The following is a 72,089-nucleotide window of genomic DNA, read 5'->3' as shown; positions in this document are numbered from 1 at the left end:
TGTCTATTTAAAAAAAATTTTTTAGTTGTATATGGACTCAATGCCTTTATTTATTTTTATGTGGTGGTACAATTGAACCCAGTGCCTCACACTTGTGAGGCAAGTACTCTACCACTGAGCTGCAACTCCAGCCCAATATTTGCCAATTTTATCAGGAAAGCAAAACCTTTTCTGGAAAACCTTTATGCAAATTCCTGTTTCTGTCTCATTGGCCAGCATTATGTTATGCCTACCACTGGTAGCTAGGGAGATTGGGAAAGCCAATGAGTAAAGTTTCTAGTGTCCAAGTTTGAAAATAACAAGGGATGAGGGAATTATTGCTGGGTCAGCTAATCAATGGTATTGGTTTCAGGTAGTATTTGTACTTTTTTTTTCTAATGGGCACTAACCACTGAGCAATATCCCCAGCCGTTTTTTATATTTTATTTTGAGACAAGGTCTTGCTGAGTTTCTTAGGGCCTCCTTAAGATACTGAGGCTGGCTTTGAACTCGTGATCCTCCTGCCTCAGCCTCTAGAGCCCCTGGATCACAGATGTTCACCACCATGCTTGGCTGGACTTTTTCTTAAAGTATTTGAGCTAGTAAATTGCAGGTTCTATTGTCATTCCTGAAAGTAATAGTCTAACTTTCTCATTTTAATATTAGGCAGTAAATATTTGTTGGCCAAAGAAACAAAAATAAAAACAAAAAACTTAAGAAATGGAAACAACGTGGCTATCTCTACCGAGTAAGAAGATAGATCACTAATAGCAGTAATGACGCCATAAGTTACCCCAAACTTAGTCTCTTAAAAGAATAAATTTTTATTATGTCAGAGTTTTTGTGGGTTAGGAATTTGAGATCTGCTTAGGTGGCGATTCTGGTACAGTGTCTTCACAATGTCAGTCTGACTGCAATCCCCAAAGGCTTGACTGAAGCTGTAAATTCTTTCAAGCTCACTGGCTACTCTTTCTCACCATGTGTACCTCTTCATATGGCTGCTTGACTTTCCACTTTCCTCACAGCATGACACCTGGCTCCCTTGGAAATGAATGAGCCAGGGGAGGGGTGGGGGAAGAGAGAGAGAGAGAGAGACCACAATGTCTTTTATGGTCTAGCTTCAGAAGTCATATAGCATCACATTTGCCATGTTTTATTGGTCACACAGACCTACCCTCATATACTGTGAGAGGGAACTCCGTAAGGGCATGAATACCAGAAGGAAGAGATCACTGGATGCCATCTTGGAGGTTGACTACCAATTCACAAGCACAGAACCAGATAGCAGTGAAATGAGAACTGAAAGTCCAGCTTTTTCTGATTGTCAACCTATGCCCCTTATCACTTTCTTATCTTAATTTTAATATTGTTTCTAAAGTTAGAAATGACAATCTATAGAGGGCATTTTTTTTTTTTTGGTTGAAAACAATTTAAATAATCCTAGAACTTCTCCTGTGTTTTGTACATGCACACACAGACACATTCATAGACATAAACACAGACGTTTTACTGTGACTCTATATCTGTCAGTCTACTTTAGAAAGGACAGAAACTACAGAACTCTTGCCTCATGTAGCTAAACCCCAGAACTGGAAAATTAACATAGCTATGCCATCAACAGGGTAGAGATCTAACAAGAATTATGCAGTTGGTTTCCTCTTCCATGAGTGGAATGGAAAACAACCAAGAAAGAAAAAAGAAACTATGTGTAAGATAGAAGGGAATGAAGCAAAAGGCAATTGAAGGATTTTTAAATGAAAAGAGCAGCTTTTATTTTTTTGTTGTGTAGCAAACTGCATCATTGAGCTATTCTTTCATGTGCCTTCATTTATACAGTAGCAGAGATTGGTAGAAAATTGCCTGCACTACTTGGGTCCTACAGGGAAAGGAGCACACATTGAATTTCAACTTAACACAGTTATATTATTTTCTAGCTATATTTTAAAGTGAGTGTAAATTTGTTTTCAGGATGACAAATCCTCAATAACCTGTAGAAGTAAGCACTTTTCAGTTTTATTCACTCTAGTTTTGAAACGAAATAATAGTGGACATTTGCTTTATTTCAGTAGTGTCTCTTTGTTCCCATTCCTCCAAAGTCCATCAGAATCACTTTCTGGGTGGACATCAATAACTTGACACCTCTTGGAATAATGAAAGGGGAACAAAGAAAGGGTTTTCAGTCTGGCTTTTCTTGTTTATGGAAATGTGTATTTTAATTATCTTCAGTTAAAATTGAAATGGATTCCTCTGTGGCCCATATATTTATATTTTAAAAACAACTCTGAATCTAATTGAATACAGCCACTCATTGATTTAATGTGAGTGTATGAAATGAACTACACTCCAGAGCCATTTTCTTTTTATTCATTGACAATACCAGGTTTTGAAAAAGGAAAAAAAAAGACTAATATTAATGGAGCAGCAGCTATTCAGTAAAAGACCATGCCAGGCAATGCTAATATGTCTTCAGTTTGAGCCATCTTCAAACTGAGCTAAGTATTGTCCTAATTATGGCGGAGAGAACTAAAGCTCAGAGAGGTTAACTTCCTCATTCATCCAATGACTATTCCCTGAATTCTTGCTCTAAGTGATACATACCATACTAGGTGGTGGAGGTGTAGTGGTAAACAGGACAAGACCATATAGCCAGTGAATGGAAAGCGTATGGGTAGGATCTAGATGGTTCTATTGTGCAACATCTCTTAATTTTACCTATGTGCACATATACACAAATAGCTATGACTTGAGGAAAAATTGTAGTCAGTCACTGAGAGGTGCATACTAACATTTATTGAGTGCCAACTATTTGCCAGGCATTGTGCAAGATGCTTCCTTGGTTTTAGTGCATATGATGCTTGAAAGTACTCTGAATTGAGTTAATATTCAATTAATTGATCACTGTCAATGAAACATTGAGGTACAGAAGAGTTCAGATAGTTGCTAATGGTTGCTCAGCTATTCAGGAGTGGAAAATTATTTGAGTCAAAGGGGGAAATTTTATTTTTAGTAGGCGTCGTCCAGTAAGTTGCCTTGTGTTTAAGTCAGCCGGGGTTGGTTTCTATTGCTTACAGCTAAAGAGTCCTAACTGATACATCATTTTGTCTGGTTTATTATATTTGCTGGTCCTGGGAACTCTGCTATTTCATCTGAAAGTCAAAAAGAAGCAGTAACAGCAACACTCTTCTCTTGAAGCAGCCTGTTTTACTCAAGTTCAATTCATACTGTCAATTTAAATTTTGTGCTGTTGAGATAATTTCATGGACAATCCAGGAATCTTGGTGCCTGAAATAAATACATGCCTATCTGGGTGCACTACTGTAGATGGGTTCCCAGAAAACAACTCTAATGGATACTCTGACTTCTCCAGGTCATCTGACTATGAACCAAAGCCTTTTAAAACACTTTTAAATTCTGATTTTTTTTTTTTAACTAAGAAAACGCACAGGGCTGGCTTTCAACCTTGAGACCTCAAGCCATTTTCAAAGCAACAGTATAGTTTAGTGGCAAGAAGCTGCACTGGCCTTGCTGGTGCTCAGAAGGGTCTAATGTTTGGTTTCCTGTCCTGCTGTCACTGTTTTATAATTCTTCATAGTTTTTCAAAAGAGTCCCACATTTTTATTTGCACCAGGACCTACAAAATATGTAGCTGGTCCTGGTGACAAACTCGCTCTAATAATGTTCCAATATATCTAGTGTATGGAGTTAGGAGGTAATTAATTTAGTAGCACAATTTGGGTTTCATACTATGCAGTTTCACATTACCCAAGTTATAGTTGAGTGGTATACTTTTTATCATTATTTTAGAGTGTACTTTTTGTACTTATAAGAATATGTTTAGTGTAAAACAGTATGCCACGTTACATAGGCAGTATCTCATTGTTCACAAAGTCCCTTGATTGCATCAAGAGGCCACAAGGAGCCATTGACCTAAATATCATCTAGGTTTGTGTCAGTACACTCTATGATGTTTGCACATTGATGAGGTCACGTAATGGTGCATTTCTCAGAACAGTGTCCCATTGTTCAGTGACAAATAACTGTATAAAACAACGAGGAACTCTCACTCCAAGTCCTTGAAGTTGTTATGATTATATGGTGCTGAAGAGTACTATGTAGCTGGCAAGAGTGTAGCACATTACCAGAAGTATCAACGTCATCACAACCAGAGAGTATCTTGACACCTACTGCCAGAATAACTGACCTAAAACACTATCTCTCTTATGTGATTCTTTTGCTCAAAACCCTATAAAAGCTTTGTATGGTTTTGAGGAATAAGTCAAATTCCAATTTTAAGGCAAGTGATCTCTGAAAGGGTAGATTTGATCCAAAGAGCAAGTTAAATCAAACAATCTCTCAAAGGACACCCTCAAATGGACTGGTATGTCTTTATTCAGTTTCCCTCAGAAAGCGACCCACTCAGGATCATTAAAGATGGTTTCATAAAAGAAGAGACATGGAAACTGGTTCTTTTTTTTCAGCTTATTTAATTTATTTTTAATTTTTTTATTGGTTCATAATAGTTATACATAACATTAGAATTTATTTTAACATAATTATGAATGCATAAAATATACTTACTCTTACACTTCTCCTCCACCCTTCCATTGGGGAACTGGTTCTTTTTTCTTATTTTGGTGCCAGGGGTTGAACCCAGGCACACTTCTATTTTATTTTGGGATAGATTCTTGCTAAACTGCTTAAGGCCTTGCTAAATTGCTGAGGCTGGCCTCAAACTTGTGATCTGCTGGGATTATAGGCATGTACCACAGCGCCAGGCTGGGAACTGGTTCTTAATGCTACCAGGATAAGATTTTGCTAGGCTGCTAGACAAGAGGTGAGGAAGATAGGGGGGGGGGGCAGGAAAAATGTTCTAGGTAGAAGGAATAGCATATGACAAAGAGAAATGGTGAGTAATGGCCTATTCTGGAAATAATGAATATTCTTATATAATCGAAGCTCAAAGAACAGGCAAGAACAGGGTGTGATGGCAATTAACGATGAAAGCTAATGTTGAAACCAGGTCATAAAAGCCTTTTTTGCTATAGACTTGGAATCACTTTTTCTTTCTTTTTTCTTTTGCAAACAAATTTCCAAGAAAAATTTTAATAGATTTCAATTCGAGTTGACAGGTAAGAGTGATTTCCTTTCATAAAAGAGAAATGACTAAACATTAAAGTTAACAATATTATGGGGCTTAGATTATATGATTAGGTTTATAAAGGAAAGTCTACGTGTTTTCCATAAAAGAATTGTATTGTTTATAACAGAATTTTATTTGATGGTTTGCCTTGCCTATGTGAATGGTATGAGTTCCTTTCTGTCTTAATTACCATAATAATTTGACACCATTGCCTTAAAAATAATATAACTCAAACTCTAGCCAGGATAATTGTCATGCATGGATATTAGTTTTGATTTTTAAATTATTTTATTTTATTTATTATATTACTGTGCCAAAGGTTATCAAATATCTTTCTGAGATCCAGGCAAATTGCCTTGGTGGCTTTGCCAGTGTTTATGATCCTTTTCTTACAATCTAAAAACAATCTGATATTTTTTGAAAAAAATATTTATCCCTTAGAAATATTTGTTGACGGCCACTTGATTCATTCCACTCTTCAACTTGCATTTATCTCGTTCTTTAGTAAAAGTGAATAGAGTGCTCTGAGGCTTTGTGAAAAGAACCACAAAGAGACCTCTTCATTCATGAAGTTTTACCCATTTTAAGGTGTTATTTGACAGATAATTAATTAGCAGTTCAGAGACTGAGCTACCTATTTTAGAGTTAATTCCAAGGCTGGACATGGTGGCATATACCTGTAATCCTAGTGGCTGGGGAGGCTGAGGCAGGAGGATCGATAGTTCAAGGCCAGCCTCAGCAACTTCTGTGAGAACCTAAGGAACTTAGTAAGACCCTATCTCAAAATAAAAATTAAAAAGGGATGGGGATGTGGCTCAGTGGTAAAACACCCTGGGTTCAATCCTGGATACCAAATAAATAAATAAATAAAGTTAATTGTAGGTTCTGTTTAGATCAGTTTTCACATGAAGTGCAGGTGTTTGGATTATTCTGATCTGTCTATAATAAGATTATAATCTTTTTTAGTCAAAAGGTTGTATTTTTGAACAATGTCTCATTTTCCTCTGTTGTAGCACATTTTAGTCATTTGTGCTTACTTAGAGGATATATTATGGTCTTGGGAAAGGACTGACACAGACTGAAGAGGGATATTGCACTTTTTGATTGTGTACTTAAGTAAACCTGCTACTTTTCCCAAAAGATGTCTTAGTCATAAATAAGGGTTATTCATTTTCAGTAAAAGAGGGACTGAAAAATGGCCTTAGGTTTAACGATGTCAAAGTATGTGATGAATGAAGAGCACAAAGCCAGAGAAAAATTCATTTAGGAGGACATTTTAGACCTGATTGATAAAATCTGACAAGTCCTTACTCTAGAGATTGGCTTTGAGACCTCTGTGCAGGAGGAGAAAGTTACTTAGCCAAACCTAGAAAGGACTTTGCTAAATTTGAAATGGTAAAATGGTATCAAGTGCTCTTGACAATTTCCAAAACATCTTTTTTTTTTTTGGGTCAGATACCCCAAAGGGGCTTATTTTTAATACTTGTTTATTAGGTAAGATCCTTTTACAAATGCCTGAGATCTTTTTAGGACATTCCACTTTATCTAGTCTAAGTCCCCACTTAGCAACTCTCTTGGGAAAACATGACATAAAGACAGATCAATACTTTTGGTGGGGAAACTGGTTTTAAAACGAAGGCATTGGTATTCATGTGAAGCAGAGCTCCAACCTGTGTGCTTGAATGGTTAGGCCTGTGCCCATTCACTCCTCTATTTCATGTAGAGATGAAGAAAGGGACTGCAAAAGGCAACTGCTTATTCCCGGAGTCCATTCTTTCCTTCCCAGGGCACTTAGAATTTCTATTTCCAGCTGTTCTTGGAATCAGGTACGTCTTACTGACCTAGTTCTCTTCAAGGCCATTTGATGATGTGCAGCTTCCAACTTTTTTGCTCAGTTCCCCTTCTTCCTATCCAGAACATCAGACTTGCCAGTATCCTTACTTTGATCATGGAGAGAATTATGCCCTTGGGGTCTTGTAGTCATAAATGGAGGGACCCAGGCCCTATGAATGACATCTTAAAGTGCCAAATATTCCCAGAACCAGGGCTTCCTTCCCAGCAGTGTGGACCATTGGAACACTGTGATAGTTTAAAAAAAAAAATAGGTCAAAGACCAATTAATGGGAAAGTCAGAAACTTGATTTAATCAGTAGACTGCAAGGGTTCCACATAATAATTTATTTATTTATTTATTTTTTTTTAAAGAGAGAGTGAGAGAGGGAGAGAGAGAAAGAGAGAGAGAGAGAAAGAGAGAGAGAGAATTTTTTTTTTTAATATTTATTTTTTAGATCTCGGCGGACACAACATCTTTGTTGGTATGTGGTGCTGAGGATCGAACCCGGGCCGCACGCATGCCAGGCGAGCGCGCTACCGCTCGAGCCACATCCCCAGCTCCCCACATAATAATTTAATCGAGTGTGAGTTCTTTATGGAGACTTACAGAGTGCCCAAGAATCTTCCAAACCATCCTAGCATTAGACAATGTCTTCACAGTGTGTCATAGTGAGGCTGGAGGAACACATAGGTGCTGGCTCGGATTCCCCCTGGCCCCCGGGGCTTGGGCCCAGCCCTGGTTTCTTGTGTGCACGCCAAAGAGGCCAGCTCCCAAGGCCTTGAAAGATTTGTGGTGTCTGTTTTCATATTCAGCCTATAACAGTCATGTGGGAACGTCCTGACCTGCTTGGGTCTGATAAGGTTCCTGGTTGAAGGCTTAGTATGAGTCGACAAGGACCACCTGCCCCCCTCCGTCCTTGCTTCCGCCTACCAGTAACTTTCCATTCTGTCTGAAAGAAATATATAAGTATGAGCTGAGATAATAAAGTCAGACTCTCCCTGGATGAAGGACCTTGGTGTCCTGTGAAATCTTTTAACCCCGACGTCTCCCGCCGGACTCGGTCCATTTCTGCCGGACGCGGCACATAGGGATATGTGATAATCAGACCAATGCAGCAAACGATGACTCTGTCATCTTCTCTTTGTATACTCTTGTCACCTTATGATCTTCAGCATATGAAGAATCTGGACTAGTATAGCTATACTGGCTAAATAGTATTACAATGCATGTATATACCACACTTTCTTTTCTTTTTAAACGTATTTTTTAGTTGTAGATGAACACAATACCTTTGTTTTATTTATTTATTTTTATGTGGTGCCAAGGATTGAACCCCTGTGCCTCAAATGTGCTAGGCAAGCCCTCTACCACTGAGCCACAAACCCAGCCCGCAACAACTGTTTTGATTACTGTCATTTTGTAATGTTTTGAAATTAGGAGGTATGAACTTAATTTGTTTTTCCTTCTCAAGATTGCTTTAGCTACTCAAGGCCCTTTGAGATTCTGTTTCAATTTCAACATTTTTTTCTATTTGCATAAAATTGTCATTGGGATTTTGCATTAAATCTGTAGGTCGCATTGGGTACTATGAACATTTAAACAAGATTAAGTGTTACAATCTATGAACATGGGATGTCTTTTCATTTATTTGTGTATCCTTTAATTTCTTTCCGCAATGTTTAATTTCCTTTTTGGAAATTAAAAATCAGCACAACTTATTTTTAAGTGTTGATTTTGTATCCTGCAATTCGAGCCTATGACTAAAGTGCTTGATTGGGAGACACATTGCCTCTGCTGGGGTGGGAAAGCCACCTCTGCTACGTGAGGAAGCCACAGGCTATACTGCTGGCATTGGAACTAGACTGCCTCAGCTATGATTTGCACCCACAAGATGGATTTCTAACCTCTCTTAATTTGGTTCCAAATTTAAGTATTAGGACCCATGTGAGATAGAATGTAGATCTCATCTACAATCCTAGCTGAAAGGGAACTTGGGGAAAAATAGTTTGTTGTTTTTAAGTCTCTGTAATCCAGGAAGGCACAGAAAGACACTGGAACATTATAACCATGTGCTAACAACAATATCAGAAAAACAAGAAAAAAAATGTTCTGCTTAGTCTCCCTTGGAATAGAAAACTGCATTAACTATAATAACTCATTCCAGGCAATTGAGATTAATACTATATAATTACTAGACTTCTTAATGTAGAAATATTAGTTCTCATTTGCTTATGCCAATGTTTTGGTAAGCTATTGTGAGCTCATTTTTAAAATAAGCTGACTCAGATCACACTGCCACTTCCTTCTAACCAGTGTTTTGGAACCCAGGGGTGTTGGATAATAGCTTTTGGCTGATAATATTGAACCTTCATTCCATAATCAGAGGGGAAAGTTTTTGAATTAATGGAGAAATGATTTTGTTGAATTAGATCCTGGGGCTAGGCATACGATCCTGAACAATGCTAAACTACAGTAATTTTTAGTTGAATGCTGTTGTGCTGCGAACATCCAGAATCCATGTGCAAGAGGAAGGAGAAGTCAAGGGGTATGTTGTGAAAAGACTTCTTGGTGAAGTCTTATTTTGTTTTAAGCAGAGGAGTTTTGATGAATGCAGTCAGTACTTTCCTTCTTTCTCATTTCATAGTGCTTCATTTGCTAAGAGTTCCAGTGGTCTTTGATGCTCTGTGAGAGATGGGCGAAAGCAGCAAGACTGCTGGCAGAATTGTTCTGTCTTCGCTCCCTGCGGAGACCTTTCAGAGACATCTGATAAATTAGCTTTGTGAAGGTGGAATGTTAAAGACAGGTGATTGTCGGCTTCTATTATTTAATCCCTGGGTTTTTATGTAGGGCACCTTCAAAAACTTTCGGGTTGCAATGAAAAAACCAAAACATGAATTTATGAAGATGGTTAACCCATCAAGTGGTTTTGAAAATACAAACTGTGAAACTGGGCTCTTTGAAATATCTCTAAAAGCAAGATGCTTTTCAGAGAGCATCATCAAAGTTTGTATATTGCAGTAATTTGAATAATGATAGAGGATTTTGGGAAACCAGTTGCAAAATATGAGAACATCTGGGAATGTTGGCAGGTGTGAGTTTTAAGGATACCTCGTGACTGGCAGGTGTGCAGGGTCAATGGTGGGGGGTGAGGTGGCATTAAGTGATAATAGTTCTCGTAGGTGGTAGGACTCAAGGTGGCAAGATGAGAAATTGAAGTTTTCTGAATTTGTTACCAAAATGGATGACCAGGACACTAGTCATTGTTTTGTGGTTTGTATTGCATGTTATGCTTTTCTTTCTAGAAATATATTGGATTTGTATTAAACAAATCCAATACTTGATATTTGTAATCTTGCATAAGATTCTTTCTTTCCCGTGGTACCTATTTGACCCCAAGTAAAGAACATTGTTATAAATCAATATTATTTTCACTTCTAAAATAATTATGTAAAAGGCCTCTACCATTGATTTAAAACTTGTTTTTTTTTCAGCTATAAATTGTACACATTAAAATCAGCCTTGATTTCAATTAAGCTTTTTCCTTCTTTCATTTCCCTTTAGATTAGTAATTCTTTTTTTCTTTTTCTTTCTTTTTTTGGTACCGCAGATTGAACCCAGTGGTGCTTAACTGCTGAGCCATATCCCCAACCCTTATAATTTTTTTTATTGTGAGACAGGGTCTCACTAAGTTGCTTAGGGCCTTGCTAAGTTACTGAGGCTGGCTTTGAACTTGTGATCCTCTTGCCTCAGTCTCCTGATTCTTAAAAAGAGAGATCCCAAGACCAGCAGCATCAGCATCAAATGAGAACTTAGAAATGCAGGTTCTTGGATCTAACTGCAGATCCACTGATCAGAACATTGGTGGTAAGACACAAATATTCATGTTCACCGAGGCCTATTGGTGACCTAGACGCATGCCCAAGTGTGACAACCACTGCTAGTCTAGGTTGGAAACATTAGAGGGAGTAGGATATGGTCATCTCAACTCAAACTTTTAAAAAAATGTGTTTCTTTCCATGTCATAGAATAATTTTTGTATTGTTAATTTAGATTAGAAAACAACGTTACTAGAAGAAAATGTTGCCAAAATAATCCTAAACAGAGCTGGGATGAACTTTATGTGACAAGGTAGGAAGAGGAAGAAATGGTCTCTAGCTCATTTATTCCCAGGTCTGTATTATTCAACAATAATCATCTCTTTTTTGTTTTTAATTTATATATTAATTTTTGAAAAAATAATTAAAATAAAAAATGAAGCTAGGCTCATGCCAGTAGTCCCAGCAGCGGCTCTGGAGGCTGAGGCAGGAGGATGGCAAGTTTAAGGTCAGCCTCAGCAATTTAGCAAGACCTTGTCTCAAAATAAAAAATGAAAAGTAAAAAGAGCTGGGGATGTAACTCAGTGGTAAAGTGACCCCTGGGTTTGATCCCCAGTACAAAAAAACCCCCACAAAACCCAAAAAGCAAACACACAAAAAACCCCAACTAACCAGCCAACCAAATAAACAAACAAAAAACCCAGAAATGGTTGCAGATTTTGTGACAAACATTACTTAGAATAAAGAAATATTAACATTTTGCACATTTTCCTTAATTTTTTAAAAAATGAAATTGAACCTCTCCCTTTCTCTCTCTTTCCCTTTCCCCTCTCTTCTTCCCGGAAGAATCTGCACTATGCAGAAAGCATGGAGCCATTTCCGGTGTCATCCCATTCTCTTGCCATAAACCACTGATTGTTAAATGAAAAATTATTTTTTATTCAGTCCATGGATGTATGGGTGTTTGTTGGGACTAAATTATGGTGCCTACCAATGGGAAGTGTTAAGGATTGAATTGTGTCCCCTAAAAGATATATTGATGTCCTAACTTCTAGTACCTTATTTGGAAATTGTGTCATTGTAGATATAATTAGTTGAGATGAGTTATAGTGGAGTGCGGTGCCCCTTAATTCAATTTGACTGATGTCCCTATAGGAAGAGGAGAAAACATAGATATGAGACACATAAGAGGAACCCCATGAGATGACAGAGGCAGAGATTGGAGTGAAGCAACTATAAACTAAGGAAGACTAAAGATTGCTGGTGACCTTCCCTAGAGCTCTCAGAGGGACCATTGTCTTGATCATACCTTGATTTCAGACTTCTAGACTCTGGCACTGTGAGACAATAAACTTCTGTTGTATTAAGCTACCCAGTTTCTGAACTAATACAGAAGGCAAATGAAGAGTCAATTTAGCTCAACTCAGCATGTTTAAGAGAGCACCCAGAGACCCATAACATGTAGCTAAAGGATGGGAAATTAGATAGGCTAGTTAACTGAATTTTCTGATTTGAGCATCAACCAGTTTGCTTCCTCAATACTTAATTGAAACCAGTAGTATTACATATTTTAAACTTCTGGGTTGTCAATTGTAATCACAGCATGGTAGCACACACCTGTAATCGCAGTGACTGGGGAGGCTGAGGCAGGAGGATTGCAAGTTTGAGACCAGCCTCAGCAACTTAGCGAGACCCTGAGCAACTTAGCACGACCCTGTCTCTAAATTAAAAAAAAAAAAAAAAAAAAACCTGAAAAGGGCTGGGAATATGGCTCAGTGGTTAAGTATCCCCAGGTTCAATCCCCAGTACCAATAAATAAATAAATAATCACTAAACCCAACTCTAGGTGACTCAATATATCATATTTTAGATTTCCTTGTAGAACACATACAAATAAAATACAAAATAGTTTAAAAAAAAAAGAAAAAAGAAAAAAAAGCAGGAAAGAAACCCCAAACCACTAGCTTTACTCTTTAGAATGCACAGGAGAGATGGTGTTCTCTCTTAGTTTGAGAATTCTTCCCCTCAAGGGAGAAAAGACAGAAGGCAAGGTTGTTTTATTATTAATTTATTTGGCAAGTATTCATTGGGTGTGTATTTGGAAAGGTGCTCCTGGGACTGTAGGAAGCAAAGATGAATCAACCATGATCCTTTCTGTTTTGGACTCACAGTCTAGCGAGGGAGTCAGACATGATAAATAATTACGATACAAAATGATGAATGCTGTAAGAAAGAGAAGAAAAAGTGCTGTGGGAGTAACAGCAGCAGCACCAAGTAGGTGAGTCTGCCCAAGGCCTTTTTAAAAATCAGGCACTATAACTGAGAGAAGATATTTATGGAAAGAAGTCATGTTGAAATAAAAATTGCCGATGAGCTGTATCACTCATTCTGGGCAAACGAGGAGGGTGAATGAACATCTGTCTAATTCAAAGCCCAAACAAAATATTTAGGCCCAAGAGTATTACTCTATCTTATCTTCTCTCGCCCCAGGGATCTAACTTGATGCAGCTACATTTGGTTTTTGAATTTTGAGCTATTCAGACTTTTCTAGTGGATCATTTGATGCTTCATGAAAATGAAATCTGCATCTTATTGTCATAGGCATGCTGTATAGAAGCAAGATTTAGTTTTCTCTTCTGATTTGCCATAGGTTTAGTGTCCTGCCGGACACATCAACGTGGGCAGCGAACCTAGATAGGGAGGAATGAAGGGACAAGAGACACAAAAGGTGACAGCAAGACAAAAGTTCTGATCAAGCTGCAAACTTTTATTGTTCACACAGGGGTATTTATATGCTGGGGATGGGGAAGCTCTCTAATCAGCAATTGCTGGATGTGGGTGGTAAAACTGCCAGCTGCAAGATGTCTGATGACCCTGATAACCGCAGGATGTTCCAGGGAGATAGGTAGCTGCAGGATGCCTCCCAGGTAGGATGTCTCCCAGGGGGCTGTCAGGCTAATCTTTGAAGGAGAATTTCCTTCTAGTACCCAACAGTTTAGTACATAATAGAAGCCTATCCATCTGTAAAATGTGTTGAAAAAGGAAGAGATTATTCATACATGTGAATGGAGGGAGATGAAAAACCACCCGATTTACTTCCAGCAAGCAGAGTTTTGATTTTCATCCCAGATCCATTCACGTTACCTGTTTTGGAGACTGCTCTGTGTCATTAGAATTGCTCAGATATGGAAGAGAATGTGAAGACAGGTGACATGACAGTCATCCATAAAATAGAAAATTCAGGTTCATATTAAATTTTCTTGATGGCTTCTGTTTGTTCTCAGAGATGACCCTTCTGCTCCTTCTGCTCTGTTTTATGAATGGAAATGCTGATCTGCATGCATACCATGAATGGGCTTCCTACCCTCTGGGTTTCTGACTGGGCTCTGCCAATGGGAAGGTGGGGCAGATTGCAGAAGAGAACTCAGTAAGGTTCAAAGAATTACTCTGCCAGCTTCTTCCGGTCAGGTCATCAGGTCATCCAAAGCTACATCCCTCAACAAGTAGCCAGTTTCACTCAAATGTCAACCTTTAGTGTCTAAAGATTCCAGTAACTGCCTTCCCCTTGGCCATTGGGGTCCCTGTTGTTACCAGCTTCAAGGTACTTTGCCACTCCTTGTGATTTCCCTATGGCCTTCCACACATTTTTCAATAGCTTCTTTTTTTTTTTCCACAACATTACAAAGCTCTTGACATATCATATTTCATACATTAGATTGAAGTGGGTTATGAACCCCCAATTTTACCCCAAATGCAGATTGCAGAATCACGTCGGTTACACATCCACAATTTTACATAATGCCCTATTAGTAATTGTTGTATTCTGCTACCTTTCCTATCCCCTACTATCCCCCCTCCCCTCCCCTCCCATCTTCTCTCTCTACCCCATCTACTGTAATTCATTTCTCTCCTTGTTTATTTTCCCATTCCCCTCACAACCTCTTATATGTAATTTTGTATAGCAATGAGGGTCTCCCTTCATTTCCATGCAATTTCCCTTTTCTCTCCCTTTCCCTCCCATCTCATGTCTCTGTTTAATGTTAATCTTTTCTTCCTGCTCTTCCTCCCTGCTCTGTTCATAGTTGCTCTCATTATATCAAAGAAGACATTTGGTATTTGTTTTTTAGGGATTGGCTAGCTTCACTAAGCATAATCTGCTCTAGTGCCATCCATTTCCCTGCAAATTCTATGATTTTGTCATTTTTTATTGCTACATAGTACTCCATTGTGTATAGATGCCACATTTTTTTTATCCATTCATCTATTGAAGGGCATCTGGGTTGGTTCCACAGTCTAGCTATTGTGAATTGTGCTGCTATGAACATCGATGTGGCAGTATCCCTGTAGCATGCTCTTTTAAGGTCTTCAGGGAATAGTCCGAGAAGGGCAATAGCAGGGTCAAATGGTGGTTCCATTCCCATCTTTCCCAGGAATCTCCAAACTGCTTTCCAAATTGGCCGCACCAATTTGCAGTCCCACCAGCAATGTACAAGAGTACCCTTTTCTCCACATCCTCGCCAGCACTTGTTGTTGTTTGACTTCATAGTGGCTGCCAATCTTACTGGAGTGAAATGGTATCTTAGGGTGGTTTTGATTTGCATTTCTCTGACTGCTAGAGATGGTGAGCATTTTTTCATGTACTTGTTGATTGATTGTATATCCTCCTCTGAGAAGTGTCTGTTCAGGTCCTTGGCCCATTTGTTGATTGGGTTATTTGTTATCTTATTGTCTAATTTTTTGAGTTCTTTGTATACTCTGGATATTAGGGCTCTATCTGAAGTGTGAGGAGTAAAAATTTGTTCCCAGGATGTAGGCTCCCTATTTACCTCTATTATTGTTTCTCTTGCTGAGAAAAAACTTTTTAGTTTAAGTAAGTCCCATTTGTTGATTCTTGTTATTAACTCTTGTGCTATGGGTGTCCTATTAAGGAATTTGGAGCCCGACCCCACAATATGTAGATCGAAGCCAACTTTTTCTTCTATCAGACGCACAGTCTCTGATTTGATATCAAGCTCCTTGATCCATTTTGAGTTAACTTTTGTGCATGGCGAGAGAAAGGGATTCAGTTTCATTTTGTTGCATATGGATTTCCAGTTTTCCCAACACCATTTGTTGAAGATGCTATCCTTCCTCCATTGCATGCTTTTAGCCCCTTTATCAAATATAAGATAGTTGTAACTTTGTGGATTAGTCTCTGTGTCCTCTATTCTATACCATTGGTCCACCCGCCTGTTTTGGTACCAGTACCATGCTGTTTTTGTCACTATTGCTCTGTAATATAGTTTGAAATCTGGTATCGCTATACCGCCTGATTCACACTTCCTGTTTAGAATTGCTTTTGCTATTCTGGGTCTTTTATTTTTCCATATGAATTTCATGATTGCTTTATCTATTTCTACAAGAAATGCCGTTGGGATTTTGATTGGCATTGCATTAAACCTATAGAGAACTTTTGGTAATATCGCCATTTTGATGATGTTAGTTCTGCCTATCCATGAACAGGGTACATTTTTCCATCTTCTAAGATCTTCTTCTACTTCTCTCTTTAGGGTTCTGTAGTTTTCATTGTATAAATCTTTCACCTCTTTTGTTAGGTTGATTCCCAAGTATTTTATTTTTTTGGAGGATATTGTGAATGGAGTGTTTTTCCTCATTTCAATTTCAGAAGTTTTGTCGCTGATATACAGAAATGCCTTTGATTTATGCGTGTTGATTTTATATCCTGCCACTTTGCTGAATTCATTTATTAGTTCTAGTAGTTTCTTTGTAGACCCTTTTGGGTCTTCTAGGTATAGAATCATGTCATCCGCAAATAGTGATAATTTAAGTTCTTCTTTTCCTATTTTTATGCCTTTAATTTCTTTCGTCTGTCTAATTGCTCTGGCCAGTGTTTCGAGAACTATATTGAATAGAAGTGGTGATAGAGGGCATCCCTGTCTTGTTCCAGATTTTAGAGGGAATGCCTTTAACTTTTGTCCATTCAGAATCATGCTAGCCTGAGGCTTAGCATAGATAGCTTTTACAATGTCAAGGTAAGTTCCTATTATCCCTAGTTTTTCTAATGTTTTGAACATAAAGGGATGCTGTACTTTGTCGAATGCTTTCTCTGCGTATATCGAGATGATCATATGGTTCTTATCTTTAAGTCTATTGATGTGCTGAATAATATTTATTGATTTCCGTATATTGAACCAGCCTTGCATCCCAGGGATGAATCCTACTTGATCATGGTGCACAATTTTTTTGATGTGTTTTTGTATCTGATTTGCCAGAATTTTATTGAGGATTTTTGCATCTAGGTTCATTAGAGATATTGGTCTGTAGTTTTCTTTCTTTGAGGTGTCTTTGTCTGGTTTTGGAATCAGGGTGATGTTGGCCTCATAGAATGAATTTGGAAGAGCTCCCTCTTTTTCTATTTCCTGAAATAACTTGAAAAGTATTGGTATTAATTCTTCTTTAAAGGTTTTGTAAAACTCCGCTGTATACCCATCCGGTCCTGGGCTTTTCTTGGTTGGTAGTCTTTTGATGGCTTCTTCAATTTCATCCATTGATATTGGTCTGTTCAAATTGTGTGTATCCTCCTGACTCATTCTGGGCAAATCATATGACTTAAGAAATTTATCGATGTCTTCACTATCTTCTATTTTATTGGAATATAGGTTTTCAAAATAATTTCTAATTGTCTTCTGTATTTCTGTAGCATCTGTTGTGATATTGCCTTTTTCATCCTGTATGTTAGTAATTTGAGTTCTCTCTCTTCTTCTCTTCGTTAGCATGGCTAAAGGTCTGTCGATCTTATTTATTTTTTCGAAGAACCAACTTTTAGTTTTGTTAATTTTTTCAATAGTTTCTTTTGTTTCAATTTCATTGATTTCCGCTCTGATTTTAATTATTTCTTGCCTTCTGCTACATTTGCTGTTGTTTTGCTCTTCCTTTTCTAGGGCTTTGAGATGAAGTGTGAGCTCATTTATTTGTTGGTTTTTTCTTTTTTTGAGGAATAACCACCAGGCGATGAATTTTCCTCTTAAAACTGCTTTCATTGTGTCCCATAGATTCCGATATGTTGTGTCTGTATTTTCATTTATCTCTAAGAATTTTTTGATTTCCTCCTTTATGTCTTCTGTAACCCATTGATCATTCAGCAACATATTGTTCATTTTCCATGTGATGTAGGATTTTTCCTTCCTTCTTTTATCATTGATTTCCAGTTTCATTCCATTATGATCAGATAAAATGCAAGGTATTATCTCCACCCCTTTATATTTACTGAGGGTTGCCCTATGGCATAATATATGGTCTATTTTTGAGAAGGATCCATGTGCTGCTGAGAAAAAAGTATATCCATTTGATGATGGTTGATATATTCTATATATGTCAGTTAAGTCTAGGTTATTGATTGTGATATTGAGTTCTATAGTTTCTTTATTCAACTTTTGTTTGGAGGATCTGTCCAATGGTGAGAGAGGTGTGTTGAAGTCACCCATAATTATTGTGTTGTGGTCTATTTGATTCTTGAACTTGAGGAGAATTTGTTTTATGAATGTCTCAGCACCATTATTTGGTGCATAAATATTGATAATTGTTATGTCTTGTTGTTGAATGGTTCCTTTTAACAGTATATAATGTCCTTCTTTATCCCTTTTGATTAACTTAGTCTTGATGTTGATTTTATTCGATATGAGGATGGCCACCCCTGCTTGCTTACGAGGACCGTGTGCATGGTATATTTTTTTCCCATCCTTTCACCTTCAGCCTGTGTATGTCTTTTCCAATCAGATGTGTCTCCTGGAGGCAGCATATTGTTGGATTTGTTTTTTTAATCCATGATACCAGCCTATGTCGCTTTATTGGAGAGTTTAAGCCATTAACATTCAGAGTTACTATTGATATATGGTTTGTACTTCCAGCCATGTTTGATTATTTATCCTTTTTTTAAAAAAATTAGTTTTTTTCTCCATGATTATCTTTCCCCTCACCCTCTGTCTTTACCGAGGCACTTCCTACTTACTGATGGTTTTGGTTATTGTTTTTCATTTCTTCCTCGTGTAGTGTTTTGCTCAAAATGCTTTGCAATGCTGGTTTTCTGGCTGCAAATTCTTTTAACTTTTGTTTATCATGAAAGATTTTTATTTCATTGTCATACCTGAAGCTTAATTTTGCTGGATACAGAATTCTTGGTTGGCATCCATTGTCTTTCAGTGTTTGAAATACATTGTTCCATGACTTTCTTGCTTTCAGTGTCTGTGATGAAAAATCCGTTGTTAACCTTATTGGTTTACCCCTGTATGTATTCTGTCTCTTTTCTCTTGTAGCTTTTAATATTTTCTCTTTGTTCTGTATATTGGATATCTTCATAACAATGTGTTTTGGCGTTGGTCTACTGTGATTTTGTGTGCTCGGTGTCTTGTATGCATCTTCAATTTGTATATCTGTTTCCTTTTTTATTTCTGGAAAGTTTTCTGTAATTATTTCATTCGGCAGGTTACTCATTCCCTTGGTTTGAATCTCTGTACCTTCTTCTATCCCGATGACTCGTAAGTTTGGTTTTTTATGTAATCCCATAACTCTTGGATGTTTTTCTCGTGATTTTTTACCAGCCTTTCTGAGTTGGCTAGACTGTTTTCAAGATGATATATTTTGTCTTCATTATCTGATGTTCTGGCTTATACTTGCTCCACTCTGTTAGTGATACTCTCCATTGAGTTTTTAATTTGATTTATCGTTTCCTTCATTTCTAGAATTATTGTTTGATTATTTTTTATAATCTCTATCTCCTGATAAAGATGCTTAACTTCTTCTTTTATCTGTTTATGTAATTCATTCTCAATGTGTTCTTTCGCTGCTTGAATTTGCTGTCTTGTATCCTCTTTAAGGTTCCATTCCATCTGTCTAAGGTGTTCCTTGAGTTCTTTATATGACCATTTTTCTGATGACTCTAGGTCCTCCTGAATATTTAGGCTGTCCTGCATTGGTTGTACTCCTTTTCTTCCTTGCTTTTTTTTTTATTGGTTGTTCACAACATTACAAAGCTCTTGACATATCATATTTCATACATTAGATTGAAGTGGGTTATGAACCCCCAATTTTACCCCAAATGCAGATTGCAGAATCACGTCGGTTACACATCCACAATTTTACATAATGCCCTATTAGTAATTGTTGTATTCTGCTACCTCTTCCTTGCTTTTTGAAGCTGCTCATGTTACTTCTTGTTCTGTTGACTGATGAGTTACTGTTTACTGCTATAAATTTATTAGATGCTTGGGAGGAAAGGTATTAGAAGGGAAGGGAAGAAGTCACTAAAGAGAATGAGAGTAAGCAGGTAGAATTCAAGGAAGGGGGGATAAGATAATTGAAAAGAAATGAAAAGAGAAAAGAAGAAAAAAATAGGAAATAAAAAAAGAAAAAAAAATTAAAATTAAAATTAGAAGAAAAAAAATTTTTTAAAAATTGTAAAAAAAAATTTAAAAAAACAACAAGAAAGAAAATGAAAATGAAAGAAAAACCCAAATCAAAAAAAAGAGAAAAGAAAAAAAAACTAATAAATTCAGTCTTAGAGTTTGAATAACTTCTCTTCCAGTAGGTGGCACTGTGCCCACCAGGCCAAGTTTCTCCTGTCAATACGCGGGAACCAATCAGTGTGCAGCAGCTCCTCCTCCCAGACTGGGCGAGTCTCCAATCCTGAGTGCCTAGGGCCTCCTCTTGTGTCTAGTCACTTCCCACTTTTCCTCTAGCCAGGCCCCTCTCACGGGTGCCGCTCACCACAATACTGGCTACATGTCAGGTCTGCTGCTCCCGGGAGCCCTGTTTTTCATGAATGACTGGGCACAATCTTCCAGTTTGCCATTCCCTCAGACCCTAATTGTAGAGCTTGGGGCTGAGAATCCTCAGCGAATTTTACTTGCCCTCCGGTAGCCACACCCCCGGTAGCTGGTGCAAGAGACCTCAGCTGTCAGCACTGGTGGGAGCGGTAGTTCCGTGCCGCGGGTCCCGCGCCACCTCTGATTCCCTGGGTCTGGCTATCGTGCTCACGGGAGAGCTGGGAGGGGCCCTTAAGGTTTCCCTGATGTGTGGAGAGGGAAGGCTAGGGAATTACACACCTGTAGCCGCAGGTTTCAATGAAGTTATCTCCTCTGCCGCAGTCTGGTGACGTCAGTTCTCTGCCATGGTGGTGTCTCTTGCAAATGGCGACAGTTCGTTTCCCTTTGCCGGGCGACCAATGCAACGGGTGGGTGGGTCCTTACTGTCTCTCCCAAGCCCCGTTTCAAACCTGTGGCCACTACCTATGAAGGCTCGGTAAGCATTTACCTCCGTAGGAACAGAAGGGCTGACCAGTTGTTTCAGCTGGACGGATTAGTGCTGATTCACAGCTGTTTGTCTGCGGGAAGCAGGCAAACGGGAGCTTGAATTCAGCCGATCCGGGCTCAGAGTGTGTTCTGAGAGGCCCAGACTGTTCGCCCCAGATCCACGTCAGCTCAGCATTGCCTAGTGATCCTGAGCAAACAGATTTAGGTTGTTTACGACTCCCTATGCCTGCACAGCTGAAGAGGTCAGAGACTTGATCTCTCTGCGCCCACCGCCATGTTGGAATCCTCAATAGCTTCTTTATTAAACTTGCTTCGTATTATCCTCACTGACTGTGTTGTGCCCGGGAACCAAGGGATTTGGTGTATTCCTGTAAGGTTGTTTTGCAAATCAAAAAATTTTAAATGCCTACGGCAAATTACTATTAAAAGAACACTGAGGTGAATCCCTTTATAAAGGCAAGAATTTCTCTGCAAATCTATTTTTGATTAATTTTTTATTGCTGCATTATAATTACACATAATAGCAGGATTCATTGGGACACATTCATATATGTACATTGTATAACTTGGTCAATTTTATTCCCTAGTACCTCTCCTATCCCTCCTACCCTCCCTTTCCCTGGTCTCCTTCCTCTACTTCTGTTTTCATGAGATTCCTACTCCCCCACTCACCTTTTTTTTTTCCTTGCTTCCACATATGAGAGAAAACACAAACCTTGATTTTCTGAGTCTGCTTGATTTTGCTTAATATAATGTCTTCTAAGTGGGCATCCCTTATTAATTTTTTTAATATCTAGATATTCATACATTAAAGTTACATGGAATCATTTTTTTCCCTGTGTCATTTCAAGTTCAGAATTCTCAGGTTCCATTTGGAATACATCTCATTCCTCTTCCTCATGAGAGTTCCACAAATATTTGCAGCCATCTACTATTTTGTCCCCTGAGTTTCCTCTTCATTGTGGTGAGCCAGTCTCTTCCCACTCAAATTCAACAAATAATCCTTATGGGATATAATTTTAAATTTGTTCACCATCCTTATTTATCTCCTCTGATTATACTTTGTTAGAAGCATCCAGATTGCCTGGCCTAGATCTAGTCCACCTAAGAAATATAGACAGAAATAAAAACCTTAGCTAAATTTGCTAGCACCCATGGACTACTAAGGTACAATAAAATTCTCATAAGGTATTTGGGAAGTCCTGTTGAAGAAACACTGCGAAATGAAGGTTCCATTTATGGTCTGAATAGGACAGAAAGACTTCAGTGTGGCCATCACAGTCCTCATTCAACATACATGGCACACTTCTAGAACTGTTTTTCCTCCCTCCCCCAGTTACAGCACATTATTGAGTTATATTAGTCTTCTACTCAAACAAAAATCTTTAAGTCTTTCACTCATGGGCTAGAATTCCCCTATTCTCTATGTGTAGGGTTTTATTAGGGTTTTCTTTCAGTAAAAGGGCGCTCGTGGCATTCACCCTTGCTCCACTGCTTATTAGCTGCACAACCTCACCTTAAACCTTGTATTAAAATGAAGACCGAGAAAACAAGAAGAAACCCACCATATAATGGCTTGTATTTCATAAGGCAGTTCTGATGTGAGCAGTCCAAGTTGTCAGAGAAGCTGTGTATGATATGGTCATCCAGCTCCTCTCCATCATAGAGCTCAGTTATTCTCCCAAAGGATGTCTTCATCTGCATCTTTGATGCTGGCCACTTTCCAATCTGTGCCAGTTCCAGCCAGTGGGAAAAAGAAAAATATATATATAAGAGCTATCTTGATATCTCAAGAAAGACCTGAGCAAGAACTCAGTCACATGGCTACATCTAACTGCGAAGGAGACTGAAAAATATAATCTAGATGAACAATCATGTGCCCAGCCACCACTCTATTTCTATGTAAGAAGGAAAGGACATATTTTGGCCATTGACTGTCAGTTTCCATAATTAACCTTATCCCCTAAGAACTTTTTTATCATTAATTTATTTACTCATTCATTCTTTCATAAAACATTCATTGGGGACTTAGTGTCATGAACTAATAGGTAGGTAGGAGGAATGCAAAGATTGATGACATAGGGACCATACAATGAAATAGCTGAAAATCTAATCTTCTGAAGCTTCTTTGGAACCATATTATGCCACCAAGTGTATTACTTAGTATGTTCAGCTTCCTTTCATTTACATGTTTGTTTACTGTGTTAGTTTTTGTCACTGTGACCAAAAAAAACCTGACAACAACAATTTTGAGGATGGCAAGTATATTTTGGCTCACAGTTTCAGAGGTTCAGTCCATGGCTGGCTGGCTCCATGGCTCTGGGCCTGAGGTGAGGAACAACCTCATGGTGGAGGAAAGCAGCTCAGGACTCAGCAACATGAGAGAGAAAGAGAGAGGATGGGGAGAGAGGCAGGATTGGAGTAGTGCTCTGCTCACCAGAGACAAACTATAAACCTCAAAGGTATGCCTCCAGTGACTTATCTCCTTTAGCCACTCCCTACCTGCCTACAGTCACCATCCAATTAATCCATTCAAGTGGATTAATCCACCAATTAGGTTTCAACCCTCATAATCTAATGATTTTACCTCTGAAAATTCTTGCATTGACTCACGTGAACTTTTGGAGGACACCTCATATCTACAATCAGTATACCACCATATCTATGATCAGTATTTTGAATAGTTAGAGGTAAGGGTAGAGCCTTTTGGAAGCCACTAAGAACTTCTACCTAGGTTGACTTGACTAGCAATGAGATTCTATGAGGTAAGGATGTCCAGTCATTAAAAATCCATCCAACTAGAGATGTTGAACATTTTTTTATATATTTGTTGATCAAATGTATATCTTCTGAGAAGTGTCTGTTCAGCTCTTTGACCCATTTATTGATTGGGATGTTTGTTTTTTGGTGTTAAGTTTTTTGAGTTCTTTATAGATCCTGGAGATTAGTGCTCTATCTGACATGTGTGTGGCAAAAATTTGCTCCTCAAATGTAGACTCTCTCTTCACCTCATTGATTGTTTCTTTTGCTGAGAAGAAGCATCTCCAGTAATTAGAGAAATGCAAATCAAAGCCACCCTAAGATTTCATCTCATGCCAGTCAGCATGGCAGTTATCAAGAACACAAACAACACTAAGTGTTGGCAAGGATGTAGGGGAAAAGGCACACTCTTAAATTGCTGATGGGACTGCAAATTAGTGCAACTGCTCTGGAAAGCAGTATGGAGATTCCTTAGAAAACTTAGAATGGAACCACCATTGACCCAGCTATCCCACTCCTCGGTCTATACCCAAAGGACTTAAAATCAACATACTATAATAACACAGCCACATCAGCGTTTATAGCAGCTCAATTCACCAAAGCTAATCTGTAGAACCAACCACATACATCTTTAGATGAATGGATAAAGAAACTGGTATATATATACAATGGAATATTATTCAGCATTAAAAGAAAATAAAATTATGGCATTCGAAGGTAAATGGATGGAGTTGGAGAATATCATGCCAATCCCCAAAAACCCAAAGGCCGAATGTTTTCTCTGATAAGTGGATGCTGATCCATAATGGGGGGTGGGACAGGGGAAAAATGGAGGAACTGTGATTGGACAAAGGGGAGGAAGAGGTGGGAAGGGGCATGGGGATAGGAAAGATGGTAGAATGAGATGGACATGTATGACTAGGTACATGTATGACTGCACAGATGATGTGATGCTACATGGTGTACAACCAGAGAAATGAAAAGTTGTGCTGCAATTGTGTACAATGAATCAAAATGCATTCTGCTGTCATACATACCTAATTAGAATAAATAAATAAATAAATAATCCATCCAAGTTGCATTCAACGTAACCCCAAGGATATCTTTACAGACTTTGTTAATTACCTTGCTAATTTTCAGTTCTTTCAGACTACCATATTCTTTGATCTACTATTGCTTAGATGTCCCCTGAGAAATGAGAATCAAATGGCCAGATGTTACTGGTCTTGATGAGCAAATCTTTTTTTTTTTTTTAATTTTTTTATAGTTGTAGATGAACAGCAAGCCTTTATTTGTCTAGTTTTTTTTTTTTTAATGCAGTGCTTAGAACCCAGTGCCTCACACCTGCTAGGCAAGCACTCTGCCACTGAGCTACAGCCCCAGCAAATCTTTCTCTTTCATTCGCATCACTTCAGCCTTTCAATCACCTGCTCTAGCATCTTGTTCTACAAATTGCTCATTAGTCTATAAAAAACAGGATTCTCCTTTACCCTTTTAAGAACTAGGATCATTTGGCCTGTGCGTGCTTTTAGCATTTCTCACATATTCCATGATTTTTCAGACTTATTCAATATAATCTCATGTCCAAGCTTTTCCAGAGTCCTGGGATATAACTGGTTCAAGCTAAAGAAAACCAAATGTTGTTACCTTCTTATGGTCTTCTCACCCATGCTTGTCTCCAGTTTACTTTTAACACTGATGTACTCTCTTGTCCAAACATCATTCTTCTAAGTAGAGAAGAATAAGAAAATGGCTTCGGGATGAGTAGAGTTACTTTCTCTTATTATCTACTAACATTACATTATCTGTCACAATTAACATTTTCCTCCCCATATGAGAAGTATTTGCGCAATCTCTTACACTTTGTCCTTTGTATCCCCATGCAATAATTTATCCTTTTCTCCCCTCTCATCTTGGAGTAACCTAATCTTCTAAGTTTATTTTTTTTCCAGTGTCTTCTAGCTCCTTGCCTTCTTCCCTGGCTAGATTTCTGAGAATTAGGGTTAAACTATGCATGGTGTGTGTGTGTGTGTGTGTGTGTGTGTGTGTGTGTTATAAGGTAGTTTAATGTCTAGGAAATGTTTACATTCAGGATTTATGTAAAAAAGACTTTGCCAAATTGATTTTGTCCTTTTTATTAGATGCTAAGGAAGAAATAAACAGATATGAGCCACAGTCCCAGCCTTTATGGAGCTTACAACTTAACCAGGATAAGCAAACCTATATGGGTGATAATTAAAAATATTAGAATATAATGAATGATAATAGATTGAGAACATGGACCTATTTTGTGGTAGAGAAAGTTATATAATGCATATCTTTTCATATGTAATTTTATTACTTTGAACTAAACCACCTTCTAAGCAATAACATTTTAATGAATAGCAAATTCCTGAAATAGGCACATCTTTTGATTTTTATCATGGAAGAAAGAAGGTTAAATGAATGTACAAATGTGGGTTAGAACTGCTATAAGGTGCTTCATTTACTTGCTAACGTTATCTTGGTTAAAGCTGCCCTTCTGTTAGGCATCAGGGAATGTAATCTTAGCTTCTTATTTTAGAAACTAACCTTGCCTGCAATTCTTAGGTAGCGTTCACCCATTCCTCCTGCATCTATGTCTGTAACAGATGGTGGTTCTTAAAATCTACAATTTATGAAAACTTTAAAAGGATTAATTGGAAATTATTTCTGTTCCAAAATTATAGAACAAGTTTGGACAATTTACATATGATCCTTTGTTTTAAAAAAAAGAAAGAAAAAAATGAAACCAAAAAAACTACATGTGACATATGATGAGGTTGAGGTTTTGTTGTTCATTTCCCATGATTTTTTTTTTCACTAAGGGATGGGTAATAATCCCTACTCAGATGTGACTAAGGCATTTTCCCTACTTGGTTCTTTTCTTTTTTTAAGTGTGTGTGTGGGGGGTGAGTATTCTGTTGATTTTCTTTTAATGTCCTATGTCAGGGGCTAGGAAACTTTTTCTGTAAAGGCCCAGATAGTAAATATATTAGGTTTTGTGAACACTATAGTTTGTGTTACAACGACTCCACTCTGATATTGTGGGGACAAAACAACCTTAGATAATATACAAATGAGTGGGTGTGGCTGTTTTTCAATAAAACCTAATTTACAAAAACAAGCAATGAGCCAGACTTGGCCCATGGGCTATAGCCTGCCAAACTCAATCCTACACTATTTGATTTTTCTCCATGGAGGTCCTTGCTGAGATTCTGTTTTCTAATTTTACATCTCTTGTTAAACTTAGTGGAAAATTATCAGTCTATTTATCCATAATTTCTGAAGCTTATATTGCCAGTTGATTTCTAATGAGGCTGTTCCATTTAATACCTGTTGAATACATGTCAGAAAGCCTACTGTGGATTTTTCTCTCCTACACAATTTTCTCTAGCTTTCTTAGTTTGAACTTCCTGGACTGTAGCTAGATGCCTGTGGCTTATTTCTCATGTTTTTTGCTGAACTGCAGAGAAGTGAGTTTAGTTGTATTCATTCTGTTTGAAAGAGTAATTTACAGATTGAGGCTGGAGTTGAAGGCATATTCCTCCAGCAGGAGAATTGAGGAAGCCATGACACTTCCTGCCACATTGTCTTTCTCTTCCACAGTTCAAATGTTCTGAAAATTTCATAATTTCTCACCCACAATTAAGTGGACTGTCAAAGGATAGAAGAATGAATTAAATATTTCCAAGTGAAGTATTACACGAAAACCTGGAAAAATGAGTAATAACCAGGTACCTTGGAAAGAGCATATTCGCTAAATATCTCCTTCATGCTGAAATGTGAATAATTAACTTAAACATCTCACTGTGTATGGAGCTAATGTGTATTTCCTGGGGGTGGGGACAGTGCCTATGTCTTGCTTATTTATGTCTTCCTCTATCATGGTTGGTATCTTGGTTTGCAGACAGTTGCCTTCTTGCTGTATCTTCATGCAGCAGATAGATAGATAGATGGATAGGCAGACAGAATGAGAACAAGCTCTCTGACATCTTTTCCAAGGGTTTAATTCCATCAGACCAAGGCCTAATCACCTCCCAGAGGCCCCGTCTCCAAATACTGTTACAATATGGGTTAGAGCTTCCACAGAGGAATTTCAAGGGGACAAAAACATTCAGTGCCTAGCACCAGCCCTCAGATAAATTGTAATCAAAGTATGTAACAAATAAGAAAAATGTTTCTATGACCAGCTAAAAAGCTAGTGTCATTCCAGTTTCTGGCTCTGCATGGAAAGGATTTGAAAATCACCACTCTAACCCACAACAAGTACAAAATTGATAAAATTGAAAAATCAACAACTCTTCTTTTTTCTTAGACCTGCAAGAGAAATCACAGGGCCAATTGCTGTCCCCAAAGTTGAAGAGACAGGCAGATAAAGAGCATCACAACTTACTGGAGCAGACACCTCTGTAGGAACCAGTGCCAGAGTAGGAAAACTTGATCTGTGACTAGTCAATTGCTGGAAACCAGTTGTGGACCTAACAGAGAGTTAAAAATTCCAGGAGGACCCAGTTGTGGAAGAGGCATGCTTTTGTGAATTTTACTTCCAGAAGTTTGACCAGGTTCTCATGGTAAATATTGAAGAAAAATCCCCTCATGCATCTGGAATAGGAAGAAGAAAAGAACCAATCTGAATTATGCTAAGATCATTCTGTTCTTCTTAACATAGCTTGAACTCAGGACAAACTACTTCTGGAGTTTATATCAGAATCTAACTGGCCTAAGGTAAGGGAAATACCTAACTTCAATCCCTCAACCCATCTTCCATCTCGTCCCACTGAGGAGAGAGAAGCAAGTGTGAAATTCATAGTCCAGAAACATAGGTTCACTAAAAGACTGAGATCTAATCATGGGACCATGGGCTCTGCACCCCCTGCACAAACTTTTCTACTGTGTTACTAAAGGTCCATTTACAAGCATTGAGAAAACAAAAATTGAGAAAATGGGTTGCCCATAGACAACATGTTAAAAGAAATTTTTAAGTGAAGAAAATGGTATAGGTCACAAACTTGGATACATGTAATGAAAGGGATAGCTTTGAAGAAGGAATAAAAAACCTGTTATTTTTCTTTTTTTATAAGCATTTTTTAAGTTGTTGATAGACGTTTATTTTATTTATTTATATGTGATGCTGAGAATCAAACCCAGTGCCTCACACATGCCAGGCAAGTGAGCTACCACTGAGTGCCAGCCCCAGCCCATATTTTTCTTATTCTTAATTAAGCTAACGATAATAATTTGTTCAAAATAGTAATAGCAACAAGGTATCCAATTATATATTTGCATATACATATATCGCATATATTACATATATACATACATGCATGCTTATGTATGTTTACACATAAGTGAAACCAATGACAGCAATGACACAAATGACAGAAAGGAGGAATTAATATTATATTATTATTATAAAATACTTTCATTACCAGTGAAGGAGTATAGATAGCATTATTTGAAAATGTACTTGGATTAGTTGTAAATGTATACTGTAAAGTTTAGGGCAACCACTACAAAAGGTAACAAAAGATTTTATGCTAATAAAGAAGAGGAAATGGAATTATATAAAATGCTAAATTAAGCCAAGCATGGTGGTGAGCACCTGTAATTCCAGTGATTTGGGAGGCTGAGAATCACAAGTTCAAAGCCAGCCTCAGCAATTTAACAAGGCACTAGGCAACATAGCAAGAGCCTGTTTCAAAATAAAAAATAAAAAGGGCTGGGGATGTAGCTCAGTGGTGGAATGCCCCTGGCACCAAAATAATATATACATACATACATAAATTAATTAAATTGCTCAGTTAAAACCACAATGGGGAGGCTGGGGTCATGGCTCAGCAATAGAGCGCTCGCCTAGCATGTGTGAGGCACTGGATTTGATCCCTGGCACCATAAATAAATAAATTAATTAATTAATTAATTAATTAAATAAAGGTATTTTAAAAAACCACAATGGCAAAAAATGAGTGGAAAACAAAAATAAGAACAAAGAACAATTGTAACACATAGAAAATAGTAACCAATATGGTAGATACTCATCTGGCTATATTAATAATCACTTTGAATATCAATGGTTTAAATGCACCAATTAAAAGAGCATGCCAGAGTGGATTAAAAAGCAAGACCCAAATATATATTGTTTATAAGAAACCTATTTAAAATATAAAGACACATAATGATTTAAATGAATGTAGAAATATATACCATGTTAACACTAATCAAAAGAAAGCAGGAATAGCTGTATTAATTTTAGTCAGAACAGGAAGGAAAGTTATCAGGAATAAAGGGGAGCATTATATATTGTAAAGGGGTCAATTCTTCAAGAAGATATGTATGAACTTGATGGTAAGATATGTCTTACCATGTATGAACCTGAAAGTACAGCATGAAAATATGTCAGGCAAAAGATGGTAGAACTGCAAGGAGAATCAGATGTATTCACTATCATAATGGGAGATTTTAACACTTCTTTTTCAGAAATGAACAGTTTCCACAGGTGGATAAGAAGTAAGTTGAACTTAACAGTATCATTGACCAATAGGATATATTTGACCTATATAGACTAGTTCATCTAACAACAGCAGGTTATATGTTCTTCTCAATTTCACATGGAATATTTACCAAGATATACCATGTTCTGGGCTATAAAACACAATGTAACAAATTGAAAAAAATAGCAATCATATAACATCTGTTCTCAGATCACAATGGAATTAAACTGGGAATTAATAACAGAAAGATCACAAAAAACCCAAATACATGGACATTAAACAAAAGTAGTACACACAGAAGATGGGCTCTTATTTTAGTAGAAAGAATAGAGAAAATAGTAGATAAAAAAAGTAGACAAGGTGTGTTGATCTTCAGCAATCCCCTAGCATGAGGATTTTCTTCTCTTAGATAGAATAGAAAATGTGCTTAAATGTTTATCAAGTGTTTAATGTTTATCAGACTCAATGCTGTTTCTAATTTGTATTACTTTATATAACCATGATAATATCCCCATGAAGTAGATATCATTATTCTTTTTTATTTTTATTTGTTCTTTTTAGCCATACATGACAGTAGAGTATACTTTGACATATCATACATACATGGAGTATAGCTTATTCTAATTAGCATCTCATTCTTGTTGTTGGACATGATGTGGAATTTCACTGGATGCGTATTCATATATGAACATAGGAAAGACAATAGAATAAATCAGATATAACTTTCCTATGTTCATTATTCTTTTTTTCTAGATGAGAAGGAGAGACATAAGAGGTTTGTGACAGTGTTAGTTTCTGGTTTATAGCAAGTGCTCAGTAAGTAGGAGCTACTATGATTGCTATTATTATTCGTTTCTTATTAGGAAAGTATCCCAAAAGAGGTGTAGGGAAAGTATCTTTGTAGTTCAGAAAATATGGTAATGAATTACCACATGCAGTCATGGCACTAGAAATTGAGAGTATAAAAGAATGATCAAGACAATCTTCATTCTCAGAGAGTTAAGTGTGTGTGTGTGTGTGTGTGTGTGTGTGCGCGCGCGCGCGCGCGCACCTGCACTCACATATGTCTTTGTAGCAGAAGTCAAGTAAAATGTCGTAAAAATTATCATAGAGACAAGAGGAAGCACAGAGGAGGGAAGATTACTACCAACCCCATGAAGGTGGTACCATTTTAAGTAAACCTGTAAGAAGAGTTAGAATTTGCTATGTATGCAAAGGCAGAGAGTACAGGGCATATCTGGAGAAGAGAGGAGTATCAGGTTGCTATGCTTTCCTGTTCCCTCCAATATTTGGTCCTAGTTTTAAGCTCTGACCTCCTCCACTTCTAGACTGTTAAGATGACCTCCACCCCCACTCACTCACACACACACACCACTAGGACCTCTAGCTTTCATCACAAACTTCTCCCTTGAGTTAGGAGAAACCTCACCTCTAATTCTGGTGCTTGCTCACCTAACCTCGTCTTTCCTCCCAATAGCTCCCCTCATGCTCTCTCACCTCTATATAAAGACTTTTTATGGATGCGGAGGAGGAAAATGGAATAGATCACTTTTACCTCCACCTCAGATTTAGACATGATTTGAAGCAGCTTTCCATTCCTTCTTCTTTTCCAAGCCAAACATTTTCAGTCATTAATTTTCCCATGACATGATTTGCAGATACATTATCATCAGCCTCTTTATCTTCTGAATAACTTCAGTCTCTAACACCTGCCCCTCACCAAACCTGAAGTTTACAATAAAAACAAAAACAAACAGTTAAAATACCCAGTATGAATCATTTCAGGGAAAAAAAACCCTACTAATTAATGGTTTTTTTAGGGGGGTACCAGGGATTGAACTTAGGGGCACTGGACCATTGAGCCACATCTCCAGCCCTTTTTTTGTATTTTATTTAGAGACAGGGTCTCACTGAGTTGCTTAGCACCTCACTTTTGCTGAGGCTGGCTTTGAACTCCTGATCCTCCTGCCTCAGCCTCCTGAGTTGCTGGGGTTACAGGTATGCACCACTGCACCCAGCTAAATTAATGGGATTTTGAGAAGGCAAAAATTATGCTTCAAATAAGGCAGGGAATATAGCCTATTCATCCATTGATACTTATTTATCAACATGATAACTTGAAATTTAGGAGGTCATATTAAAGAACTTATATTTCTTTGTTTGAAAGAACAAAGAGTAATTACAAAGGGACAGGGGAGGTCATGAATGTTTAATGACTCAATATATTGCTTTAGTGGAAACCTTTGGTTATTTCTTTTGGTTTTCATCTCTGTCTCTTTCTCCCCCATCTCCTGCTTTAATTATTGCAAATTATTTTCTTCAGGAAGTACTCTCCAGACTCCCAGAAGCGTATTTAAAAAGTCTGGGTTTCTTTTTCTCTGTACTTTCTATCACCATAACTTAGGGTGGTAAGATTGTTGCTGCTACTGCTTCCATATTCCTCTTAACCTTCATCCTTGGTCCAGTCGTGGGATAGAAAGAAGTACCAGAAAGCTGATGCTTCTAGAAGTACTTGGGGTAACTTTGAGGCATAATCTGCACTGTCTTCTAGAATTTAGTGGAATTAATTCTAGTTGTCCACAGTGATACTGGTTTGATAACATACTTTATTGACGTCTATCCTTTTTATTCTTCATGTATCCACTCCACTACTGATATTTCCTAGGACAAGCTATCAAATAAACTCTTTATACTAAAATCCTTCATTCAGGGTCTGCTTCTGAGGGACAATCCAAACCAAGACAATATTTTCTATGGATTGGTCATGTTTCACAAAGCTAGAACTACCTATAGGTTTAGCTCATTTTTTTCTATTTTATACACACACACACACACACACACACACACACACACACACATTTGTGGTGACCAGTTTGTCTCCATTCAGTTTTCTTTGATTTATTAATTAAAACATTGGAAATGAAAAATAATATCCAAAAATTATAATCATCAAAGACTTTAGTGGTTGCAATAAATTTCCCCATACTATGGTCTAAGGGCATATTTAAAATTAAACATGGTGCTTGTTGCTCAAGGAGTTTTTAGGCTACAGAATTTGGACATCTCAGGGCAATAAAGCATTGGAATAGAATGGCAATTTTATGATAAGTGAGAATATCTGGGGAATGGTTTCTCACACTAGTTCTTTGAGAATTACTTTGAAAACTTCCTGTCTGGAAGTACACTACAAATGCCCATCTCCCTAATTATAATTTCAATAATCATTTTCAAAAATCAATGCATTTTTGATTAATTGAAATGAAGATCAGTGCAAGGGAAAAGTTTGCCCATTTTATGAGGAGTTTCTACATTTAAAAGAGAAGATCAGATTAAAGATCAGGAAAATAGACAAAATCCTAGAAGATGGTAAAGGAAACTTGACTTTTGACCATTTAGACTGATCTTGTGGGTATTTGGCTTTGAGTGAAAAGCACACAAGCAAAGCTTATAACTAACAGATTAATGAGTAAACAACTTTGATTGTAGACACAACAAGAAGTAACAGTTTGTTTGGCAGTAGGTTTTTGAGAAACCAACTCTAGGACTGACAGATGCATTATTCGGTATGACTCTAGATAGGGCAAAGGGGAAAAGGGGAGGGAGGTCAAGGGAGGGGGCATGGGGTAGAAAAGACAGTGGAATGAGATGGACATCATTACGTAAGTACATGAATGAAGACACGAATGGTGTGACTCTACTTTGTGTACAACCAAAAATTGTGCTCTGGGTCTGGAGATGTGACTCAAGTGATAGCGCGCTCGCCTGGCATGCGTGTGGCCCGGGTTGGATCCTCAGCACCACATACCAACAAAGATGTTGTGTCCGCCGAGAACTAAAAAATAAATATTAAAATTCTCTCTCTCTCTCTCTCTCTCTCTCTCTCTTTTTAAAAAAAATTGTGCTCTATGTGTGTACTATGAATTGAAATGCTTTCTGCTGTCATATATAACAAGTTAAAATTTTTAAAAAATAGAAAAAAAAGAAATGATACTGATGTAAGAAGATAGATATGTTTAACCCAATTTAAACATTACACAGTGTACCCATGGATCAGCACATTCCACAGTAGTCTATATATCATGTATAATGTTTATGTTTTCTGTATGTTTTAAAATGAATTTATTTTTTAAAATAAAAGAAAATACATGGAAACTTTCAAAATAAAAAAAGAATTTTCAAGGATAGTAAACACTTTCTTTTTTAGGGAAACAGCTCAGATACATTCTCCTAGAGAAAAGCCTGCTATGCAAACTTCAAAAGCCAGATTTACATTTCAAAATTCTTAAACACATGCTCAAATGATGAGAAAGATTAACCACCCTCATTCAACAACATCAAGACAAAGTTGGAGGGGGACAGTGAGAAAAATTGTAATGCACTCTCATGTGTCTTACCCAGCTCATTTTGCAACATTGCCTTTCCTTACTATTCCTTATATCCTAGACCCCCCTAAACACTTTCCAGGCCCCAAACAGATCCATATGCAACAGGAATAACACCAAGGACTAAAACTCTCACCCTTGGAAGTGTAGGACTTTCAGTGCTTTGTTGATGTCATAAGGCAGGTACCAGGCCACCTATAGAAGGCTTGTACCTGGGAGAACTGAAACACCAGGGGTCTCTGGGGGAAGGAATGTAGCAAATGAATATTCATGAGGGGTATTTTGGACTAGTTGATGGGCAAAGCTAGTTGTAGGTAACTAATGGGAGCAATAAAATGCTCTTGACTGTCAAGGCCTTGAGTCTATGCTTAAAGAAGAAAATCCAAGCAAAGGACAGGCATCCATGATGAAAAACACTCCATATGGATGTCAGTGCCAAAAATTCCTCCAATGAATCAAATTTCTATCATCTTTTGTTTTTTAAACTGGGGATGAAACCTAGGGGTGCATAACCACTGAGCAACACCCCCAGACCTTTTTAATTATTTTTAAATTTTGATACAGGGTCTTACTAAGTTGCTTAGAGCCTTACTAAATTGATGAGGCTGGCTTTGAACTTGTGATCCTCCTGCCTCAGCCTCCCAAGTCACTGGGATTGCAGGAGGTATGCCACCATGCCTGGCTCAAAGTTCTACCATTATTTTTAAAAAAAGAAAGAAAGAAAAGAAGAAAACATGAGTGAATTCCTTTAGAACCATAAAGTAATGAAAGTCTTTCTAATTATTACTCAAAATCCAAAAGCCACATAAGAAAAAATTAGATTACATATTAGATTATATTTAAAAGACCCAGACTTTTTCATGGCTAAAAATACAATTAAAAAAATAAGACAAATGAAAAAAAATGGAAAAAGTTTTGCAATTTATATTACAAAACAAAAGTTAATATCCTTTGTAAAACTTACATGAAAAAGACCAAGGTCAAAACAGAAAAATGGGCAATACAGCAAAATACATGTAAATAGGGTTTTAAACATCTAAAAAGATAACCAAATTTACCAAATAAAAATAGAAAGGCAAATTAAAATGCACGAGGCCCCTTTGCTCACCCACCAGATGGACAAATATTTCAAAGCTTAACAGCAGCCTCTGTAGACAAGGCTAAGAGAAAACAAGGCTCATAAAACATTGCTAGTGGGAAGGCCAAACTATAACTTCCACAGGAAGGCATTTTATAACCTTTCATGAAATTACAAATGCATTTACTGTTTGACCCAATAATTCCTCCTTTAGGAATCTATCTAAAAGATATTTCTGCACATTTATGAAATGATAGAGGCACAAGGTTATTTCTTGAAGCATTATTTATAATCACAAAAGAATGCGGGAAATCCAATCACATAGATATAGGACTAGTGAAAATAATCGATGGTATGTTCATGTCATGCCATGGAGTTCTATGCAGCTATAAAAATGGACAGAGAAAGATAATGTTGTAGAGTAGATTTAGGCTATTTTTGTGTGACTAAAGCACAAGATGCAGGATAGTGTCTGCAATAGGATGTATTGGTGCAACAAGGTGAGAGATGAGAACACATCTACATATTTGCTTCTATTTGTAGAAAGGTACACTGGAAAGAAATAAAATCTTATTAAAATGGCTGCCTCTAGGGGGTGGAAAGAGGAAGGGAAGAGAACAGAGGGAGAAAGCAAGACTTTTCTGTATTAATCTTTTCATATAGTTTCTACTTTTAAAATGTGGATATTTTATATATTCAAAAATAAAATGGGGGGGCTGGGGTTGTAGCTCACTGGTAGAACATTTGCCTAGCATGTATGAAGTAATGGTTCGATTCTCAGCACTGCATATAAATAAATAAAAAATAAAGGTTCATGGACAACTTAAAAATATTAAAAATAAATAAATAAAATGAATTCGGAATGTCAACAAATGCCTAACTTGAAAATAAGAGGGAATAGATGCTTTAACTCTGGATCAAATTGGTAATATACAGAAAGAAAATATATTTCAGGAGACTTTAAAACACAGAACTTTGCGTCTTCTAGGTGTCCCTGTCATATTGGTGAAAGCAAGGAGAGGACAGAGGAACTGAACTGTCATGTGGGGGGATGATATATAAGGGAGATGGGATCCTGTTAACTTGTGGCGTCTAAGCAAGAGTACAATGAATGCCTATGCACCATATGTCTAAGAATTTAAAAGCTGTAAGTCAAGCTAACAAACTGTTAAGTACTTTCTTTCCCATGAACTCGACAGATATACCTTCAGTATGATCCAGAAGGCCAGGTTTGATTTGGCTTCTTGGTTTCCTCCGGCTCCATATCTCATTCTGGCAGCATAGAAGTTTGCTCTCCTTTTCTTCCTGCTTGAGAAGACTCCCAAGCACGTGTCCAGAAATTCCAACTCACAGATCAAAGCCCCCTGCAGCCCCTCCCCAGCACAGAGCAGTTCTTCTGTGTCCCCTTGAGCCTAGCAAAGTGCACACTAGCTGGGGAATCTTAGGGAAGCTTACTTGCTTTGGTTCTGTAAGCAGCGGGAAGCCTTCTGGGCAGGAAATTCCAGAATCTGAGGTCTCTTCTCCAGAATGCAATCAAGAAGAGGGAGGCGCAGACTCTGAGTAGGCATATTCTCTTCCTCCCTTAAGTCATCCATTGGATCTAAGTCAATATCAGGGGAGAATATGGCAAGATAATTTATTACAGTTTTAACATGTACTGGCTAGCCCATATTACCCATTTCCTTTTTTAAAAAATCGGTCCCAATATCTGTTTTTTTGTTTTGTTTTTTGGTTTTTTGAAGACCAGAAAGTATCACTTTGCTTGTCTCAGGTGAAGTAAAGAAACAGGAAAAAAGCAAATATTTCTGAGGACAACAAAAGGAAGGAAAGACAGATTTATTGTAGACTGAAAATTATTGGAAATTGTCCATTCTGGAGGACTGAGGGGCCCTTAAGAAGAACCGGAGACAGATGTGGGCTCAGGCCACCATTCTGAACCTTCTGGCAATGGTCCTCAAGGTTGGTCCATTTGATGATGCAAATCAAACCAATAGGCTGTGGCTTTGAGATTTGGTTATAAAGAGGAAAAAGTCATAACCACCTGTGGTAAGAGGTTTCAGTTTTTTGTGTGCCCAAATTTTAGTGATTTTTAATCAATATTGTTTTATCTGATTTGACCATCACCTCACCATCTGGGCAGAGTTCCATAGGCCATACATTCAGGAAGGTAAACTACAAGAAGAGATTTTCCTTTTCTGCTGATAGTATCCCTGGGGCAGATGGCCTTGCCTACTAAATGAGTGACTCTCCATTTTTTGGTGAAGTCCAGTCCTTCCCATTTGGTTAAATGGGGGTTAATGTCTAATAAAATATTTTTCTGGCTACATAATAGCTTAGAGGCATGCCATTCAAAGTGTGGTCTCAAAGCAATCTGTGGATTATATTGGCTCACAAACACTCCCCACAAATAAGAACAGAGATTGGAAGGTAACACTCCCCATAAATAAGAACAGAGATTGGAAGCCAGTATCTGAGAAGCATTTAAAAAGCTACAACATGAATGAACCAAGGAACAAGAAGACAAATGCCGTAAGGTTTTCATTATGTGACCTACCTAGAATAGGCAAATTCAGAGACAGAAAGTCAAATGGTGGTTACTAGGGTCTGGTGGGGGAGGGAGAAATAAAGAGTTATTGTGTAATGGGTCTGGAGTTCCTGTTTGGGCTGGTGAAAAAGTTCTGGAAATGGCTAGTAGTGAGAACTGTACAACATTATGAACATACTTAATGCTACTGAATAATACATATAGAAATGGTGAGAAGGGTAATCTTTCTATAATAATAGTATTTTTGAAAAGTCATTTACGGAATAATTTTTGTATTTATTGAATCTAATAATAAAAAAGGAAATTCAGTCTTGCATCTCTCATGTTTTTAGGTTTTACCCCGGTTCCTTATTCTAGGGAGTCGTTTCTGTTAGATTCGTATAAAAGGATTGGTTTACCATGAAATGAGAAAACTGTTCTGACCCTTCAGTACAGATATTTAAGATGCAGTGTGACATGGACTGAACTATGTCCCCCACTCAAAATTGTGGTCCCTAACGGTCAGTGTGACTGTATTTGAAGTAAGGAAGCAAAGTTAAGTGAGATTGTAAACGTGCAGCCCTGATCCTATAGGATCAGTGTTTTTGTAAGAGGGGACACCAGAACACTCACACACACTCTCTCTCTGTCTCTTTCTCAGTCTTATTCAAACGTGAGGACACAATGAGGAGGTGGCAGTCTATAGACTCCTTAATCTTGGACTAGGAAGTCTCTAAAACTATGAGCCAATAAATGTCTACTGTTTAAGTTCATCAACTTTGTGATATTTGGTTTTGGCAGCCCAGGGTGACTAATTCTCACTGACTTGAAGGATGAGCATGAAGTCACCTCTGCTGGCCTGTGATCTGCTTTCAAGTCAGGGAAGACATGTTAGAGGTTGTGTGTGGGAGAATAAAAGAGCAACTCAATTTTCTAAGATCAAAAAAAGAAGTGTCTCTGGGGTGTTTTGATGATGTTCTGGGTCTTAACTTCAGCTTCCAGGGGGCAATATACTAGGACTAATTAAGTATGTTCACAATGTTATAAACAAGGAAAAGTTTGCTGGTCCATAATAATGTCAAGACTAACTAGAAGATGCTAACAAATCATAATCTTTTAAAAGGCTTGTGACCCTCAGATGAACCGGTGTTCATAAAGGTTGAAACAGTGAGCTTTTATTTAGGTTGAATGGAAAGCAAAATTATTATTGAAAAATTGGCTGCAATTCTAACATAAGACATATTCTATTATGTATCACAATGAAAGAAGAAAAGAACCACTTCTATTTTGATCAAAAGACTTGGGGCACTAAGAAGAGATTTAATCTAACTCTACACTTTGTGCATTTGATACAAAATTGAATGAGAAAGCTTCTTCTTTAGGACTCATTTTATAGTGATAAATTCAAACACTAGAGAAGTGAGACACTGTTGACCCAGGGAAATAAAAATGTGAAGTCCTTTGTCTGTAAGGTTGTCATCAGAGTATGCTTCCTGAGTTGCTCCAATGTTTTGGGTTCTGTTGATCAGTTTCTTCTTCCAGCTTGATCCTCCCTGTGACCTGTCACAAGCACTCCTATGACATTGTCTAGGATCAGGATTAGAGTCTGCAGACAGGAGACTGAGCATTTATCTCACTATTGAATAGCATTCTATTTTATGTACATACATACAATGATTTATGTATCTACTGCTGATGGATGTTTGGATTGATTTCTTTATTCCTTTATTTATTGCTAATACAAGCATGGCTCTATTCTTACCATCATAACTGTCTTCAGTGCACATGGACAAGACTTTTCCAGGCTATATTTCTAAAATTAGAATAAATTGATGATGGTATATTATGTGTTTTAGTATTTTAGTAGATAATCTGAAGAATTTCCTCAAGTGGGTATTCAATAGAATGACCATTAATCCTATTATTAGTGTGCATTATTTTAAATTGTTTTGTGAATAATAATAGTTTTCTCAATCCTTAGATCTTTGAATTTTTTTGCCTTGCCTTCCTATGTTGGTTAAGTACCACATCAAAGAAGTAGTAATGACAGATCCTGGTGTTCCTGATAGTAAAAGCAATATTTTCATCATTTTGCCATTAAATGTGTTTCTGTAGGTTTATCTTTTTGCAGAGATCTATTATCAAAATAAATCAACTTCTTTCTATTCTTAGTTTGCTTAAAATACATTGTCTTATATTTTAATACAATAACCTTATTGTTTTTGTACAAATGATATATGATTCATATCTAAAATGTCAACCACACAGAGGAATATAAAGAGTAATTTTTAAAACCACATCATTCCCCGTCACCAAGATACCTCTATTAACGACATTTTTTTTGTATTTTACTTTATAGTATGAAAATCTTACATGCATAGAAAAGTTGAGAGAACAGTATTACCTTATATACCAGGCATTGGATTTGCTTGCCATTTTGCAAAATTAAAAAACAATATAAACCTTGCATTCTTTTTTTTTTTTTTTTTTTTTTTTGGTACTGGGGATTGAACTCATGGGCAGTCAACCACTGAGCCATATCCCCAGCCCTATTTTGTATTTTATTTAGAGACAGGGTCTCACTGAATTGCTTAGTGTCTCACTTTTTGCTGAGGCTGGCTTTGAACTTGTGATCCTCCTGTCTCTGCCTCCCAAGCCACTGGGATTACAAGTGTGCACAACCCTTGCATTCTTGACAAATGAACTTTGTTTTCTTGGGGATACATGTTAAAAAAAATCTTATTATTTTTACATTAAAAGCACAGATATACATATTGTAAATAAATAGATGTACAGAACATGGTTGAGAAACAGTGATATAATCTAATACATAGTCCTTATCCAAATCCCTCTCAAAGATACTTTCAGTTAATATTTATATGCCGTTTATTTGTCTTTAGTAAGACACATATATTCTAAATATTTTTATTTTTCCAATGTTATATTTTAGAAAGCAAATCATTTAAATTTCAATGATGTTATGGGAGATGGTGGTGCACACCTGTAATCCCAGCAATTTGGGAGCTGAGGCAAGGGGATTGCAAGTTCAGGACCAGCCTGAACAACTTGGTGAGGCCCTAAGCAACTTTGTGAGAACCTCTCTCAAAACAAAAAATAGAAATACTGGGTATGTGGCTCAGTGGTTAAACATCTCTGATTTTAACCCCCAGTATACCTCCACCCCAAGTTTTTGAAATGAAGTGCAATTTATTAGTTTGTGTGTGTGTGTGTGTTTGTGTGTGTGTGTGTGTGTTGGAGATTGAACCCAGGGCCTTGTGCATGCAAGGCAAGCACTCTACCAACTATGTTATTAAGAAACCCTTGTTTGGTCTGGGATTGTGGCTCAGTGGTAGAGCGCTCGCCTACCGCTCGCCACAGGCAGGACCCAGTTTGATCCTCAACACCACATAAAAATAAAGGCATTGTGTTGTGTCCATCTACACCTAAAAATAAACATTTTTTTTAAAAAAGAAACCTTTGTTTACCTTAAGCTGGCAAATGTTTTCCTCTAGGAATCTTACCGTTTTAGCTTTTACATTTAGGTCTATAATTCATTTTGAGTTACTTTTGTGTCTGATATGAGGTAAGGGTCAAAGTTTATGTTTTCCAATTGAATGTCAGGTTATTCTATCACCATTTATTGAAAAGTCTTTCCTTTCCTCCTTGAATTGCCTTGACACATTTATTGAAAGTCAATTGACATAGGTGTGGGCCATTTTCTATATTTTGTTCTATTGACCTGTGTGTCTATCCTTATGTAAATGTTGTACTTTTTTTTTTGACTGCTAGAACTTTATAGTAAGTGTTAGAATTAGATAATGAGAGGCCTCCAATTTTTCTCTTTTTCAAAATTGTTTATCTATTTGAGATCCTATGCATTTCTTTAGAAATTTTAGAAACAGGGGAAAGTGCTAGGGAGTCACATTGGCCAAATTATGTTGCTCTATTGTGTATTATATGCATGTACAAATATGTAACAACAAATCCCATCAGTATGTACAACTATAATACTCCAATAAAAAATGTAGGAAAAAATAAATTTTAGAATCATCTCATTCATTCCTATGAAAATAATTGATGAGATTTTGATTAATATAAAATTGAGGGGCTGGGGATGTGGCTCAAGTGGTAGCGCGCTCGCCTGGCATGCGTGTGGCCCAGGTTCAATCCTCAGCACCACATACAAACAAAGATGTGAAAAACCAGCCTCTACCTCAGAGCAAAGCCTGTCCAAGAAAGGGACATGACCTTTGTCCTTGGAAAGACCCACAGAGCACTCCTAGGCACATTCCCACCCTGCTAAGTTGTTTATCTACAAATAACAGGAGAGATCTGCTGCGACAGGTGTCCCTGACTCAGTCAGGCTAGGTGGAGACCCATAGCAACCCCCTAGCAGCCACCAATCAGCATGAGACAGGGAAATACCTGGGATGCCAGATGACCCTCCCAGTGGTTTATGATGGTTGATAACATATTGGGAAACCATGTAGTTCAGCACGTACACCCCTCTTGGCTCAAACCAATCAGTCCAAACCAATACCCCTTTTGTTCTGACCAATCACCCCTACCCAACTTGTTCCCGCCAGTGAATGTGCTAATCATGTTTTAGAGTTGTTATTTGATTTTCCCGTGGGGTGTGATGATTTGCTATGATGTATGTGAAGTCCCTGCCCTCTCCAAAAAAATGTATAAAAATGCTGCAAACCCTGGGCTCGGGGCCTCTCAGCGTCACCAGTTGCTGTGTGTGCGCACGGAGGACCGAGCTAGCTCGCAATAAACACCTCTTTGCTGCTTACATCGATCTTGGGTCTCTGGTGTTCTTTGGGGGTCCTGAATTCGAGCATAACAATGTTGTGTCCACCAAAAACTAAAAAAAAAATAAATAAATAAAATTCTCTCTCTCTCAAAAATAAATAAATAAATAAATAAATAATTTAAAAAAATTGATTAATTGGGGGATCAATTGAGATCTTAATAATATTGAGTCTTCCATATATTTTATGTAGTATATGTTCCACTTTTACTTTTTCTGGTCAAACAAGCAAAAATCCCAGTATATTTTCCCTCAGCCAGTGGCAAAGATACATATCTTATATTGGGTCTATCAGGTTCTGGAAATTCTGCAGTGGTTTTGTGGGCAAGCAAAACATCAGTGTGGGGCTTTTCCCTCCCACCATCTACCCTAATCCATCATGCTGACAGGTTGGCACTTAGAAAGAACCAGAGTTGAGGATTTACCTACAGTGTCTGCCAGCTTAGATTTCACAGACTTTGGAGATTCAATTAAAGTAATTTCGAATGTCATGAAGAATCCCCTTAGTACTAACTTTACCCAGAGCTATTGATTCTGCTGTTCATATAAAATAATGTTATGAAATATCCACTTGCAGCCTAGCAGGTGATAAGAAATGTGCCATGTTTATCAGGATGTGTTTTTCTCTCTCTTAAGGTGCAGAGGACTGGAATTTGGAAATAAGACTTGTTTGGAAGTTTGATCAAATTCTATGTAATCTACCACTGGGAACACACTTATCTTCCACTCGAGGCACAGGTTATCTTCAAAATTTAAGACACAATTAAAATTTGTTCCTTTCCCCTGAGAAGCACCTAATTGCATAATATTGAAATGTCAGTCGGAACACAGCTGAGCATTCATTCATTGATGTTGCTGTTTTTGTCCCTTCCAACCGACAGTGAAACAGTAGCTGCTCATTTACTTTTTACCCTTGTTCTTTATATGTAATCAACAAACCTAACATTAGTCATTAGTCTTTGACTTTACTCCAAATATAATTGTTCTGCAGGACCCTGGGTTCCACCCCTGGTACCACCAGTAAATAAAATAAAATAAAACAAAATAAAATGATTCATCCTTCATAATGTTGAAGCCAGATTTAAAGTTAGGTAGTCAGTGTAGTTAGGTAAATCAGGTCTAATACCGAGTGAAATCTAAAATGGAGGCCACGCTGGGAATGACTCAGGGAAAACAGGACAACTCATGGAATGTTAATGAAGTCCTGAAAAGGTCCTAGGCCAAAGTCCACTCCAAAGAAATGTTAATGGAGCCCAGGAAACAGCCCCCAACAGATTTGGAGATAGCCCATCCCAGAGAAGTGATAATCCCATCCCAAAAGGTGATAATTAAGCCCACCTGTGTCCCACCCCTCGGGCCTTCCAACCTGCATTCCATCACCAAAACTATAAAAAGGGGAAACAACCGCACTTCCACGGATTCCACCTCTTGGGTCCCCTTCTTCCTCCAGGAGAAGTCTTTTCTGCTGTCCTTTAATAAACTTCTAATTTCTACTCTGACCTTGCCTCGGCATGCTTCTTTGGTGTTATTCTTCAACATCGGGGAAGCAAGGACTCAGCGGTAACAATGTGATGGGTTTTAGTCTTGAATAATAATAATAATAATAATAATAATAATAATAATAATAATAATAATAATAATATAATAATAATAATTATTATTATTATTTGGTATTGGGGATTAAACCCAGGGGTGCTTAACCACTGAGCCACATCCACAGCCCTTTTTATTTTTTATTTTGAGACAGAGTCTCACTAAGTTATTGAGGGCCTCACTAAATTGCTGAGGCTGGCCTTGAGCTTGCAATCCTCCTGCCTCAGCCTCCCAAGCTGCTCAGATTATAGGTGTGCCACTGTGCCTGGCTGGAATTATATTTTAAATAAAGAAGAACAGACTTTCTTTTTTCCATAGATAAGAAAAGTGCTATTTGAGCTATTGCATTAAAAGTTGTGAAATTATAGGGAAAGTGAAAAATGAGTGAAGGACTCTGTGTGTGTGTGTATACACATATATTTATATATTTGCTGTTGTTTGTTTGGTTTTGGTACTAGGGATTGAACTCAGGGGTGCTTAATTGATGAGCCACATCCCCAGTCCTTTTTTATTTTGAGACAGGGTCTCTCTAAATTGCTTAGGGTCTTGCTAAATTGGTGAGGGCTTTGAACTCACAATCCTCCCACCTTCGGCTTCTGGAGCCGCTGGGATTACAGATGTGTGCCATCACACCAGGCAGGACCAGATATATTTGAGAATCCTCACATGCTAGATGCTAAGGATACACTGGTGAACAAGATAGATGTGGCCTTCCTTAATGAAGGTTATAGCTCACAGGGAAGATGAACAATGAACAAGGGTGAGGAAGGCTAAAAGGGAACTTGAGGGAGCTTTGCTGAATGGCTTACAGGAAGTCAGGAATAATCTCCTCTAGCTTCCAGTAGTCCAGTTTGCACTTAAACTCATCCCATTAGTAAATGTCTAGGTTTGAGTCACAGTAACTCACTCGCTGAGCTAAATGAATCAAACTACTCCTATTCTCCTTGCCTTAGCCCTGTCCTCTCTAAAACAAGGGCAAGTGCTTTCTGGTCTATAAAGCACATATGTCAGTGAAGATCACATTCTTTCTTGCTAGAATTGTAACATTGAGTCAGTTATGGGCCATCAAGTTAATATCAAGGAGTGTGGATGTTGCCCAGTCTAAAGTTGTCACATGAATGCTATCTGCTATGGAGTAGGAAGGAATCTTGAGCCTTTGGGTGTGTGGGTGTCATCTGAAGTAGGTTGACCCTGGCTTTACAATGAGATCATCAAGGGAGCCCAGTGACATCTCAGACTAATTAAATTGAAACCTACTGGGCTGAGCCCCGGCAATAGTATTTTTCAAAATCACAGTGATTCGAATGTATGGCTCGGCTCCTGGTGAAGAATCTGTGCCATGAGTAATAAAGTCATCTCTGATTCATCCCTGGACCTGGGTGGGTGGTGGGACTGTGCTAGACCATGGGGCTCACTTTTTTCATATATTTTAGATTAATCTAGAACAGAACCAGACCACTGGCTAAAGCTAAAGCTAAAGCCAGCCATTGCTTAGGCTAGAATTGTGGTATTCTGTTTTTCTTCTGTTATTTTCTGCCTCTTAAAGTGAAAAACTGGGTGGGTGGGTGTTGGTGGGTGTTGCTCTCTGTGGATCCACATCATGGTCATCTTTATCCAGTTTGCCCTCTTCATTCTTCCCATGGACTTCTATGCTATGGTTTGCATGTCAATATGCAACACATTGGGTAAATGAATTAATAATGAGTGTCTTAGTTGATCTTCATGCAAGGAAACTCAGCTCTTGCTCCACTGTTAGATCTGGTGTGTCTTCATATGTAGAAAGCAGTGTGGCTCAGTGTTAGAGCACTTGCCTTGTGTGCATGAGGCCCTGGGTTTCATCCTTAGCATATGAAAAGAAAAAGTAGAAAACAGTTCAGCAAAAAGAGTTTCTGGTCATGTCAAATAATGCCTGGGGATTTTTTTCTGGAATATTATTAGACATAAATAAATAGCTATACGTCAGCTGCTTGCATATTGTAACCCAACTCCTTATGACAGCTCTGTAGAATAGACAGTACTGCTGCTATTTTCCAAATGAGGTTGTTACTTCTCTAGGGTCACATGACTTGAATCGGGATGACACATTCTAGTCCAGTAACTAAAGTGTATATGAAGTGCAACTTTATTTTATACCCATATCTTTATTTGTATTATGGTATTATGAGCTTCAGATTCTAATAGGTAGTGAAAAATGCAATCTCAGTTACTTTGGAGATTCTCCCTTTTTTCAAGGTGGCATTTTAGTGGAGGAAGGTGCTCTGTGAGGCACTCATGGGAAGGGAATATGACCCTCCCGTCATCATCTATTTCTGCCGGGTCTGCTGAGATATGCTGTGTCTCCTTGGTCTTCAATCATTGGTCTATGCAGACTGTTGCATGCGGGGTGTCCTGTCCCTACTTCATAGTAAAGAACAAGATCTCAATGCCATGTCTCAGCTGCTCTTAGTTGCAAAGGAAATATTCTGTTGTCCTTGCAACACTGCCCACACATCTCATGCAGCCTTTTTGCTCTGAGCTCTTGCCGTTCCATGTGGTTTTGCCTGGGAAAGGAAGGCAAGGTCCACTTTTTTTCCCAGATCCCCCAAAACTATCTTGTGGTTTCCATCCTCCCTCTTCCTCCAATTATCCCTCAGGGAGGGAAAGGTGCAAGACTTAGAGATGTTCCCTGTGTCCTCCTCGGAGAAAAGGAGAACAGTTAAACACAGTGTCCCTAAAGTAGCCTTCTGTTCCCAATAGCCTAGCCAAGTTAAGGGAACGATAAGAGCAAATCTGGGCCAGAATGTCCAGATAAATATTATTTATGGCTTTTTCTCAGGTATGCTGGGAATAAGAGCAAGTTAGTGTTATCTGTAGAAAGCCACTTTCTTGCATGCTCACCAAATTTGTTGAGGTGTTGGCCATACAGTGGGACAAAGCAGGCTAAGCTGATGCTGCTTCTGCAATCTAGATTACTTATAAAACCCCTCCCCTTGGTAAATGGTGTGGAGCAGACACCATGAGAGGGGAGTGCTCTCGAAGCCAGCTGCCACTGGACCAAGTGTCATGGGAGAATGGAGGTGTTCCTTTTTGGCAAAGCACTACCTGAAATGAAAGTGTGCCTGTCCAGCTCATCACCACTGAACATTTTGGTTCTTCCCTGTAAGCATTTCTCAACAAGTCTCATGGCCCTCATTCCATCTCAGGTGTCTTCTTTGGTCTCTTGGCAACCTACCCCCTGCCCTGTCACAACTGGGCTGTGCACATTACATTCCTCTTTTCAGAGAACACAAGCATACCCAGCATTTAAGCTGCATTTGCTTCCTGATTCTTTCTTTATCCACGTCTAAAGGCATCTTTTATTTAATTTTTTTTTTCTTTGATACTGGGGATTGAACCCAGGGGCATTCTACCACTGAGCTACTGTTTTGAGAGAGGGACTCGTTGAGTTGCTAAGGCTGGCCTTGAACTTGCAATCCTGATGCAGTCTCCTGTGAAAATTGCGAAATACAGAGTTCTTAAGTATACAGGTCAACAAATTTTGAGCGATGTTTACAGTTGTTTAAATCACACACAGGGGCTGAAGATGTGGTTCAAGTGGTAGCGCGCTCGCCCAGCATGCATGAGGCACTGGGTTTGATTCTCGGTACCACATAAAAATAAAATAAAGATATTGTGTCCACCTGAAACTAAAAAATAAATATTTAAAAAAATCAATAAATCACACACAGTTCTGTCACCTCAAAAAATGCCTTCATGGGGCTGTATAGGTTGCTCAGTGGTTACAGTGCTAGCCTAGCATATGTGAGGCGCTGGATTCGATTCTCAGCACCACATATAAATAGATAAAGGTCCATTGACAACTGAAAAAAATACAGGGGCTGGGGCTGGGGCTCAAGCGGTAGCGCGCTCGCCTGGCATGCGTGCGGCCCCGGTTCGATCCTCAGCACCACATACCAACAAAGATGTTGTGTCCGCCGAGAACTAAAAAATAAATATTAAAAATTCTCTCTCCTCTCTCTCTCTCTCTCTCTCTCTCTCTCTCTCTCTCTCTCTCTCTCTCTCTCCTCTCTCACTCTCTCTTAAAAAAAAAGAAAAAATACATACATATTTTAAATATATATATTTTTTAAATATATATTTTAAATTCCTTCATGCCTCGTAACCACTTTTTTTTTCTTTTTTGGGGTACTGGGGATTGAATTCAGGGGCACTTGACCACTGAGCCACATCCCCATCCCTTTTTATTTTTTATTTAGAACAGTGCCTCACTAAGTTACCAAGGCTGGCTTTGAATTTGTGATCCTCCTGCCTCAGTCTTCTGAGCTGCTGGGATTATAGGAGTGCACCACTGCGCCCGGTTCCCAACCACTTTTTTGATTTATCAGTATTTATCAGTTTTGGTCTGATTTGAAGTTTCCCATCAATGGAATCATGGAATATACATTCTTGCCTCTGGATTTTTTTTTTCACTTAACATCAGGTTTTTGAGATGCTAGGAGTATTTTTCATCTCACTCTTAAATTATCATGCTTTATCTATTTCTTAAGGCCCCTCAAAGCTGCCTAGGGTTCTACAGCCCCAATGCTTAAATTTCTACAATCCAAAAGCTTTTCTTTGCTCTTTGGCTATATTATCTCTTCCCCTTTGACCAAAATTTATCTATTTATGTGGGTAAAATGTCAAGAAATACCGAGAAATGTTGGGGGAACTTTAGCCAACAGCTTTAAGAATTAGTCTACTATCAAGCCAAGAGCAGAATAGAGATTTCAGTCTAGACTTCTCTGACCCTGGAATATCTGCTCTTAACAACTGACCCCAAGTTTTCCTGGAAGATTTAAAGAATTGACTGCTGAAAAGAGGCAGAAAAAATGGAGTTTTAGCTTGGAGTTTTATTTTGATGACTTGCTATTCATTAGATAAGCTGTGGCAGAATATCCTCACCTAAGCCACAGGCAGATAAGTTATAAACAGTGAAATGAGCGCTAAGCAAGAACTTAAAAATAATAGTGAAATTTCTCACTGCTGAGATAAAAACTGAAGAATAGTCACAAATAAAAATGAATGGTTGAATTTAGAAGACAAATGGCAGAGTCATTTGCCAAGTGGCTTTTCCCTTGTGGATTTTAGGATTACTTGACTTGAGCTCTGCCACTAAGTAGCTGTGTAACTTTGTGGCAAGTCTCATTATTTGTTTGACCCTCAGTTGCTGCAATGTTAAAATGAGAAGATTACATGAAATGGTCACTTCCTTCTAGCTCTAACTCAGAATAACAAAGAATCAATGCTTGTAGTTTCTAGCAAATGAGCAAAACATGTTTACATAACCCAAAGATCCTTGCCAAAGACTGAAGACACGCTAGCTGTATGAACCACATGGAAGGTTCTGATCATGTTTTCCATTCTCATAAGGAATGACATATTCACTCTTTGGATCTTTTTGGATCCACCATATAAATGTGAAATGAAAAGAGATGTAAAGTGCATCTACATATTTTTATTAGTGCTAGCTACAGACTGAAAGAAATTAATCTTTGGTCCTTTTCTATGGAAATACAATAATATGACTTTTGAAATAAATTCAATTTTGGTAACAGAAAAAAAAAAGATAGTTTATAGTGTCATGAGATGGCCTAATTTTTCCAAAGAAAATGGGTACATTCTAGTTTATTTTTTTTAGTTATACATGGACACAATACCTTTATTTTGTTTATTTATTTTTATGTGGTGCTGAGGATCAAACCCAGTGCCCCACATATGCGAGGCAAGCGCTCTACCACTGAATCACAACCCCAGCCCCATATTCTAGTTTAGTTTTGAAGTTACATAAATGATAATATCATGGCTCTCTGAGCTCTGATAATAACAACAAGCCAATATGTAAACAGAACATCTGTATTGCATTTTAGAACACTTCAAAAAATCATTATTATTCTATTACAATGAATATTCCATTAGTCCCCAATAAAGATAAGTATCTTACTCAAGGTCAGAAAACTGATTAGTGAAATATATTTTTTTAACTCTTTCACATGGGAATTCACATAGATGTTGTTTCAGGATTTATTTTTATTTATTTTTATTTATTTTTTATTAGTTCTAATCAGTTATACATAACAACAGAAAGCTTTTCGATTCATTGTACACAAATGGAGCACAACTTTTAATTTCTCTGGTTGTGCACTATGTAGAGTTGCATCACATGTGCAGTCACACATGAACCTAGGGTAATGATGTTCGTCTCATTCTACCATCTTTCCTATCCCCATGCCTCATCTCCACTCCTCCCTCTTCTTGGCCCAATCAAAGTTATTTCATTCCCCACCCCCATTATGGATTAGCATCCACTTATCAGAAAGAACATTCGGCCTTTGGTTATTTAGAATTGGCTTACTTTGCTTAGCATGATATTCTCCAACTCCATTCAGGATTTATTTTTATATGCTTTACTGCTTCTAAATTTAGCTTTTAATTTTTGCTTGCTTCGTTTATTCAATTATAAGGTTTTTGTTTGACAGAACTACTTATTCTACTGCTAATTGTTTTGGAAAACTTTCAAAGTTTAAAATCGTCCATAAAAAGAATTGTGGAAAGGGAACAGAAATGGTTTTGCTTTATGGAGTCTTTGGAAAAAATTGAATCAGTTTATGCTGAAATCCTACCTTTGATGTCTAGAAGAATGATATGAATAATAGAATTGTTTAAAAGTTAATGATTCCCTGGTATTCTGTAGGGATGAGTATCAGTATGTTTGAGCTGCTATAACAAAATATCTTTGACTGGGTAATTTAAAAATAATTGAAGTTTATTTCTCACAGAGCTGGAGGCTGGGAAGTCCAAGATCAAGGTGCCATATTTGCTACCTGCCTTAAAGATGGTGCCTTCTGACTGTGTCCTTATATGGCAGAAGGGGCAAACAACCTCTCCTGGACCTCATTTTTAGGACACTAATCCCATTCATAAGGCTCGCCCTTATAGAGTAATCATCTCCCTAATGTTTCACCTCTTAAATAATTCAACATTGGGGATTAAGTTTTAATGTATGCATTTTGGGGAGACATAAACATTGAAATCATAGATGATGATGAAGAAAATGTACTGAGATAGTCCCAAAGTTTCTTTTGTTCATTTGAGCCATTACTTTGCCACCTGTTCTGTGCAGTCTCATGATGTTATTTGTGAAATATTTTTCTCCAGAGCAGGGTCCCTAGAGCACAGTGATCTGGTGAGGTACATGGCATATAGGACTTCTCATTGGAAAGAACTCTTTGCCATTGTCTTTTATTTTGACACTAGAGCAGCTCTAGGCAGACAGAGTTTTGTTCTGAAGCTGTCTTTATAGTAACCATCAACAGGAATAATCCGTAGGTTTCAAAATAAAGGCCAATCCAGGGGCACATGGTACAACCCTCTTCCCCTTACTGTGTCCCAGCAGGTGAGCCTTCCCTGCAATAACATAAAAACCTGAACAGAGTGACTCACCCAAAACAGTTTGTAATAATAGCACCTAAAGAGCCTTCTAGAAATGTCTGAAGTTCCAAGAGAGATGTTGTCCTAGGCTTGTGGAGGATAACTTTGGAGAAGATTGAGCTAGTTACTTAAATAAAGTAAGACCAGGTCTTTTGCAGTTGGGAGTTTAGGCTTACAAAGGAGATGGATTAGCAGAATAACTTGGGGTTTGTGTTCAGAAACATTAAGATTATTCAATATGATAATTGTTCTTATTTTGTCTCATCAAGGTAGAGACCAAAACATAATTACTTCTCAGTGCCAAAGAAATACATTGAGAACAAGTCAAGAGGAAAGAGATAAAACTATAGGCTGATATGGTAGGAGAAAATTTCTTAGTTTATTTTTAAATCAACATTTAAAGGATTTTATAAGGCAATTTTTCTAACAATTATTATTATCAAAGCCTTGTTTGTTATAATTTTGGCATAATACAAAATAAATACTTTCAACTATGACTTGCCTGAAAAAATGGTGAATGAAACAGTATTTTTCTAGCCATTTGATATAATGGAAAAAGTGTTGAACTTGGAAATTAGAAGAGCTGGATTTGTTGCAAGTTAATTATGAGAACTTGGATGTGTCAGTGAGCTCAGTGGATTTCAACCTTGGGTGATTCTGAAAGAATCACATGGAAAACTTGTTAAAATCCAGATTACTGAATCCTACCCCTGGAAAGTCAGTTTGCTAGGGCCTGAGACTCTGTTTCTAACAAACTGCCAGGGGATGCTGATGTTCCTGGTCTGGGAGCTATACTTTGAGAAGCAAGGCTGTCTTAGACTAGACTGTCCTTATTTTTAAAGGGAGTCTACTATATTAGATAATTACTTAAGTCTCTTCTGGCCCCATAAAATTCTCTGAGACCTGATTTTGTTCCACTTGCCCTTCTGAAAGTGCCTGTAATTTTTCTTTTTAATGGAGATGGCTAATGGTAGGGTATAAATTAGATCACCAAGGGAGAAGCTGTCGTATTGAAAATTTGTTGCTGTAAAGGTATTAGCCATTGACAACAGGTGCCTACTTCAGTATTTTACATTCAATTTTATGTTTGAGTCTCCCAAGTGAAATGGAAACAGTCCATTGGAAGTCTTGAATTTGAGTCTTGAGTCTGCCTCATGACCTTAATCTTTCTTAGGTTCTTCATCTACAGGTTGGGAAAAGCAATTCCAGGACTTTCCTATATTGATAGTCCCTAGAATATGTGCCTTGTAGGTTGTAAAGAGCAATACAAATGCAAGGGATGTCTGTTTGCAAGGCATAGTAAGCAAGAATCACAGCACAGAGGTATTGATCTGGTTTCAGGGTGATTCTCTAGAGGCCATGAGGTTGCCTAACACCAGTCTGCAAGCAGCAAGGATCTTTTCCCAGCTCTATACCTTAGTTTGTCCACAGGAATGTCTGTTATATGCTTTGTAAGGTTTGGCATTGAAAGTAGAAATTGGAAGCTGATAATTGTATATGAGTCATGATACAAGAGCTGCTATGCCTATTTTGGAAGAAGAAATTTATTATGAGAATTAGATCTTATCAATGGAGAAGGAGCTAGGGAAGCAATGGGAGGTGGGAGCTGAGGGGTCAGATGCCCTGGCATGGGTGAATAAGACAGAGCTTCCAAGGAAACCCTGGGTCCTGGCAACCTCAGTGGCTCCAGTCAGATCACAAAGAGGAGCTGGAAGAGTTGGTCATGGGAAGTTGTTGGCTATTTGTGGCCATTGCTTCTGAAAGTTTGCAGAGACGTATCTGGTGGTGGGCCTGGGTTTGCTGTTTGTCAACAGGAGCTAGGGTACTAGATGTGGAGACAAGAACAATGAGGGTCAATTGGAAGTGGCTGAGACTTCTGCATGGATCCCACCACCTCTAACCAACTATGACCTTTAGAGCATGATGGCTACTGCTTCCCTTCTGCCACTCAAATTTTGTACAACCTCACTTTTGCCTACTTTAACTCAGAGCCTTACAGGAAAGGGGAATCTGGTGCAAAAATTAACCACAGAATAAACCAGCACAATATTTGACAGCATGTCTGAAGCACATACTGACTGAATAAAGAGATATTGCCTTATACTTGAGGGAGAAGTCGTTCATCTCTAAAAGAGATTGAAAATTGCACTGTATATAAAGAACAAGATACATTCAATCCCTTGAATAATAAGCTGTAGTCATTTAAGCATCTTGGGAATGCACATTGATATGTAAAATGAATCTGTAAGACTTTATTTATGTGGGTATACACACTCTTACACAATAACAAAATGCAAGCAATCTCCAAAAGTGACCAATATGTTATAGGACTGGCATCTACTCAAGATGTACTAGCAGGATCTGGGATGCAGGGAATAGCAGTACGTGCTAGTAGAAGTGGGAACGGCTCTGCATGTGGTTCCTGGAGAGTGTTGACTCAACCGCGGATGAAGCAGAAAGGTAAACAATATGTTGTGCTTATGTATTCAGTCCCCATTACCTGTGGATCCCATATTTGCAAAGTTACCTACTTCTAAAATGTATTTGTGCTGGGCACGGTGGCACACACCTATAATCCCAGCAACTCAGGAGGCTGAAATAGGAGGATCCGCAAGTTCAAAGCCAGCCTCAGCAACTTAGTGAGGCCTAGAGCCACTTAGTGAGACCCTGTCTCAAAATTAAAATAAATAAATAAATAAATAAATAAATAGGGCTGGGGTTGTGGCTCAGTGATTAAGTGCCCCTGGGTTCAATCCCCAGCACATACCCCCCACCAAAATAAACAAACAAATAAATAAATAAATAACATGAAATGTATTTTTAACCCCAAATCAATACTCAAGGTGCTTTCTCAGTTGTTTACAGACAAGCATGGGGTGCCGAACAATTGTAGCCACCCATGGCACACACTCCCACTTGAGGGTAAACGTGGTGACACTCTACCTTCCTACTTCAGTTCTTAGACTATAAACAAGTGTCCTTTTCATGGTTGGTTTAGTGTCATATTCTTTACATTTTTGTGCTTGTTGTGGATGGTTTTGCTGTTAAGAGTAGTTCCCAAACCTAGTGACAAAGTGCTCTCTAGCATTCCTAAGCATAATAAGGCTATGATGTGCTGTACAGAGTTAATACTTGTGTTAGATAAGCTTCATTCAAGCCTAAGTCATCGTGCTTTTGGCCAGAAGTTCAATGTTAATCAATCAGCAACATATATTAAGCAAGGCATCTTTAAACAGAAACACACATAAAACAAGGTTATGTATTAATTGGTTGATGAAAATGTTATGACCAGAAGCTTGCAGGAATAGCACTCTCTATTTTCCCTGGAGCCATGCTTCAGTATTCGCTACTGGAGAATTCAAGGATTCATGCTGACTTATCGCTACTGTAAATAATGGGACTCAATTATACATCTGAAAGGAATGAAGGATAGATTCCTTCTACCTCTCAAAAAGGCTTACATATAATGAGAATAGGAAGATCCCAATCTGTCACCCTTCAGTTGATGCCTGAATGATATTCTTAGTTTAGTGCTTCACCATCCATTGCAATATACATGGCCCTTCAGGGCTTGCCATTTAAGATTTATCAGCTAATTCCAATTTACTAGGAATGAACCCCAGGTATTTTCTAGAGACAGTCTCTTGTAGAGATTAGAAAGTAGGGAAGAGAATCTGAACTTGGCTGGTTGAAATAAGTAGAGAGGAGATTCCACATAGATGGGAAGAGGCTGAAGCAAAAATAGCTAGGGACCCACAGACATTTAAAATATAAAATTTAAATTTAAACTTTAAACTTTAGTATTTTAGATTTATTGGTGAATACCTTATTCTCCTCTGTTCCACAGCAGATTGTAAACTCCTCAAGAATCAGGCATTAAAAGGTCTCAAGTAAGCCAGGCACGGTGCTGCATGCCTGTAATTGGGAGGCTGAAGCAGGAAGATCACAAGTTTGAGGCCAGCCACAGAAACTTAGCAAGACTGTAACTTAGTGAGACCCTAACTTAACATAAAAAATTAAAAGGGGTAGGTGTGGTGGCACAAATCTGTAATTGCAGCAGCTCGGGAGGCTGAGGCAGAAGGATCCCAAGTTCAAAGCCGGCCTCAGCAACAACTAACAACTAACAACTCAGTAAAATACAAAATAGAGCTGGGGATGTGGCACAGTGATCCAGTGCCCCTGAACTCAATCCCCAGTACCAAAAAATAAAAAATGTATCAAGTATGTCAAACTTTATTACATATTGTTATTTTAAAGAAAATTATCTTTGAGCCAATATTTGCTTACATTATTTGCATAATATCCATATATTTCACATTCTCTTTCTGTAGGTCAGCGCTCTGTGATATCTGAGTAAAAATTTGGGGGCGGAGTATTGCACAAACAAGGATAGTCCTGAAAAAAAAATGTGCTTCCTATACCAAAAGCATAATGTTCTGCTCTTCACAGAAAAAAATTTCAGGAAAAAGGAAGCAATAATTATTTTAAGACTATTTTCTTTTTTTCTTCCCTCATTTCTCTCTCTCTTTCTCTCATTCCACCGTTTCTTTTCTTCAGATATAATGATATTTTAAATTTTCCAATATGCCATATATTCCTTTATCTCTGGATCCTGCAAAGCTGGCCCTTGGTCGGGACATAGGCTTTACCAACCTCTTAACTGCTCTTCAGTTTCAGGTCTCAACTCAGAGACTTCTTACTCAGATTTACTAGGCTCCCTAGATCTTCGTTAGGTATGGAAGTATGTGCTTCTCAAAATATTGTCCTGTGGAACTGTGTTTCTTACATAATAGCACTCCCTATGTTGGATTAAAATGTCCTGCTTGATGTCTGAATTCTTTACTGGATTAAAGCTTCAATAAAATTTTGCAAATGATTCATCTTCCTTACCACTGAAAGCAGCAGTCGTATGGTAGGCATGGGTACATTATAGTTGAATAGATACATAGCTAGAATGTCTTTTCCAATTTTGCATCATAAATAAAAGAAAGATTTCCTAGCCTTTTTTCCCATACTTGGAATCTATGCATATTAATTTAAACATCATAACTGTATTTAGCTGATAGCTATAACTTTGTAACAATCACAAAAATCTTAGTGACGTAGGCTATTTTTCTCATGGATCTATGGGTCAGCTAGGACAGTTCTCCTTTATGCTTTTGTTCTGAGAGTTGGCTGGAGTATTTCTCCTTGTGGTTCATTTTGGGATCTAAGTTACAGGGTTAACAGTTTTTCAGAAGAATGCTACTTATGGCAATGACAAAGACAAACTCAACCATGTCAACAAATCTCTTGTGTCTAGTCTAACCCCCTGTGCGAATGTTAAGTTTTTTTTCTTCTGGAGCAAGGGCACAACATTTTCCAGTCTAACAATTTTGCATTACATCTTGAGAGACAGTGAAAGAGGATGTCATATGTTTTGTAATGACAGCATCAGGAACTGGGTGGGGTCTGTTTCACCTTAAAATTTCCAGGATGTGTCTTCTCTGGGAAAGTAAAATGTCCCTAAGCAAGTCCCTTCAGAGAAATAGAGTCATTAAAACACAGAAACAGTGAAGGACTACTTTGGATTGAGAGCAACCTCTGCAATTAGCTCACCAAACTATTTAATTGAAAGGATGACTGACACCGTAAGGAGCTGGACAGTGGTTCCTCCTATGGCCATGGTAATACGGATGGCACGGCTTTGTGAAGGAGTTTTGAGATTGCGGACGAGATCAATGGTATTAATGCCCATCAGGAAGCTTTTATTATATGGATTTTTTTGTTTATTTTTAAAATTTAAGTCTTTAATCGATCTGGAATTTAGTTTGGAATGTGGTATGAGCTAGGCATTCCATTTCTTTTTCTTCAGTATATATAGACAGATGTGGCAATAGCATTTATCTAACTACTCTTTTTCTACTTAATTCAAACATGACCTCTATTCCATGTTATATTTTATTTTATTTTTAAAAAATATTTATTTATGTATTTTTTTTTAGTTTTAGGTGGGCACATTATTTTGTTTTTATGTGGTGCTGAGGATCGAACCCAATGCCTCACGCATGCTAGGTGAGCACTCTACCACTGAGCCACAACCCTAGTCCCTCCATATTATATTTTAATATATATTTGCCAGAATCTATTTCTTGGATCTCTCTTGTACTTTATTTGTACATCTTTGTGCCAGCGCTATATTACTATTATTTTAATTTCTTATTCTAATTTGTTATACATGACAGCAGAATGCATTACAATTCATATTACAGATATAGAGGACAATTTTTCATGTCTCTGGTTGTATACTGAATTATATATTGATTTTAAGAGAATGACTTCTTCTGATATCAAGTTTTTTCATTGAAGAACATGCATGTCTTTGTACCAGATATTGTTTTACACTTTTCATGAAGTATGGAAGACCTAAGTTTGACACAGGGTAGACAGAAGGCCATTGTAGCTGGAACAAAGATCCGAGGTGGAAAGGGGGAAGATTACTGACCATAACCTGAAGGTAATTCTCACCCTTCAATTTGACTTTGTTGAAAATTCATTATGCATTAATATTAAAATTTAATTTTAAGGGTATTGTTTATATCTTCCTTATTTTCGTGTTCTGGAGGAAGCCATACTCTGTATTTCTCACTGCAAAAGAATTCATGATTTCATAACTTGTTAAAGCACTTGTAAAAGATCACCACTCGATAAAGACAAAACCTCCTGATGGAATTTATTATGGGTAGATTTCTCCAACTGAAAAAATACAAACCTCTCATTCTTTGGTTGTTCATTCAGTGTTGCCTCAAAGTGAACTTGACCACTTAATCTTTCAGAATAAGTGATTACTGTAGAACACCTACCCATGGACCTTTCCATATACTTCCATGTTTTAAATTTTGATCCCAATAAGAATCCAGATGCAGATTTTTTTAAAATACTTTTTTAGTTGTTGATAGACTTTTTAAAATTATTATTTATATGCGGTGGTGCTGAAAATCAAACCCAGTGTCTCACACATGCCAGGAAAATTTGCTACTGCTGAGCCCCAACCCCAGTCCCCATACTTGGTGATTTTTAAGGTTGCAAAACAACCACATCTTCAGCTTTGTATTTTATAATCCTGATGTGAATTAAATTTTCTTCAATGATATGACATTTTATTTTATTTTTTCAGCATTCACTTCCAAAAACAGCTACAAAACTCATTGAGATTTCTTTTCATTTCCTTCCATGGAAAAGGTGAAAGTGAAGAGGCAAGGAAGCCACATAGATTTTTTTCATTTCTTTGCTTACTTGGAATTATGTCATCTGAAGGTGGTTTGCTACACTGAAATCATTAAATATTGAATTTCTACTGTGTGCAGGAGAGAGTTGTGAAAGTTGAGGGAAGTTTATGGAAATGTAGGCAGTATGTCCTCTGTTCCAAGTTGTTTATAATCACTGGTAGGTCAGAGATCCAAAAAAGGATACTGTGTGACAAGATGGTGACAACAGGAGTAAGGCACAGAGCAGGACCCAGAAGAGAGTACCCTAACCCCCTGAGGTTATTCAACCTTTCTGATCAAGTTCACAGAAAAGCAGCAGGCTTCTTATTGCCTCTATGGGAGAGGATATAGAGTTAGAGAAAGCACTCAGTCTACCTGGCCTTGGAAACATATCTTTGAAAAAAAATTGTTCTTTTTAGTTATACATGACAGTCGAGTCTATTTTGACATATTTATACAAACATGGAGTATATCTTATTCTAACTAGGATCCCAGACTGTGGATGTACACAACATTGAGATTCGCTGTGGTGGATTCACACACGTACGTAGGAAACTCAATGGCAGATCCATTCCACTGTCTTTGCTATTCCTATCCCCACTTCCTTCCTTCCATTCCCCTTTGTTTAATCCACTGAACTTCTATTCCTCTCCTCCCCACCAGAAGCATATTTTTTTATCCTCAATGTGTCCCCTCCTTGCACATTGTTGACCCTACTGTCCCGTGGCCCCATCCAATCTGTGCAGTTGCAAAAGAAGCTGGACCCTGCCTAGTGATCAGAGGAGCCAAAGGCAAAATTTCCTCACCCTGTATCCATTCTGGGGTTCCAGTTCCAGATAGCCTACATAGCATTCCAGAAGTCAGTGGAGTGTTGGCTGCCTTCACCCTGAATGACCCTTTGCTGGTATCTACAGAAAGTCACCCTGCAAAGGGTGACATTCACAAGTGGATCAGTGACCATGCAGATTTGGTTCCTGACTTCAAGCCCTGAGGGTTGAGTGGACACAGTCATGGTGGCTCTGACCAGAAGATAGCTGAGGAAGAGGCTAAGGCCATGGAGGAAGAGGGAGTCCCTGACGAGGAGGACAGGGTGAAAGTGTTTCCTTGGACTAGGGCAGGCCGCATACAGATGCTGGAGAGAGGGAATCAGAAGCGTGCTGATGAGGACCTGCTCAACTTTTCCATCTGGCAGCATGGAAAGACCAAGATGGAACATCCCGCACAATTGCTCAGGAAGTTCAAGGAGGATAAGCAGAGGATAGAACTGATGTGGGCGCAACGCAATTCCAACCTTACTAAGTTGTGCTAGCTGTGGCCCATGGACAGCAGGCAGTCAGTGACAGTGGAGTGGGGACCAGAGGGAACACAAGAGCCATCTGGGCCTGCACCTGGTTTCTGAAAGGCCATGCTTTTGGGAGCAAGTACAGGCCAAGGGACTGCTGCACAGAATAGTCCCATCTCTGAGTCCACATGGGCTGAGAGTAAAGGACGGGGTCACCTTTGGTTCTCTGTGCTTCAGTATCCTGGGGCCCAGCAGTGGCAAGACCTGCTCTGCAGGAGGATTTGGCCCTTAGGAGGGGATTCCCTCCCTCTCCTGCTTGTAGACACTCCTCTCAGGAAACCAGTCAACCACCCATCTGCTCCCTTCTCCCCTTTCTCTCAATGGGGTAGCCCCTGCAATGGAACATCCCCTAATGCAGCAAGAAGGCAAGAATGCTTTATTTTCCATTCAGGCTGGCCATAGGGAAGGCCTCCAGAAGCTGCTGAGCTATATGTTATTAGGTAGATAACAGACAGATCTAGAAGTCACAGGTATTAAAATAAAAATCTTTTCCCCTTGCCCAAGTTCTGTCCCAGGATTCTGCCATCCATCTCAGTTTGTAAGGCCAGTGAGGTTCAACCCCACCCCATCTGGTCTTCTTGAGGGGCTGAGGAACTCAGAGACACAGCTGGGCTGGGCTCATGTTAGCTCTATAGAAAAAAGCTAATGATACTGGCTACAAGGTTGGGTTCATTTGTGTGGACAAGGTGATTGCTTGGGACTTCCACAAGCTGAAACTGCTGGAGAAGGGCATGTGTGGTGAGGTGTGGACAGGGCAAGTCGTACTGTTCCTCTGTGGCCAGACAAGCACAGAAGAAGCTCTCCCATGGCCTGTTGTCTCCCAGTGGTCAGGGGTACCCCTTTACAGGCCTCAGACTGTTTATAGTGCCCTGGAGCTGTTAAACCCTGGGGAATAGGAGGCTACCACAGGAATCTGGGCCACCAGAGTGGCAAAGCTATAGCACTAAACTGAAGAGAATACCTGTCAGGCTGAGGCTGATTCTGACATGTAGGTGAGGTCCCCTTGAAGAAGGAGGAAGTGGGGGCACAAGTAAGTCTCAGACTTGCTCCCACCTGGGGTGAACAGCACCAAGGAAGGCCTTGCCTCGGCTCCTATCCACCAGCCAGTGAGCCACAGGAGAGCTGCTCTTTTGTGAGGACACCAAGAGAGGATGAAGAGGCTCAGGCTGAGGTGTTTCTGAGTGGATAGACTATGAAGTGCCAGGTGCTCCCAGGAACCCAAGCAGGGGTTGAGCTCACAGCATAAGCCCCACCCCCACCCTGCAGCCTGCATATGCACTGGTGTGACTGGTGCTGGGAATTTGTGAAGGTAAGTGTGAGACTACCTGGTAGACGGGCCACTGAGTTGTGCCTGGACCAGGGGGACATGTAAACTGTAAGATTCTGTCCACAAAAAAATACTAAAATACAAACTTTTCCTGTAGGGTTATTATCATTGTCATCTTATAGCTGCAAAGTTAAGACCCAGAAACATAAAGATGCAGAGCTGGACAGCTGGAGAGCTAAGGTTCAAGTCTGGGTAGTGATTTCTATTATCTTATTTTAAAAAAAAAATTTTTTAAATTCTTTTTAAAATTTTGAGACAGGGTCTCGCTAAGTTGCTGAGGCTGGCTTTGAACTTGTGATCCTCCTACTTCAGCCTCCTCAGCCACTGGGATTACAGAGGTGCACCATTATCTGAAGTTTTAATTACTCTGCAACAATGTCTTTAAAAAAGAAGCAAAAATCTAAAACAACAACAATGATCCTGATAACAAAAAGAAGTCAATAACTGAAATATAATCAATATCTCATTCTGAAGTGGGCTGGGAATTAGCCCATTTGCAATTGAACTTCATGTCCTTTATAATGTCAGTTCAGGGAGAAATGGAAAACACCAGCTTGTCAAGTTGTCCCATGGCAGGGCACTTAAATAACTGTTTATTGATGAACAGACTTTACATATGAGAACCATAGCTCAGAGTAAATTATGTGCCTAGGGTCAAAATTAAATTAAATTGTAGATTTATAAGAGATCTGAGAAATGTTCTAGAAAATCTGCCAAGCAAAGCTGGAACAGAATCTTTCCTTGAAATTTTTCCAGAGATTAGGCTCTCCTTTTAAGTAAAAGTTAATACCACAAGAATGATAATATAGTCATGCACAGGGTGAGGGAAAAAAAGAGAAAATGCATAAAGTGGTAGGCCTTTAGCCATAATAACCAAATACAATACTCCTTATGAATCATTATTTCCATTTTACCATTGAGAAAGTTCAAGTTCAAGGAAATCATTTAGCCGGGGCATAGGATAAATTCACACAAAGCCAATGTTCATTTTCCTATACCTCTCTCTTCCATTTAGTAAGAATCCTTTTCGAATGGAGATCAAATTAATAATGAATATAATAAAACTGGTGCTGTCCTACCTGGATCCTCTTATCTGGCCAGAGCACCCATAAATCAACTGCTGTTAGTGCCTGCTAAAGCCTATAGCTGCCCCCTACTCCTGAGAACTGTCATCTATAACAAGAAGCTCATAGCCTGGGAGAATGTGCCCTTCCCCTTCCCAAGGGCAGCCAAAGACAGATGATGTGAGGCACAAAATGCCAGTCCTTGCCTCAAGATGTGACAACTCTGTACTGATGTTAATGTTCCAGACTCTTCTTTGGATCAGACCAAAGGCTAGGCTCTATCTGAAAACAGATCTGCACTCATCTCTTCATATATCCCAGTCCTGCTTCACTCCATTTCCATTTCCTCCAGTTTTTTCCACAGAAGAACGTGCCCTTAACAAATCACTTTCATCCAAAGATCTGAAGATTTGCCACATTTGATTGAAACTTACCAGAATATTTATAACTTGCCTGCCTTGTGGACCAACACACCCAAACCAGTCTTGACTTTGCTTGAAGTAGTATTGTGACATCATCAAAGAAAGTGAAAGTGCACTGGGCAGCTTGTTTTGTACTGAGTTTCTCTCCTGCTTTGCTCTCTCCTCTAGCAACCATTTCTCAGAGCTTTGGAGTCCAGCAGCCCTTGTCTCCAAGATCAAATCTATGATACACCTGTTTTTTAAAAAACAATAATTTAACATCTTTGAAATTGGGATGTGATATATATTTGCTGCTGGCCTAGATTGAATTCAAAATTTTCCTTTCGTTTTCTTCTGGTTGTGCTAGGGATGGAAACCAGGGCTTTGTGCATACTGGGCAAACACTCCACTAGTGAGCTTCATCCCTAGTCCTGAAATCAAAGTTTTCAAGAGATAAATTGTGTTTGTTTCAGTTCAGTGATTTGGGGCACTATTCATCTGACATCGCTTTAAATTACATTCTCACATTTTTATTTTTTAAAATTGTGATAGTAGTATAAATTCAGTCTGCAAACTTACTTGAATAACAGTTTGTGGTTCAAATTCCCAGGGGAGATTTTGTTTGTTTGTTTTCTCTAATTAGAGGTGAGATTGAGACCTGCAGTATTTTTCTATTTTTTTCCCCTGTGTACTGCGGGGACTGATTGATCCAGTATATAGAAGAATTGCTAGTCCTGAACTAGGCAAGGGCAGATGCAATCTTGTGCACACGTCAAGGACCATGGACAGTTCATCAATGGTAACAAACAGGTTAGCAGAGTATGTTATAGATACAGTAGTGACAGTCTGAGGAAGTTCTTTTCTGATTCCTTCCATTCACCCAATGAAGTAGGAAGTCAGATCAGCTGAATTGAAGAGGAGGTTTTCAGAGAGAGAGCATATGCAATGTTCATCAAGGGGAGGGACAGAGTGAATGGGTAGGAGTGCGACTGCTGGCAATACTCAGGCTCACTTGCAGTTTTGGTTCTGAATGTAGAGGAAGCCCATCACTTTGTTTTCTACAGGCATGGAGTAGGCCGAGAGGTGAATTCAACCCAGGCAATGTGGGTTGAACTGAATGTACTGAGAAACAAGGGAGTAGAGGAAGGGATTATAGTGATTGTTCATGGACTTCAACTTGGAATAAGAGGTATTATGAATTGGGTGAAGAGATGGAAAGATTCAACAGTATTGCTTCTCTATTGGTACTAGAACATTTGAGATACAGAGATGAGAGGTGGTGGTCAGAGAAAGGGATTCAAGAGGATGAGAATATGACAGGGTTCTCTCAATTGATGACAAAGTCCGTGGTGTGTCTAGGGCAATGAGGGACTGAGGTAAGTTGGAGGACAATCTTGTTGTATAAAAAGGAGCTCAAGGGTCTTGGAGAAGATAAGTGGGAAAGACCATCTGCCCATCTCATTATCTATTTATCTTATCTATCTATCTATGTCTATCTACTTAGCCTCTATCTATCTATCTATCTATCTATCTATCTATCTATCTATCTATCCATCCATCCATCCACCAGCCACTTATTTCTAGCTGGCTAAGTAGATTGCTCCAAGAATTAACGATAGGAAGCTGGATGCAGTGACACATATCTGTATCCCCGTGGCTCAGGAGGCTGAGGCAGGAGAATCGTGAGTTCAAGGCCAGTCCAGCAACATAGTGAGGCCTTTTCTAAAGTAAAAAATAAAAAATAGCTGGGGATGTGGTTCAGTGGTTGAGTACCCATGGGTTCAATATTTGGTACCAAAAAAAAAAAAGAGAGAATTAAAGACAGGAGTAGTGTTGGAGATGGTCACAATAAGTAAAGCAAGGTGTTAAAAAGTTATAGGGAATAGGGACTGAGGTTGTAGCTCAGTGGCAGATCACTTGCCTTGCATGCATGAAGCACTGGGTTCAAATCTCAGCACTACATAAAAATAAATAAATAAAGATAGTGTGTCCATCTGCAACTAAAAAAAAATTTTTTTTAAAAAAGTTGTAGGGAATGACTCATGGAGCTTACATTACTATTGAGGAAGACAGATAATAAACAACAATCATGCTAAGAAAGCAAATTAGATGGCCTGATAGAAGATGAGGGACACTGGATGTGCCAGGACACTGTTACACCAATAAACAGGGTGGTGAATGGAGGCCGAGTTGAGAAAGGTAACATTTAAAGAGGGTCTTGAATGTGATGACAGAGAGGCCAGGTGGATATCTGTTTTGAGGAATAGAAAGGAGGCCAATGTGGCTAGAGTGGAGAGGATGGGATGGGCATCAGTGTCCACCATAGAGGTATTACCTGTGTGGAGGACATGAGAGTGTGAGGGTGGTGGCACAAGGATTCAGATTTCACTGTGACTGGTAAGTCATCCACTGGAAGTTTAGAGCAGAGAAGTGACATGATCAGACTTATGGCTGCTGTGTTGAAAATAGACAGTGTGTAGCAGATGGCAAAGGTAGAAGAAGCAAGAATGAAAGATTAGAACATTCAAAAAATAAGGAGACTGGAAATTGGGAGAGGATTTATAAAAATTTCAGGTTTTTATAACTTACATTATAAGTGCCTCTTATCTACAACCTACCTCTTGAAAAAGGAAGAGAAAGGGACATGTTTTCACCTTTAGTCAAAATCAAAAGACCACTCAGATTTTGATACATAGCTTCTTTTATTAGTCAGCTTTTCATTGCTATAATGAAATACCCGAGGCACATTATTTTATAGAGAAAAGAGAAACCTCAACCTACTTTATAGAGGAAACTAGAAACCTCGGTTTTGGAGGCTTGAAATCCAAATAGCCTTGCACAAACTCTTGCAAGGGTCCTCCTTGGCTTCATTATATCATGGTGGGAGTATGTAACTGTGTATCTTTTTCCCTCTCCATATAAAGTCACCAAGATTCAATCATGAAGGCTCCACCTGAAACACCTTATCTAATTTAATCACTTTCCAAAGGTCCTACCTCTAAACGCCATAGTGGGACTAAATTTCCATCCTCTTAATGTCATCAACATAAGACTTTGGGGATTAAACTCCTGCATGAGTTCTGGAGCACAACCATATTTGAACCATTGTTTTTTTTTTGGTGTTGAGTATGCAGTAGAATGGAGTTTAGCTATAAGCTAAGATATCTAAGAGCTGGAAACAGTGACTGGTGTTATCTTGATGGCAGAGTGAAGGAGAGATGCTGAGCTAAGGATCTGACTGAACTTCTAGAGTTGAGGCCTAGGTCATGTGAGTTCTTATCATATACCAAATAGACTATGCTTATAGCTGGAGTAGGGTTGTGTTAGGTCTTGCCTGGGGATGACAAGAGGGGACAAGAGAATAGGGATTTTTCTAACTGTAAATTGTGGCAAATAGACTTCTAAGTGTATTCTCCACAACCCAGGAAACTGTAAATAAGGGATTTAGAGTGATTTTTGATAAGAAATTCTTCAGGAATTCCATGATGTTGTGCACATGTACATGTAAGTGGTTTTGCAACAGTACCAGTCAGTTAAGAACTTTCCTGATCCTATCAACCACTTCTCTCTCTGTCTCATTCAGTATCTTAAAAGAATAGGGGCTACTACAGTGAGCAAGCTGAACAAAATGACAAAAGTCATAAGAGGAGAAAGAGAGAATAAGCCAATAATATGCTTTCTCTGATAGTGAACGCCCTGCTTATGACATAAGTTGAATGAGAAGCCCAATTTGAAAATAAAATTGAAATATTGATTTTTACAAATAAACATCCTTTTTAGTTATTACACTGAGACTGCTTGAATTTCCTGAGCACAACTTGAAAATCTATGGAGTTGTTTTCATATGGGGACAGGGAACGAACTAGCCCAGCTAAGAAAATATAAGGGTGAAGAAAGAGGTTCTCAACCTCAGTGCTACTGACATTTTGAGCAGATAATTCTTTGTTGTGTTGGGCTGTCCCATGCACTGTAAGATTCTACCCTTAGGGGTTGGGAGCACTCTCCTCCAGTATAACAACCAAAAATGTCTCCAGACCTTGTCAAATGTTTCTGGAAGGCAAAATTGACTGTTGAAAACCACTGAACTAATGGGAAACAATAATAAAAAAATAATAATAACACTGCCTCAGGATTCTACACTGTTGTTACACAGTTAAAATGGCTTGTAAAAGTCCTCTCTTCTCCTCAATCTCCTTGAGCTCCTGCTAAGAGGCCCAGAACCTCTGTCCTTAGATGCTCTATTCTCTATTCTCTCCTGTCTCAGCCCCCTACAACCTTCTTCTAGTGGTCTCCCCAGAAACTCAAGGTTTTTTCTTACTTTATAATGCACCGAAATTTAGCTTTCTCTTTTTCTCTTAGGAGCCCAGGAGTTTAGGGCTGTGTGCAACTGCAAGTGCAGAGTGTGTATATGTGATGTGGGAATGTGGGGATGTGGGGTGGGTGCATATTATAGTTAACTCAAAGTACCTCGAGTTGTTTCTCCAAATAGAGGGTCCTATCTGTTGGAAAGCAATCATGCCAATCTTCAAATCGAAGCCACTGAAAAGGTTTTAAACAGGAATTTCTCCTCTAGCAACTCCCTCTTTCTAGCTATACAAGAAATTATGGGAAATGAGAAGGTAAATTCTAGATCAGAGGACCAATACTCTGCTTTTAGAGGCATCGTCTACAAATGTTATAATCAATTAAAACTTTTACTTCTATTGACAAATTGTGAATATCAGTCAGACATAAAATGATGTAAACTTATGGTGATGATAATTTAGGTACTAGGATTGAACCCAGGGATGCTTTACCACTGACTTACATCCCCAGCCCTTTTGATTTTGAGACAGGGTCTCACTAAATTGTTTAGGGCCTCACTTAGTTGCTGAGGCTGGCTTTGGACTTGTGGTCCTCCAGCCTCAGCCTCTCAAGCCGCTAGGATTACAGGTGTGTGCCATTATGCCTGGATAGGGATGTAAACTTTCTAAAGTACAAATTAATAGACTTAAAGTAGCCAGTCAACTAAAATTATACCAAATATATTTCCTTGTGCTGATGTATAGTATACAGTTTGTTTGATTCTACCTTATTTTGATTTCTGCAAGTAAGACAAAGGAAAAGATTTAACAAGTATATGGCATTAAAATGACAGGCCTTTTTTTTTTAATGACAGGCATTTTTGAGGAAAGGGTTGTGGGTTTTTTAATCACTTTTTCAGAAATTATTGACAGTTGTTGGTTTCAGCTGCCTTCTTTGTGTCGTTAGAAATTTCTCTATTGATAGCATGGATAACAGGGGAAAAAAATATCTGTCATCAAACTATGACCAGAAAATCAGGAAAATGTTCTCTTTCTTAAACTTCCATCTAAATAATATTAATAATTTCATTTTACATTCTAATATGAGTCATAATTGCCTTTAAAATATACAAACATCCTCTTTGTATTTTTTATGGATTTTTCCCATCCTCTGATTTTTCCCTTAATCCTTTGAGGTAAAAACCTCAAAGAAAGATCTATAAAACTCCAGGCTACCACACTGTGCTGAAATTTATTTTAAATACCTTCAAATGACTTTTCAATTTTAATCACACAATCCATTCTCTTTCTTATGACAGTGGATTTCATCCATCATAAGAATGCTATTTGTTTGCTTACTATCTACCCATTTTAAAGGATATTTTTAATGGCTGAATTGAATGGTCAACATATGTCAAAAACAGTGGCATGTGTGTATGTAAATATGTGTGCTATTATTTTGTAACTTAACAGCTTCTTTTTGATGTCATCAATCTGAAGTGGAAACAATAATAGTTCAGAGTCTTATCCTAAAGTATAGCAGTTGGACTCATACCCCCCAGGAAGTTCAATCTGTTCCCTTTCCCCCTCTGGCAAACTCTTCAGAGACAAAATGAAAATTTTCTATTCATCAAAAGATATCTTAAATAAAGTGTGAAAATAAAAATTAAAACTTGTTGAGATAATTGCCACACATAAAATGGATAAAGAATTGATACCCTGTATATTTGAAGAACTTTTTATATCAGTAAAAGACAAATAACCCAGTAGAAAAATGGGTTAAGAATACAAAGGGGCTTTATAGAAAAGGAAACACATATGGTCAACAAACATACGAAGAGATGTACAACCTGATTAACAATCAGGCAGATGCAAATCAAGGCTAGTTTTCATTACTTTTGAACTTCCTATATCACAAATATATGTGATAAAACTACACAACTACATACATATTTATGACATGGGAAGGGAAAAGGCAATATTCTAAATTATGTTTATTTGAAGAGGATGCAATGTTCTAGGATTTGGGAGGAGTGCATAGTTTAGCTATAAATTATTTGTAATATTCTAGGTTTTTAATTTATTGGTGGGTTCATTTGCACTCGTTACATTATTTCTAAAAATAGACGATGATTAGATATCTAAAGTATGTTTGGACCAAAGATTTTGATGAATTATAAACCAATGATACTGATGGTTCTAATTTTGTGAAACTGGAGTCCTTAATGTGAGTTGGGAGTTGGGCAGGAGGATTAACACCTTTCTTAAAGCAATTTCAAAAACTTGCACAGGTGAGGAGGTTTGTAAGCTAACAGGGCTTATGATAGGATGGGGATGGTTATGTTGCAATAACAAATAAACCTCAAGTCTCCAAATCCTAGTGACTCAGAACTATTATTGTTTTCACTTCAGATTGATAAAGTCAAAAAGAAGCTGTTAAGCTACAAAAATAACAACACACATATTCCTCATACCTATTGTGGATCAATATTCAGAGATCTAAGTTAATGGAGGCTCTACCATCTTGTAGCTACGCTATCTAAAAAGCACTGACTCCTTGATTATCACAGTAGAAGGAGAAAGCACTGGAAAGTCTCAAACATAAAATTAAGTTCCTCAGTTTGAAAATTATCTGGGTGATTTACGCCCCCCCCCTTAGTCTTATGACCTTGAATAACTGCAGGGGAAGTATAATTCACCAGCATGTCCAGAAGGAGAAAACTAAATATGTATAACTTCTTCAAGTCTTTACAATAGAGCTGTTTTCAATAAAGGCATAATGGCAAAAATTTCATGTCTAAGTGACAAAATACGGGAGACTGGGGCAGGGAGCATGTTCTCCACATCTGCATTGGATGGTTTTTATACATTGAGGGCTGTTTTAGTCAGTGTTTTCATCCCTGTGACCAAAAGACCTGACAAGAACAATGTAGACGTGGAAAAGTTTATTTTGGCTCACAGTGTCAGAGGTTCAGTCCATGGTCAGCCAACTCCACAGCTCTGGGTCCAAGGTGAGACAAAACATTATAGCAGAAGAGCATGGTGAAGGGAAGAGGCTCAGAACATGGCAACCAGGAAGCAGAGACAGAGAGCTCTGCTTACCAGGGACAACATGTAAACAACAAAGGCACACCCCCAGTTATCTACCTCCTCCAGCTACACCTGCCTCCAGTCACCACCCAGCTAATCCATATCAGGACATCAATCAACTGATTAAGCCACATCTATCACAATACAGTCCTTTCACCTCTGCAAATGCCCATATTATCTTGCACATGAGCTTTTGAAAGGCATCTCATCTAAACTATAACAAGGGCCCCAGAGAACATCATTTAGTGATGCACTCTGAAGAGTTTGAAACTTTGGATGTTCATGCAATATACATAGAGGGATTCCCAGGAACATTTGGCCTAGGCATTGAATTGAAGAGGAGATTTCTTGCATTGACATCCAGAAGCAAGAATTAGAGAGAATTGAGGATTATTATGCCTGATGTGAGCACATTTGTATCATGGGCAAGTAAAACTCAAACACCTATTACATTCAGAATATTGCAAGTTAGCTAAGTACCATTGTTTGCTTTGACTCACATTTCTCTCATCTTTTCCCAGGAACAAATATTAAATCAGAGCTACCTCTGAAGTAACCAGGGTATGTGCAATTCCTGAAACTTTTAAGGGCCCAAATAGGACCCGTGTTAGGAATTCATTGTGAAATTAGGACCCTTTTATCATGCACATTTTTTTTCAAGAATCCTCTGACATTTGCAATTGTGATACTCCTTACTTTAAGCATTCTTAGAGCTGGACATAAACTATAACAGTGTATTCTGGCATCAAACTCTAGCCAGCAAATCTGTTGGAAATATTTATTTGGCTTCTTTCTGGGTGTACTGATCTGAAAGTCTTATTCATCAGTTCTCTTCCTGCTTCTTTGGCAACTGGCTCCTAGACAGAGCATAAGCTATGCTCACATGTGAGGCAGCTCAGAACATAGTAAAAGAAATACCTCGGGGTGGGGGGGTGCTGGGGTTGTGGCTCAGTGGTAGAGTGCTCACCTAGCATGCATGGGGCACGGGGTTCGATCCTCAGCACCACATAAAAATAAAATAATGATATTGTGTACACCTAAAAACTAAAAAAATAAATATTAAAAAAAGAAAGAAATACCTCAGTATTGATGACTCATGTGAGTCTTCTATAAACTAAACCCCTAGAGTCATCCAATATAGGCCAGTCCTTG

The 72,089-nt window shown here is 38.3% G+C and overlaps 1 pseudogene across 1 annotated transcript; it reads left to right on the top strand.

Annotated features, from left to right (window-relative positions):
- Nucleotides 1-57,801: 57,801 nt before the first annotated feature.
- LOC308638976 (ribosomal RNA-processing protein 7 homolog A-like) lies at nucleotides 57,802-60,729 on the top strand (annotated as a pseudogene). Its single transcript has 2 exons — nucleotides 57,802-57,906; nucleotides 60,261-60,729. The product of its transcript is annotated as a ribosomal RNA-processing protein 7 homolog A-like (transcript).
- Nucleotides 60,730-72,089: the final 11,360 nt, after the last annotated feature.

Source organism: Spermophilus citellus, assembly GCF_964194105.1.
Source record: "Spermophilus citellus genome assembly, chromosome: X".
In the NCBI taxonomy this organism is placed as follows: domain Eukaryota; kingdom Metazoa; phylum Chordata; class Mammalia; order Rodentia; family Sciuridae; genus Spermophilus; species Spermophilus citellus.
The sequence above is the reverse complement of the archived record's forward strand: the minus strand, read 5'-3'. Positions and strand labels throughout refer to the sequence as shown.